The sequence below is a fragment of the Lactuca sativa genome, chromosome 3 (assembly GCF_002870075.4).
Source record: "Lactuca sativa cultivar Salinas chromosome 3, Lsat_Salinas_v11, whole genome shotgun sequence".
Taxonomy (NCBI): Eukaryota; Viridiplantae; Streptophyta; class Magnoliopsida; order Asterales; family Asteraceae; genus Lactuca; species Lactuca sativa.
Genome location: NC_056625.2, coordinates 24,390,623 through 24,462,711, shown reverse-complemented (window position 1 = coordinate 24,462,711; position 72,089 = coordinate 24,390,623). Strand labels below are relative to the sequence as shown.

Genomic DNA, 72,089 nt, shown 5'->3' with positions numbered 1-72,089 from the left:
CTAAGTGCAAGCGATACAAATGATTGGGTAGCCCCCAAATCGAACAATACCATAGCAGAAATGCCATTCACAGAGAACGACCCTAAATAAAACATACAATCATAAGCAATATTCAAACGATAATAATAATAAAGAGATGAAGGGAAGATACATACCCGTCACCACATCAGGAGTCGCTCGCGCCTCCTCTGCTGTCATCTGAAACGCCCTGCTCTTCGCCACTGGCGTCTCGGCTCGGCCCTGCCGGCCATCTGTAATCCTCAAGGTAGCAGGGGCAGGTGCAGCCACCTTCCCTGCTGCGGCTAAGCTCGGACACTGGGACTTTTTATGTCCCCTCTGATTGCACTGAAAGCAAATCAGATCTGATGCTGCAACGGCAGTAGTAGGAGCCGTACAATCCCTACTCAAATGTCCAATCCGGCCGCACTTGTAGCAGCCGGAACTCCCTGCCTTGCACGCCCCCTCGTGCATCCTCCCACACCTACCACATCGACCATGGCTCGGCTGTCCCCTGGACCTGTGATCTGAAACCCTGGGCTTTTTGCCCGAACCGCCTGAACCCGAAACCGCCTCTGGTTTCCTCTTCTTCTCCATCTCGAGATCAATCTCCCTCTCCCGAGCCCTAGCAATCATATCTTCCAGCGTTTTACAGCTGGACCGGCTCACAAACTGGCGGATATCGCTCCGCAACATCTCATGATAACGGGCCTTCTTCATTTCCTCATCAGCCACGTACTGAGGAACGAGAAGAGCCCTCTCCCTGAACTTGGCGGTGATCTCCGCCACTGTCTCTGTAGTCTGGGTGAGGTCCTGAAACTCCCTAGCCAACTGTTGTACCTCAATGACCGGTGCAAACTCCGCCCTAAACCTGGTAGAGAAATCAGCCCAGGTCATGGCGTCAAGTGCTGCATCATCCCCAATGGCATGTCCGACCTCTTCCCACCAATCCCGTGCCCTGTCCTTCAGAAGACAGGACGCCAATCTGAGCTTGTCCCCGTCGGGACACCTGCTAGAGCGGAAAGCGTTGGCCACATCCACCAACCATCTGGTACTTGCTATGGGGTCCCGTGCCCCATGATAGTCTGGAGCTCCACATGCCCTGAACTCCCTGAAGGTAAGGGTGCGCGACCCCATCATTGCCGCCACCTCGGCACGGAAGGTGCCCAATCTCTCATCCATCAGCTCCAGTATCCCCTCCTTGATCGAACCGAAGATCACAGGAGTCTGCTCTAAAATGATGCGCGTAATCTCCGAAGAAAGAAACTCTCGAGTCTGCTCATCCATGCGCTCGTCCCCCGAGCCTGAACCTGATCCCTCTCCGGTACCTCCGCTGCCGGCTGTTGGTCTGGAACGCAAAACCACCATTCTGAAACACATCACAACTACATCAGAAACTGAAATATCTCAAGGGATCATTGATACTATAACTAGCTCCCTGGTCTTGTCTCGGCCTTTCTTGATTCGAGTACGGATCCTCTGCTTTCAGTAGTACGGGCCCATACTACCTTCCACATCTATCCGTACTTTCTTCCAGAACTGCCTTGACTCCACCAAGTCACTTCTACTACTACTGATCTCTGCTACCCTCATCCTAGGCTTGCCCTAGGGAAACCTCAGACCCAACTCAACTAGTCCTCAGCTGCTGAAGGTCTCCTTATAATGCTAATTAGCCACCACCTGAACACCATCACATGTGACGTGGATCAGATAATCCTTCAAGTAAAAGACCCGTCCCTATAACGGTTGGACTCAAACAAGAGCTGCGCAATAGGGCCAGTTCCAGCACTCTGGGATTATCCAACCCTGATCACATGTGGTGTGACGTGTTCACCTAATGGCTAACTCCCATCACTCAGAACCCTACAAAGCACGAAGCAAGCAGCATTCGGATAAAGGAAACATACTCAGGCAAAACTTATTCTCATAACGAGAAACTGTACTAGCATATGATGCTAAGCTCATACTATCAGGCATAACCTAAACAGGCTATCTACTGCTGTCTACTCAATACTAGCATGCAATACTCATAAAGCTGTAACACATAAAGCAGGCACATAAGGCATCCTCCTCGATCCTTAGTCATATACTAGCATGCTGTTCTACTGAAACTGAAACTGAACAAATAACTTGTATGGGTAATTTGGGAGTACTTACTTGAGCTCGTCTGATCGCATGCACCACACCCTTATCTCGTTTTAAAAATTTTCTTTCTTTCTAAGTGCTTTCAAAATTCTTTTAGAAAACATTTTCCTTTTAAAAATCTTTTTATTTCCCCTTAGTTTGAGTTCAGATACACCCGGAAGTGTATCCGAATCCCTCAAACCAGGGCTCTGATACCAACTTGAAACGACCCAAAAATACGACCCAAAAATTTCATTTTTCAATATAATCGAAAACCATAATCTGAGTGTCATATCATAAAACCATACGTGATGTATCCCAACATAATAAAAACACTGTGCGGAAAAACTGTATCATATCTATGTCATATCAAAATCAAAAACTAATCAACTCCCAAGATAAAAACTGAAGCTGTGGTGTGTCCAATTCCATCATCCCGAGCTCTTCCCTCTGCTTGCGGAAGTACCTGAAACCAAAACTGAAACTGTAAGCACGAAGCTTAGTGAGCTCCCCCAAACTACACATACCATACAATAACATATCAAGCACATACTGGGGTCATGCCCCCTCCATCGAACCGAAGTCCGAAGCTAACTGGCTGGGACCTTGTCCCCTACATCGGACCAAAATCCGAAGCTAACTGACTGGGGCCTTGCCCCCTCCATCGGACTGAAGTCCGAAGCTGACTGGGACCTTATCCCCCTACATCGAACCGAAGTCCGAAGCTGACATCAGACCGAGATCCGAAGCTGACTGGGACCTTGTCCCCTACATCGAACCGAAGTCCGAAGCTGACATCGGACCGAAGTCCGAAGCTGACTGAACATAGCATAAACATATCACTAGCATGAACACACATAAATCCTGTCTGAGCCACGAAGGCATCAAACATGCTAACTGCTGCATCGGATCAAAATCCAGATATTACTACTAGCTACACGGGCCGGCATTGTGGCCTTAGACCCATTCCTACTGAAAGGAAACTCACCTCGTGAACTGGCTGCTGAGTGTATGGCTCTGGAAGCTAACTGCTGCTGTTCCGGTATCTCCCCGGCTACAATCCATAAACACACTCAATCAAATACTAAACACTGCACTGGGTAAAATGACTCTTTTACCCTTGGCCAAAGTCAACTCTCGATCAAAGTCAACTCTCGGGGATTTAGGGTTTCTCCCAAACGGACAGACTCGCCGAGTCCAGAATATGGACTCACCGAGTCGCCAGCTAACACGTGCTCGAAATCCCGACCCTACTCGGCGAGTCAGGCCATGAACTCGCCGAGTCCTTCTTGCAAAACTTCAAAATAAATACCAAGGAATTATCATACCAGAGACGGGTCATTACATGATCCTTTGAGATTGATTTATTCCGCGACTTTATCTTGTACTAACGTTTGTTCAAGTGTTTTCCAAAGTTCTTCTCTCAACACATTGATATGTGTTTAGAATGTTATGCCTGCTTCGACTTGCCGTTGGGCTGTAGCTAGCAACCACAAGTGGGAGTGTCAATCCCATATAGATCTATACATATCTCTCCCACTCACTTAACATTTAACGATTATAGGTTAGGAGCTAGTTGAAAATCTATCAGCTTGTTGATGAATCATGTCTCATCTAACTCTTGTTGTGGGGCCTCCCCTGGTCGGTCGTGTTGTTATTCACGTTGTATTTATATGTGTTTACTTATTACATATATATTATTTATCTGATATATATATATATATATATATATATATATATATATATATATATATATATATATATATATATAATTAGTGTGTTTCACATAGCCGAGTATTTGGGCAGACTAACACTAGGTACTAAGCTTATCCAAAGGGTGGCTATAATAATGACTTTCCGAATTTCCTAGCAACTGGCCAACGTGACAACTAGGTATGATCTTATCTATCATTATGATTAAGTATAATAGCTAGGAATAATATTAGCTAAAAATTATTAGTAGAGGAACTTCCAGGCATCATATCATCTTAATATTATGAGCATAATTATCTAACTACAATTAGTAATAACTATGTAAAGTTGCATTTTAAACATGTATTTATCCCCCCCCCCTCAAAAAGATTTGGAAAATTAGGCCATAAATTCACCTGTGAGTTATGAAAACGTTGATGTAGGGTAAAAACCACAAGTTCTCACTTTGAGAGACGCTAGGGGCAGTGGCACACGAAACCAGGTAAAAAGAGAACAGAAGAGAGGGTTTAGGGAAATGAGTTGCCGAAACTTACTATATATAGCAAATTTTAGATTGCACGCCGCTCAAATACGCGTGAGCCATACGATGTTGCCACATGTCATCCAGTTAGCGTGCCACGTCATCCTGTATCTAGACGTATCGACTGTCAGATGCATTCGAGCAATTCCATTCTCAACAGCTCTTATATATGTGTAGGTCTCTTCATTCTCTACAACTTTCCTTTTGGCCGTTTTGTCTAAATTACCATTATGATTTTACAAAAATGATAACTCTCTCATATGACTTACATTTTAGGCATTCATTGCTTCATAATTCCTTCTTTAAGTATTACTACGATTGCCTAGTTGGTGACTTTTTCCAAAAGTCAACCTATCTCCTCGTAGTTTTCGTCGGTCTACGTTTTTAATTACGTTGAATATTCATTTACCATAAATGTCATATCTCACCCATACTGTATTGGATTCTTTCAAAATTTATATTTCTGGAATCACGATGGCTTAAGGAGTCTAAATCTGCTAACCTGCTCTCAATGTGACGCGACTTTTTGTCACTTATTTTTGAGCATAATGGTTGACGTAATTAAGGACGAAAATTTCGAATATGTTAAAATATATTGGGTGGCTACAAGGTTGTCCTTATTACATTTTTATGTCCCATCATCAAATACTATTGGTGGTTGGTGACGTATTATCTGGGTTGTGACATCCTCCCCCTGTTAAAAGAAATGTTTTTTTCCTGAAATTTAGTGTGTAGTTGGGGCATTTTCAAATAAATTGGAATACTTGCTCCTCATTTAATCATCACGTTCCCATGCGTACTCCGGTCCTTGCTTAGAGTTCCATCGTACCTTGACAATGGTGTTGCGGCTTTACTTGAGCCTCTTGACTTTGCGATCTATGATCTTTACTGGTTCCTCGACGAAGTTGAGTTTTGTGTCAATCTGGATTTCGTCGAGAGGTACAAGTAGCGTGTCTTAAGAGAGACATTTCTTAATGTTTGAAACATGGAAGACATTGTGTACACCATTGAGATATTTGGGTAGAGCGAGTCGGTAGGCAACTGGGCCTATTTTGGAAAGGATCTCAAAAGATCCTATGTATCTTGGATTAAGTTTGCCTTTCTTGAAAAAACTTATAACTCCTTTCCAAAGAGGTACTCTTAGCATGATTTTATCCCTAACTTGAAATTCAAATGGGTTTCGTTGAAAGTTAGAGTATTTCTTTTGACGATCACGAGCCATTCTCAACCGTTCCTTAATTTTCAAGATCTTCTCGGTTGTTTCATGAATAATCTCAGGTCCGATTAGCAAAGTGTTCCCAATGTGTTTCTTTTCTAGTTGAGTATCACTGACTTTTGCCCAACACAATGGTGAATGAAACTTTCTACCATATAGTGCTTCAAATGGTGCAACCTTTATACTCGTGTGATAACTATTATTATAGGAAAACTCAACCAACGCTAGGTGAGTATCCCATGCATCTCCAAAGTCAACCACACATGCTCTGAGCATATCTTCCAAGGTTTGTATGGTCCTTTCGCTTTGACCATCCGTCTGCAGATGATAGATGGTACTCATATCGAGTCGGGTTCCTAATACTCGTTCCATTGTCTGCCAAAACCAGGATGTAAATCAGTTGTCTCTGTCCGAGATAATATATATTGATATGACTTGTAGCTGAACTATCTCCTTGACAAAATTCTTGGGGATCTTCTCCATTTTTTCAGTTTCCTTAATAGGTAGGAAATGGGCAGACTTAGTCAGATGATCAATTAATACTTAAATTGTGTTGTAACGTATAGGTGTCTTGGGTAGTTTTGTGATGAAGTCCAAGGAAACTTGCTCCGATTTCCACTTAGGTATTTCTAGTTGTTGCAATAAACTTGATGAATTTTGGTATCATGCCTTGACCTTAGCGTAGGTCAAGCACTTTCTCATGGCAATTTATGCCTTCAAGTTAGGCCACTAATACCTTTTATTTAAGTTAGGATACATCTTCTTACATCCTGGTTGAACCGAGTATCTTGTCTTCTATCTTCCTTGGATTCGTATTTTTTCTCCATGCCTTGTAAGCATTCTTTTGCCTTGTTTCTTCCTTAAGTGGTTCTACTTGAGCTTCTTGAATTTGGCCAGGAAGGTTTGACTGGATTTTTTGAGAGAGTTTCACTGTGCGAGGTTAGACTCATTTCTTTATATTTGGGCATCGACTACGACTACTACGTTAGATTTTCCCGGGTGATATCGAATCTCACACTCATAGGCATTCAACAGCTCAGGCCATTTTTGTTGTCTCATGTTGAGTTCCTTTTGGTTGAAGATATGTTGATGACATTTGGGGTCCCTGTATATGACACACTTCGTGCCATACAAGTAATGTCACCAGATCTTCAAGGCGAAAATTACAGCTCCAAATTCCAAGTCATGGGTGGTGTAATTATTCTTATGAGTCTTGAGTTAGTGCGAGCCATAAGCGATCACTTTATCTCTTTGCATAAGTACATATCCCTTGCAATGATTTGATGCATCATAATAGACCACAAAGTCATCAGTTCCTTCTTGAAGTGAAATAATTGGCGCACTACACAACATGCGTTTCAACTTCTGAAATGAAGACTCTTGTTGTTCTTTCCATTCGGGCTTTGTATCTTTCTGTGTAAGTGTTGTGAGGGGTTTTGCTATCTTTAAGAAATTTTCTATAAAAATCTTGTAATATCCAAGCAATTCTAGAAGTTGACACACTTACCCAATTCTTTATGGATTTGATCTTAGAAGTTAAGGGTCCAGTTAGTGGTTTGGTCTAGGCTTTCATTGTAATAGTTCTTTTGAGTCTTTATTGTGGTTTGATAGGTTGTTAGTGAGTTTACAGCCTTGTAGTGAGTTTACGGCCGTAGAACCAGTTTCCGGCCCAAGTAAACTATAAATAGAGGTTGTTTAGGTCATTACTGGTTGTTGATGCCACAGGGTTCACGGCCTCATATATCGAGTTGTACCAGACGTTTTTCAGTAATAAACGTGTGCAAGCTTGATTTCTTTTCATCTTATCACATTCTAGTTTCTTTTGATTGTTTGATCATTGGTAAAGATCCGTTTTAGGACCTTACAATTGGTATCAAAGCGAGACCGGTGTCAAAGCATCATTCAATCGAGTTTTCGGCCATTTAAACTCATATTCTACACTGTTTGTGATTGGGTTTGGTGTTTTCGTTGCTAAAGGGATCAAATCTGCTTTAAATTTGCGTTTACTGAAATTCTATGGGAGTTTACTGCCAAGAGATTATGACCGTAAACCCTGTTTATGGCCGTAAATTCAAGAACATTGAAGAACCGTAAACTATGTTCTTGGACCGTAATCAGATCATATTCATAAAACCATAATCAGTGGTTCTTCATAAACACCCTGACCGTAAACACCCAAACGTAAACACACGAAACTAAACTCAGTTTACGACCGTAAACAGCCTAACCGTAAACTCAATTTTGACATTTTTTGTGATTTTAACTTTAAGCTTTAAAATAATAATGAATGGATTCTCAAAGTCAAACACATCATCATGAATCGGATTCTGTCATGGGAACAACTACACGCATTCCGAGACTGTTGTCTACAGATGGTTTTCCTGAAAGGAAATACCGAATTGAAAAGTACATTAAAATGAAAGGCTTCTAAGTTTGGGGAAGCATCATCAAGGGTCCTGTCCGAATTACCACCACTGTTGCAGGACAAATAACTAACAAAGCAGTTGAGAACTATACAGATGAAGACTTTGAGAAAGTTGAGGAATAGGAAAGGTCATTGGCCACTCTGACCATGTCTCTATCTCCTGATATAGCTCTAGGTTTCAGAGAATATACTTCAGCTAAGGCTTTGTGGGAAGCCTTGATTGAGGTACATGAAGGTAATGAAAACCTAAAGGAAATCCGCCAGGATATGCTGCATCAAAAGTTTAACATGTTCAACTACATTCCTCGAGAAACCTTGGAGGTACAGATGTAGCGATTCACCACTCTCACTACTGAGATGAACATTTCTGAGATCTTCTTGACCAAGTCAGAGATCAAAAAAAAAGCTACTAAATGCTCTTCCAAAGTCATGGGACATGAATGTAACTGTTATTAAGAAGTCCAAGGATCTAAATCGTCTCACTCTCGCTGAAACAATGGCAATCATCAAAGCTTATGATATTGATGATAAGCAGCGAGTGATTAACCATGTGAATTTGTATTCGACTGCAAACCTCGGGATTTCCTTTAACAATGCTCCTTCATCAATCATTCCTTCCTCAGGTCAAGCATTTTCTATTCAACAACCTCAGATCCAAACCATTACTGTTGTGTCATCCATGCTTCACTCACAAAGCCAACTGTCTATCGCTCCTCAAGCTACTCCCTCCTCCAATGTACCCGTTGTGGCCTCTTCCTCAAACACAAAGGAATGTGATGAAAATCTTGCTTTTGCCACAGGACTTGTGAACTGCTATAATGCTCTTGTTGCTGGAGAGCTTCCACCTCATTTGTCATTTGCTGATCTGGATCAGATTCATCTAGAATGTGTGGAAGAGATGGACATCACATGGCATATAGCTATGGAAGTATTCAGGGCTAAGCAATTTACCAAGAAGACTCGGAAGAACAACTGGGGTATGAATGCTGATAAAAAGGTGGGGTTCAACAAGGGGAAGTTGCACTGTTTCAACTGTCACGAGCCGGGTCATTTTGCTCGTGAGTGCCCGATGTCGGATAGAAGATTGAACAATGACAGGACAATGGCTTGTGACAACCCAAGTTTGTTCCGTTATATTTCCCCGTTACCGTTAACGGAATATCCCCTTTTGTAAAAAGTTCCGTTAATTAGAGGCCGCCAATTAAATAAATATTTCATTATTTATATCTTTATGTCGTTAAGTCGTGATAAGAGAAATAAAAACTCGTAATACACATTTCCATTTAATTGGAAAAAGTTAGTTCTTATTTTCACGACCACTAAATCGGGTTCGACCAAAAGCCCCGTTTAACGACAGTATCGGGTAGAATATCACTGAGCTCCAACTTCCACCCATATATAAGGGGGAGTATACCCCATTTGAGCCTTTTCCACCCTCTCTGTCTCTATACTCTCTCTCTATACTCGTTTTCGACCCGAATCCGCAACCAAACGCTTCCAAATCGTAAGTCCACTTATCCTAACTTGTTCTAAACATTATGATTCGTGTTTATAGCTTAAAATTCGACCATTTAAGCTGTTGAAAAGGAGTTCACGGCCTAAGATCCTCCTTAGGCCGTAAACACCTTAAATATGGCCAAAAAGACCCAAACTTGTCCCTAAAAGCTTGGAAATAAATTGAGGATTTAGCCTAGGAGTGTTTGCTCATTTAAAACAATCAATTTAGGGCATAAAAGAGATTTTACGGCCCAAGCACATGCTTAGGCCGTAAACACCTCTAAACCTTGTCAAAATGCCCCAAACACACTCCCAAAACACCCATAGGCTTAATACATAATTTAGGGACTTGATATTTCGGGTTTAGATCATTCAAACACAAAGATTTAAGGGGATAAAAGGAGTTTACGGCCCAGACATATGTCAATGGCGTAAACACCCTCAATGTTGCCAAAATGTTGGTTTTTGTTCCCCAAATGGCCTTAGACTATTACTATAAAATGCAAGGAGTGATTTAAGGGCTTAAAACTTCACTTAACTCATGGCATAGGAGTTCACGGCCATGAACTCCCTTAGGGATGGTTCATGGGCTGTAAACTCCATAATGGTGCCCTTAAAGACCCTAAACTCATTCATACCATTTAGATTTGGACCTAGAAAAATCCCACGAACAAGATTGAACCCTTAAAACACACTAGAACCCCTCACCATGAGTTTACGGCCGTAAACTCATGGGGAGTTGTCCCTGGGCCGTAAACTAAGTGTAGAGAGTTTACTCTCGGAGAGTAAACTCCATTCCTAAGCCATACACACCCTTAGATGTTACCAGGGACACCCCAAACGCTTAACCAAAGTGTTTTCTACTCCTTAGAGAGCATATACTTGTTTAATTAGTATTAAATATACTAATTGTATGTGAACATATGTTATCATATGTTAAATAGGTCATTGAGTGTGTTCGAGTCTTTACTTGACAACCGAACACCCAACCGACACCTTCGTCGGATCTACTTACGCCAGGTGAGTTCATACCCCTGAATGAACCTTTTATATGTTTTTACATGTTTTATAGGGGGAATACAAGTTAAACAAGCCAGTTATCATATCAATCACATGTGATTGATAACCCGCATGCATAAGGTTTTACCACACTGTACACTGTTTTACCAAGTAGGATACTATAAAGGGGTTTTCAAAAAGGTTTTCACTTATTCAATACTCTTACTTATACTGTTTTATCTAAAAACATTTTAAACTGGTTTATAAATGTTCCAAAGATTTTTAAAGGTTTTCAAACTTATCTTACCAAAGGATACCAAAATGTGATTTTCCCTAAGTATAAAGGTTTTTCCAAGGTTTTCATCAAAGTTCCCTTCACGTCTTACACTTTTACTTGTTAGTTACCACTGCTTCGCTTTCACTTATTTTAAACTCCTACTTGATAACACTTTCACTTCATGATACGCTTATACCTGTTATCGCCTCTATTTCGCTTATACTTGTAGTCGCTTATACCTATTGTTGTCTCTATTTCGCTTGTACTGGTAGTGACTTATACCTGATAGACGCTTTCACTTCACCAGTTGTCGCTTCCACTTCGTGATACACTTATACTTGGTACACTTATACTTCACGATTCGGTTATTCCACACTGTACGATTACACACCACGATGATACGTTTCCACTTGTTACACACTCAGTCGTAGTTAGATGTATGTCTGTGCTTGTATGGATATATATAAATAATGATTGAAGGACTTAGGAAGGTTCGTCCACCCTATTTCCTTTTCTTCGTTGAGATGTGGTCTGGTGGGATTGGATGGCCGTCCAAAGGTCGTTTGGTTCATTAGTTATATATTATGTATACGAGTATAGATGTATAGGTATGCTCAAGTCAGTTCAGTCATGAGCCTCTACCTCTAGTTCAGCACTTACAATAGAAACCGACTACCCACTACCCACTATTTGGAAGTCATTACCCACTATTTGGGATGCATCTTCGGGACACAGCCTTCTCCGTCGTTTAGTTGGTAACTAGAGTCTCCTGTAGGGAGAGCGGACATTGTGTGTATACATCTATACGGGATTGACACCCCCGCACCCTCACTGCTAGCTATAGTCCACGGCCCACCAAGCCAAGGGGTGACAAATGTCATATTTTATAGACGCTTGTAGGGCGTCTGGTACTCTAGTGTCGGTTAGTATGGTTACGAGTATCCCGGGTTACCTTATAATTCATGGCCTTAAGGTAACGGTATTTCACCAGCAATTTACACTTTATGCTGGTAACTCATTCTCAGAGTCACACTGTTTTTGACCATGCAAGTTGTATCTTTCATTTGATACTGTCTGCAGTCTATATTCTCTGTTTTTGACATTGCAAGATGTATCTTTCATTTGATACTATTTGTGGTCTGTATTGACTGTTTTAGACCTTACCAGCTATACCTTTCATTTGGTACCTTCTGGGTTCTGTGTCTCCTTTTGGTAGACTGAGCCAGGCGTGTCGTTCATTCGATACTCTCCTGGAGTCTAGGATTCCTTTGCCTTAGTTAGCAGTCCTCACTGCTGAGGCATATGTTATTTCCCTGATTCTTCTAGCTTTCTTTAATAATCAAATTCAGTATTTTGATAATGATAGTGATCAAGGGAAAACTACTTTGACCACACTAACTCCGTCCAGTCTTGGTAGAAGACTGCTTTTATTAAAGAAAATATAGGATTTTCTGGAAAGAACTCTAATACACTGTAAATTCTTAAACTACTACATTATAAAGTTATTCGAAGAAAATGTCACTAAATACTTATGAACTCACCAGCATTTGTAAATATGCTGATACTCGCTTTTCAAATAACTTGTATTCTCAGGTCATCTTTAGACAGGTACATTCCCGGAGCTGTTGTTGAAGATAACTTAGTACCAACTGTACTTATATTATTACCTGTATTACTTTGTTGTACTGTTATGTAAACTATGTAAAACTATTACTATTAATGCAATGTTTTGTTGTACTTTGATTACTATAATGCATGTGTTGTGATACTTGACATGACGTCATCCACCCCAGAATGTTTCCGCCGTTCCGGTTTTGGGGTGTGACATGGCTGCAGTGGGAAACAATCGGGGAGGTGCTCAGGTCAATGGTGACAATGCTATGGTTGCTCAGTCATTTGACTGGGAGGACCAGATTCAGGCAATGAACATTTCAAGACCTGAGAATGCTCACCTGGCCTAAGTCAATGATGAACCTCCCATGAAGAATGTTGCAGCTGATCCAGAAGAAATGATGATGGAGCTGCAGTTTGCGCTGGTGGTATCTTCTACTTCTGAACCAAAGAAAAATGAGGTAAGTTTACCTTCTTGTTCTCAAGCATGTATTGACTATGTTAAACTTCTTCGTGACGAAATAGAATCTTTACGTAGAGAAGTGGAGGACATTAGATATGAGGGCTACCAACTTAGAAAAGGACAAAAACCCCTAAAGTCCTAGTTAGAGACAAAGATAAAGGACTTTAGGAGACTTCAGGAAGACTACAGTAACATATGTGAAAACTATGATTATATCAACAGACAGAATGTTGAGTTAATTACTGAGCTTGATACATTAAAAAACAAATTTGACACTGCAAATTTTGATTTTGAAAAATATGATGTATCGAGTGAGGTAGTTGCCAACATGATTGACCATTGCCTGCAGTTCAAACAAAACCAGAAAAAGGATTTAGGATATGATAAAGTGCCACCTCCTTTCAATCATAATTATCAGTATCACCTTGTCACTGATGAGGAGATTGCTAACGAATCTTTCATGGTTTATGGCAAGCCAACTGGTTTTGCTTCAGGAGGAATTATTAATGTTGAAAGTTCTAACGTTTCTACTTCCCCTGCAGATCAATCCTTAGATCAGTCAAAGCACGAAGTTAAAGGATCTGTTTCTGATAACAAAACTGAGTCTGAACCTGATGTTTTTGTTTGAAATAAAGATTTTATTATTTCTGACGTTCAAAATGGCAATGTTTTTTGTGATACTTCTGCACCTGATGATACTGAATTAAGTTTTTTCTGAAGTGTTTGATGAGCTATTTGATAATCCTGATGTTTGTAATGATCCTAATGAAAACACACCACTTCCACAAGTCACACCATCTGATACACCCTCACTTATCTCACAATCTGCTTCATGTTCATGTTCATGTTCTTATGGGAAAAGTAAGGGTGTCAGTATAGAAAATAAATATGTGAAAGGCCGTATAAGTTTTAATAATAACAAACATATTTGTTTTAATTGTGGCATTGGTGGTCATATAGCTAGTAATTGTCAGAATAGAATTTTTGTACATTATATGTCACCAAGAGGAGAGAACGAATCTAGAGGAAGGTCTTTAACTAGAAAGTCCTCAAGAACTCGTTCTCGGGATGATGCTTGGAAGGATGATCGAAGTAGAAAAAGGGCAGTTTTTCTAAAGAATAAAAAAGGTTTTTCATAACAAATTCCCAAACAGTTTGCAAAAATCGAACACGGTTTCCCCAATATCGGTTTCGTCAAATAGCAATTCTGGATTTTCAACCAATTCTGGTAGAAACTCCAGATGCTCCATGCAAACTGATAAGAAACATATTTCAAAACCACTCGTGACTGTTAGGAAAGCTAAATATCATTGGATGCCCAAATTAACCTCAATCAATCATCATCATCCTCTGAAAAGATCAAAAATGATGACTCAAACTTGAAGATATTGAAAAATAAATCAGAGAAAGAGAAGGGCTAACCCAGGACAGTGATGACATGGGTTCCCAAATCTAAATGATCCTCCTTATCTTGCAGGGACAGTTGCGGAGGAATGTCGTCAGACCTTGGTACGTCAACAGCGGCTGCTCCCGACATATGACAGGAGACATCTGCCAACTGAGCAACATTCAATCCTTTAATGGGGGATATGTTTCCTTTGCGGGCGGAGAAGGTGGCAAGATCATTCAGAGAGGAACCGCTACAAATGGAGTGCTAAGCTTTGAGAATGTCAACTTTTCTCCCAAGTTAAAACACAGCTTGTTGAGTGTTACCCAAATTTGTGACAAAGGATATTCTACACATTTCACCGACAAGGAGTGCATGATTCTCAAGCCAGGCATTGTCATCCCAGAAGAGTGGATTCTGGTCAAATCAAAGCGGGATGGAAATGCATATATTATTGATATGAACAACAATATTCCTGAACAAGTCACTTGCCTCTTTTCGAAGGTCTCAGAACAGAACGCAATGTTGTTCCACCGAAGACTCGGTCATGCTAACGCTAAGAACCTAAATCGTCTTGCAAAAAATGAGATGGTCGTAGGCTTACCTGTCAGAGACTTTATAATTTTTGAGAAGTGTGTGTCATGTGCCCAGGGAAAACATCATAGACAACCACATCTGCCAAAACAGGTTAACTCACTCAGTCAAATTATCTAGTTATTGCATATGGACTTATTTGGTTCGGTCAATGTCCTAAGCATCAATAGAAGTTCATAATGTCTGGTTGTGATCGATGATTTCTCCTGTTTTACATGGGTCTTCTTCGTATCCGCTGATCTGATAAAGAAGTTCATCATGATGATTGAAAACCAAACCAACAATCGGGTGAAGGCACTTCGTACTGATGATGGAAGAGAATTCAAGAATGTCGTTCTTGATCATTTTTGCGCAGAAAAGGGAATTGTGTGTCAATACAGCTCTGCTCATACGCCTCAACAAAATGGTGTTGCTAAGAGGAGAAATAGAACATTAAAAGACGCTACAAGGACGATGCTATGTGACTCCAAGTTACCTGTTTTCTTTTGAACTGAGGCAATTAATACCGCTTGCTACGTTTAGAATCACGTGTTAATCATCAAAGCTCAGATGAAGACACCGTACGAGATTTTGTATAGTCATAAGTCCTCAGTCAGTCATTTCCGTGTATTTGGCTGTCCTTACACCCTTCTTCACCTGGAGTCTAATCTGAAGTTCATAGCCAAAGCCGATGACTGTTATTTCGTACGATATGCTGCACGCACCGTGTATAGGGTTTACAATAAGAAAACGAAGCAGATTGTAGAATCCTTTGACTTGCGTTGGTTGGAGGAGAATGAAATAGATGCTCGAGTGGGCCTTGATTGGTTATTTGATTACACATCGCTCTTCAAGTCCATTAATGTGTCTTCAGATGCTTCATCTGGGTCTTCCTCTGGTTTGAAGGTTGTTTCTCAAGACGACGATGAAGAAGTTGTTTACAGACCTCCAACGGTATCCTCATCACCACCTGAGGGGGAGTCATCTGTTTCACTTAGTAGTCTAGAGTCTCCAATTCAAAATGATACTCCAAATGCTGATGCTACATATCTTACCCCCGTTGAAAGAGAGTTCATTTCTAGAGATGTTTCCGCTGTCACTCCAACCTTTATGGAACTACTCTTTCCTAAAAAGATTGCTAATGAGTTTGTAGCAATTTCGTCTAATGTGGAACATTCAACAAATGATGGAGGTTTCAATATTTATAGTCTTCCCGTTTCACTCAATGATATCAGCCAAGAGATACCTTCAAGAATTCAACGCGATCATCCGATCGAGAACATCATTGGTCAACTGGGTGATGGAGTTACAACCAGAAGTCAGAGTGGAGATGTCAATACATGTCTCTATTCTTGATTTATCTCTCAAATAGAGCCCAAGAATGTTGAAATGGCTCTAAATGAGCCTAGTTGGGTAGATGCTATGCATGAAGAGCGAAATAAATTCAAAAAGCTTGGGGTTTGGAAATTGGTTGAGTTACCAAAGGGTAAAAAGTCTCTTCACACATGTTGGGTCTATCAAAACAAGCAGGATGATTCTGGTGTCATAATGCGCAATAAAGCAAGATTGGTGGTCCGTGGGTTTCGACAAGTCAAGGGTCTTCATTATACTGAAGTTTATGCTCCAGTGGCTCGCTTGGAGGCTATTCATATCATCATTGCATATGCTTCCTACATGAACTTCACGATTTACCAAATGGATGTCAAGACAGCCTTCTTGTATGGCAAGGTGAAGGAACAAATCTAAGTTGATCAGCCCCCATGGGTTCGTTAACTCGACGTTTCCTAATCATATCTACAAGTTGGACAAGGCGTCTAATGGGTTACATCAAGCTCCTCGAGCGTGGTATGCGACTCTTACAAAGCACTTGCTCGAGCATGGATACTCTCGTGGCACTATCGATCAAACTTTATTCATCAAGTATGTTGGTAATGATTAGATTCTAGTCCAGATATACGTTGACGACATTATCTTTGGGTCTACTAGTACACAGCTATGTAAAGATTTTGTAGGAGTTATGAAAAAGAGGTTTGAGATGAGTTCATTGGGTGAAATGACCATGTTTCTGGGGCTTCAGGTCAAACAAAATTCAACCGGAATTCTGCTCCATCAATCTAAGTATGTGGAGGATATTCTTGAGAAGTTCAGGTTTCAAGACGCAAAACCTGCACCGACGCCGATGGCCGAAAGACCCCTGCAGACTCCAGATACTGTTGGCGAATCCGTAGATCAGACACACTACAGGTCGATGATCGGATCGTTGATGTATCTTACTACAAGACGTGCAGACATCATGTTTGCAGCTTGTCAATGCGCACGTTATCAGGCTAATCCTAAATTTTCACATGTTATTGGTGTCAAAAGAATTTTTTGGTATATCAAAGGCAGCCCAAAATTGGGTCTTTGGTATCCGAAAAATTTTGAATTTGATTTATATGCTATTGCTTACAGTAATTATGGAGGCCGTGAGCTTGACATGAAATCTACATCAGGAGGGTGTCAATTCCTTGGAGATAGGCTGGTCTCAACCTCGATAGCAGAAGCGAAATATGTTTTTGCATCTGCGTGTTGCTCTCAAGTTATCTGGATCCAATATCAGCCGTTGCATTACGGTTTGAATTATCTAGAAACCCCTATTTCCTGTGATAATGTGGCCGCGATTCAAATTGCTAAAAATCTGTTCCAACAATCCAAAACCAAGCACATTGATATCAAAATTTATTTAATCGGAGATTGTTATGAACATTCACTCATCCAGCTGGAACAGGTTCCCACTACTAATAATGTGGCGGATCTGTTCACCAAACCTTTTAACAAAGCTCGATTCGATGTGCTTGTGGGATTTTTGAAAATGATTCGTTTTGAGGATTAATTTTTTACTTTTTAATTTTTGATTTTTTTATTTTTTATATTTTATTTTATTTTCGGTTAGATTAGTTTAAATTTGCGCATTTTAGTGATTTCATTCTTACCCATGCACCAATTTAGGGGAAGAAATAAACAAAAACCAAACAAAACAAAAAAATTGAAAATTTTCAAAAATCCAAAAACATTAAAAATCAGAAAATCAAAAATATGTTTCTAATAGGTTTGCTTGTAGGTGATGTGTTGGGAAGTGATATTATCAAGTGATAACAGGCAATCTGAATCTGCATAACATACGAAAATTAAATTGTCTACGCTCTATGTTCGATGCGCTGGTAGGCACGAAAGATTCTAAATGGACTTAACTAGGAAGATTTATACTTAAGTAATTCAAGGACGTGACAAATCTTGAACTAGTTAGATACATTTAGCCTGACAATACGATGCTTGGATAGGTTGAGCAGGGAGATATACATGGGAATCTATTGGTCACATTAAAAGAACCCGTATCTAGAACTGTGGATTAACTTTCCTCGATGTGTGGATTCTATCCTTAATTTTGGTATTGATGGGTTGACTGGGAATTCCGATAAATTAGGTATGTAGAAGGTTATTTTCATTCTTTCTGTCTGTTAGTCATATGTTGCCTCCTCTGCGTGATCGAGAGATCTGACCTGGACTGTCACATATGCAACTCTATCTCTCTGCATCTTCTCTCTATGCAATTCTTTCTATTTGTTAGCCATATACTGTCTCCTTTGCGTGACTTATAATCCGACATGGTACATAGTATATGCATCATTCTTTTTCTCAATCCCTCTAAAACTTCAGTTAGTCATATGTTTCACCCTCTGCGTGATTGGAAGAGATCCGACCTGGGTGTATAGCATATGCATTCTAAATCTATCTTCTCCCTTAATAATTGTCTGCTCACCCGATGTAAGGAGTATTCTGGAAGTCCTTGATTACTGGAGCATATCAGGAAGCAAGAAACATGTTCTAGTACAATTAAAATTGAACACTTCCAGATTGTCTGTGGATCTCGCTGCTCAATTTAGATGGACAACAATATTCCTGGTCGTCGTCAGTTAAATGGTCCCTAGAAAATTTATCTAAGAATATAGGATAAAAAATGTCTTGTCCTTCTTAGCTTGTGCAAATTTATCAAAAAAATTTCGTGTTTAAGTGGATCACAATACCGGCGATCGACCAGACATAGACATGAAGGTAAAAGGTACCGACAAGTGGACTAAGACTGTGTAACAACTTTGATCCCTATGTCACAAAATTATATTCAGTGTTTGTTGAGATAAGTTTACTCTTCTTGTATTTTAATTTTAATTTTATTTTATTTTATAATAATAGTCAAAATTTAGTTTTTTTAAATTTTAGAAATTATTTTTATTTTATTATTTTTATTTTATTTTTAGTTTATGTTATTTTTAATTTTAGTTTTTAAATCCTCAAAAGGTTTTATTTTTAAAATATTTGGGATTTGGATTATGCTCTATACTGTGTGGAAGACACGTAAAATCGCACAGGGTATAAAAGGTGGGTTTACAACCGGAAACCCCTCCACTCCTCATTTTTTTTCTTCTTTCCGGCCGCAAACCATCTCCCACTCTCTCTCATCTCGAAATTTTTTTGTCTTTTTCTGTGAAATTGCTCGGTTCATCTCGAAGGTATGTCCAAACCGACCATGAATATGTGATTATCTCATCAAATCGATGGTTTTTCGGGCTAAAATCAATCAAAAATGAACTGTCGGCATTTACAGCTGAAGCTTACGGACAAGGAGTTTAAGGCCGTAAACTCCATTTCCGGCCGTAAACCCAAAATTTACCGTAAACTCCATTTTGGTCAAAACTATTTTTTGGGCCAAATTAAATCGATTAAACAATAAAACCATAAAACATTAATTGCTCTGATATATTTGTTTTCTTACTTGGCTCATTTTATTGCAGATCAAATGGCTAACTTAAAATTCGCGGACATGCACAATTTGGCTATCGTACTAGCAGACTCTCATGTTGCACATGGAGAATTCAGGTCGATGATCCACGGACTGAGAGAATGCTGCTTAGCTTCTGCTATCACTGTGAATCCCGTGGTTTATCATAACATTATCAGGGAATTCTGGCAGACCGCCAAGATGAAAAGAGACAACGATGGCGCAATTACTATTGATGGAGTTGTCAAAAGGATGCAAGATTGTAATTACTGAGCAATTCATCAGAGAAGTGTTGCTAATTGATGATCAACCTGGTTTTCCTACTGAGATCGGTATTGAAGATGCCCAGAAGGTTCTCAAGAAGATGGGTTACGAAGGCAACTTTCCTCCCACTGTGAAGAAGCTTCTGCCAACGTATTGGAGATTCTTAGCTCATGTATTTGTGAGCTGCATTTCTGGTAGAAGGTCTGGTGTTGATGAGATCTCGCTGAGGAACACTGGAGCCATCGTTTCACTTGTTGCAGGGATAGACTTCAACTTCTCAAGGTTTATCTTGGATGAGTTTGTGGTGAACATCAAAGCAATAACCCGAGATACTTTCTTGATTTATCCCAGGTTCATTCAATTGTTCATTGACATTCAATTTCCCGAGATGGTCAAGGAGTGAGAAACCCTAGACATGAAGTCTCTAGGTTCTCACACTGTTGGGCTTATCAAGAAGAATCGCAAGGGAAAGGTCGTTTTCCAAGGATTGTATCCTCTATGAAGTTTGGAAGATTTGCTGAGCAAAATGAAGCATCCGAGTCTCATGGATCCTCTGATAAAGTATCCACTGAGCCTACTTCTTTAGAAAGAGTGATTTCAGAAGAGGATGTTATCACTGTGTTAGACCAAGAAGAAAGAGAACAGACAGTAGCTCCAAATGTTTTTGTGGCAGAGGAACATGATCTGACATCAGTACAAGTTCAAAGTGATTATAATGAAGGGTCTTCAAATAGTAGGACTGAGACTGATTTATATGAAGACCTTGATCTTTCTGGCTTCGATAAAGATGAAATTTCGTTGAATTTTGGAAATAATGAAGATTTCATGTCAAATGAAAATCTCAACTCACTACTTGACAATATCAATGATGTTGCTCAGCCAGCAACGGAGATACGGGACTCCGATGGTATTCTCGAGTGAATGCCTCTTACTACCGAACAGGTGGTTGAAACGACAACTCCTATGGTGATGGTGTCAGGGATTCCTCCCCTTGATATTGTTTAACCTACCACAGAACCACTTAAGAGTGATAATACAACAACTCAGGTCTCTCAACCTCCTCCAAAAAGAAGAAGATGTGATCCTAGACAAGGATTTCTGGATTCTGATAGATTTCAAGGCCTCCCAATTCCACCAACAACCACTCCTGCCATTGTCTCATTAGAACCTTTCAGTGAAGGTCCTAGCACCACATTTGAAGCTGGTGGATTTTCTGCTGAAGCAGGATTTTCTCCTCCCAGGCTAGATCATGATGTTGCCTCTATAAGGCTCGCCGTGCATTTAGCTCGGGAACAAAGCTCAATGCCTTCTCCTAGAGCTAAAGGAATTTCTTTTAGAGAAGGTCATTCAGGAGAAGATAATCGAACTATTGATGAGCTTTAGAAGAAAATGAATCTGCTTGATCAAAAGAACATTGAGCTCAATATTCAAGTTACTGATATTTTGAGCGAAAATGCCAAGCTAAAGATTCAAGTTTCTGATCTTGAAAAGGACAAGACTTTGAAGACTAAGCAGATTTCTGATCTCCAATATCACTTTAATCTCCTCACTTCAAGCTACTTTGATTTGTAGAAAAAGCTAGAAGAGGAACTCGCTGACAAGTTCAAGACATCTGCTGATGAGTCAAGGATCAATTTGCATATTCAAGCTCACTGCATTGTGTCATTTGTTAAATCATCTCGTGTTGTAGATCGATTTGAGGAGGAGCCAGTTCAAGCTCTGAGAGTTGTGGCCTTAAAACGTGCCAAACTAGCAGAATCTGTTGAGAAAGGTCAATTCTTACTTAAAAGGAGCTCTGATCAAAATGCTCATGGGGATCAGCCCAACATCACTTTTACAGATCTTGGAGAGAATCACTTTAGGAATGTATATGGTGATAGGTCAGGGATCATCTCATGGGGATTTCATGATACTTTAAATATGTGGATCATGAGATGAAAGAGTGACAACACTGAATTGTATAAAGATGCTCACGACTTCAACTCCTGGACCATGGTTGATCTTTCAGAGTTATCAAAGGCTCCTTTTGCAAATCCCTCTCAAAATCCCAAGGCTACACATTTCAAACATTTATTGGAAGATCAACTGCTTAAGAATTTTCCTTCAATGAAGACTGCAAAGTCGATTATTAAAGTATACCCAAGTGTGATTGATCCCAAAACCAATCAACCTCTTCGATCTGTGATGTGGCCTGCTACCAATCAAGTAAAGTAGATTCCTATAATTCCAAATCATCCAGATGGATCTTTACGGTCCATGTTGTACTGGGTGTTTGATGAAACTGCAGCCTCTGCTGTCATAAGGCTTGAAAAAGGATGCATTCGCTTATATGACAAAAGAGACTTGCTTCTGTTTGGGAAATGGGATATACATCAGCTAAACCATCATCAGATTAAAGTTGCAGAAGACATCTTTGAGCCAGCTGCCAAAGAATATATGGCTATGGTTGCCAATATCATTAGCAAACGGATGTGGAACAGGGCAATGGGGAAGTTATATGTGATGGTGGTCGACAAAGACTGAGTTCAAGCTAGCACCAAACCAAGGTGGAGATTAAAGGGTCTAGTTAGAGGTTTGGTCTAGGCTTTCATTATAATAGTTCTTTTGAGTCTTTATTGTGGTTTGATAGGTTTTTAGTGAGTTTACGACCTTGTAGTGAGTTTACGACCTTTATTGTTGTTTGATAGGTTGTTAGTGAGTTTACGGCCTTGTAGTGAGTTTACGACCGTAAACCCAGTTTCCGGCCCAAGTCCACTATAAATAGAGGTTGTTTAGGTCATTATTGGTTGTTGATTCCACATAGTACACGGCCGAATATATCGAGTTGTACCAGGCGTTTTTCAATAATAAACATGTGCAAGCTTGATTTCTTTTATTGTTCTCATATTCTAGTTTCTTTTAATTGTTTGATTGTTTGATCAATGGTAAAGATCCGTTTTAGGACCTTACAAGAAGGATCTATGTGAATACATTTTTCGCTAACCACGTGTGCTAGAAAGTGTACTTCCCTGATCTAAAATTCACACTTCGAGAACTTTGTGTACAATTTGTTATTCCCTAACAACTCCAAAATGAAGCGGAGGTGTTGACCGTGTTCTTTCTCTGTTCCTGAGTATATCAGTATATCGTCGATGAATGCGATCACAAATTTGTCTAGGTAGGGTTTACAGACACGGTTCATTAGATCCATGAAGACAGTCGGGGAATTAGTTAGGAAAAAAGGCATAACCAGGAATTTGTGGTAGCCATATCATGTTTAAAATGCCATCTTCGAGATATCCTCATCTTCACTCGAAGTTGATGGTACCCTGACCTTAAATCAATCTTTGAGTAGAAGTTGGATCTATGTGGTTGATCGAATAGATCGTTAATCATTGGGAGTGGATATCTATTCTTGATTGTTAACTTTTCAATTCTCTACAGTTAATGCACATTTTGAAGGTTCCGTCCTTCTTCTTGAAAAATAGCATTGCGGCTTCCCATGGTGAGAAACTTGGTCTTATTAAGTCTATATCCAAAAGCTCATGAAGTTGACTAGAAAGTTCTTGCATTTACGAAGGGGCTAATCAGTAAGGTGATCTTGCCCCTGGACCTTCCCATGGGACTAGGTCAATTCAAACTTAGACTTCACGTATAGGCGGAAGGTCGGGCAAGTCCTCCAGAAACGCATCAGGAAAATCACATATATAGGGTATGTCCTTGATTTACTTCTTCTTTCCTTCTTGTCTACGATGTGGGCCAAGAAAGCGTGATATTTCTTATGAAGGTACTTATGCACCTTCATGCAAGAGATGATTCTATGGCCTTTTTGGTCTTATCTCCATAGATTACTAAGGATTCCCCATTGGGTCAAGGTAGTTGTATTGCCTTTTAGTAGCATAAGATCTCAACTTGATGTTGCGATAACCAATCCATGCTATTGGTGACATCGAAGCTACATATGGTCATGGGCATCAGGTTGACGTTAAAAGTGTGGTGATTGAGAGTTAGAAGGTACTTTTCTATTATTTCTAGAGTACTAGCGGATTCTCCATTGCCCATTTCTACTATATAAGGCTCATCTAAGTTCCTACACTTATGGATTAAAGGTTTTCTAAACTTAGGTGTAAAAAAACTTCATTCAGCACCATAATCAAAGAGTATAGATTTATTATAAACCGTTAATACGAAATGTAACTGTTACAACGGTGGAGTCCTGAATGGCATCCATCCTGCCAATCACAATTGCTCTTCCTGGGAGTTTTCTCCCTCGCTCCTCAGTTTTGGGCAGTTCCTTTTGATATGCCTTGTAATCCCACACTCAAAACAGGCTTGAGTATCTGGCCAGGCAGCCACGCATGGGTTAGTTTTTGTAGTAGGAGCACTCGCGGATTTTTGCTTTTTTTCCTGTGTACTGTTCTTGAGATGCAAGGATTGCAACTGTTGTCAAGGTCGGATTGGTGGCATAGACTATCACACCCCAAAACTAGAACGGCAGAAACGTTCTAGGGTGGAGGATGTCATGTACAGTATCACAATAATGCATAACAATAAACATGCAACAACATCATCCATTGCATTAATAATATAATTTAATACAAGTGTGTACTGTGTATAGTTTATAAGACACCAAAAATGAAGAATAAAAATAAAGACGAGTCTTGAAAGCTCCGTCTTCTCAAAACCTGGTCATCGCTACCTGTCTACTGGTGACCTGAGAATACAAGTTATTTTGAAAGAGTAGATCAGCATTAAAGCTGGTGAGTTCATAAGTATTTTAGTGTCATTGTTTGTATGAAAGTGTTTGTAAATGTTTGATGCAAATGTTTGTAAGTGTTTGCATTAAATGTTTGTATCTCTTATAAAATCCTATATTTTCTCCTAAAAAATAGCCTCCTACCAAGGCCGGAATGTTCTATATGTTGTTTGTTTGTAAAAGTGTGTATCTTTCCCAAGTATGACCACCATTACCAAAATACGGTTTACATTACCGTTTATGTGAGAAGATCACACTGTGAATGCAATGGGAAAATAATGGTGTACTGTAGCATTGTATATGAGTACTACCAATGTACTAGCTACCTTAAACCAGTTTATTGAATAAGGTATAATGTGATGAGGTTGTAACCATACTTGATTGACTAGTAAAACACGACGATCAAAGACATCGAAATGGTATAACATTCGTCACCCGTAGACCTGCAGGTCCCACTGAAGCTAGCAGCAAGGTGTAGGACGGTCAGTCCTGTATAGGTCTATACACAAATTCACACTCTCCCTCTAGGAGACTTTGGATACAAAATGTGACACAGCAGTAGATTGCCATCCCATGAAGTAGTGGCTCACATTAATGTTATAGTATTCTAGTGTTTGTATAGTATGCTCTAGTGTATTGTATGTTCTCTTTGTTCTAGTGTATAATATGTTTTCTTAGTTTCTCATCATAGTATTTTCTTTTTGTTTCTCATAATAGTAAGTTTGAATTGACTAATGAATGAACCGACTCTTGTATGTTTCATTGTACTACAAGAAGTTAGTAGTAAACCACTAAACTATACATATTATATTTGACTAGTAATGTTGTTTGAATGACTGAGTATGTTTGTACACATTTGCTACCCAAAGGTGCTGAAATGATCTAAGAACTTTTATATCTCTACATATATGTACATGATATATAACTAAGATTCAACGACACTCAGAAAAACAACCGGATACAGTAAGTCCACAACCAAACAAGGAATAAGAAACAAAGTGAATTATCAGTCCTAAGCCCTTTCAATCTTACTTATATAACTATATCTATATAGACATGATTTTGATAATATAGATAAGTTTAAAAGAATTTAATAAAGAGTTTAACATATAAAATGTTTTAACCATTTGAATGGTAATAGATGACTTGGTGTCAGTTTATAAAACGTTTTGAAGAGTTTGTTTGATAAAACAGTTTGAGTATAAGAAAATCCATTTGTGTGATAGTTATTAATCACATGTGATTGATATAACAACTATTATGTTATCAACTTGTATCCCCCCATAAAAGCATTTAAAATCATTTAAAAGATAGATGAAGGGGTATGAACACACCTACAGTGAGTGATACGAATGTAAGATCGATTGTAGGATGCTAAGTGTCAAGTGAAGTCTCAAACACAAACGGATCCTGTTAAGCACATAATGGCACATATATGTATATAATTAGTGTTTAAGAAACTAATCATGATAGAGAACCACATTAGGGACTAGGAAACACTTATACTAAAGTGTTACAATCTCATAGAATTGCATCTAAGGGGTTTACAGCTACACACTAGAGTTTACAGCCATTGTGTATACGACCTAAGGGAGTTTTCGGCCAAATAGTGCATGCTCATGGAGTTTATGGCCATACACTCATTGAAGAGCTTGAAAACAAGGTGATTTATGGCTCTAACAAGCATTCCCTAAGTGTTCTTGGTCCTAGGTTTGGTCTTGAAGGAGTTTGAAGCCAAAACATACACCAACACAAGAGTTTACAGCCATACAAGGGTATAATGCCTTAAGCTCTTAATGATCATGTATTTTGTGATGATTCAAGACTAGAAATCAAGAGTTTAACAAGTCTAACTAGGAGATAGAAGAGATACTCACATTTTTTAAGCCTAGGAGGGGTTCACGGTCCACGAACTAGTGAGTGTTCTTGGTGTTCTTGGTGAGAATGTTGAATACTTGAAGATCTACCCAAAAAAGATGATTTTCATGGATGAAATCAAAGGGTGATACAAGATCAAGAAGGATAATCACTAATAAAATGGAAAGATTGCTTACATTTTGGAAGATAAAGGTGAAAACTTGATGATAGTTGAGAGCAAATTCGAGTTCTTGAGTTAGAGGTGGAAAAAGTGGTGAAGGAAGAAGGAATATCGTATATAAAGGGGTGAGTTCACGGCCAAGGAGGTTTATGGCCGTAAACTGTAGTTTACTGCCGTAAACTCCTTATGGAGTTTTCCGGCTTGTAAGCTGCTCACTGAAGTCAATACGATACTTCCTAACACTTTATCCTTTAGGGTAATATGCTTAAAACACCCAAACAGACCTTTAACATGTTTAAAAGATAGCCAAAAACAAGTCTGAATTTGATTGAATCGAATGGATGTACAAGATAGAAATTTTGTGTTTTCACATCATCCCCTCGTTAGAGGGAATTTTGTCCCGAAATTAGAAGTAATTACAAATAACTAAGTAAAAAGATGAGGATGCTTTAATTTCATTTGATCCTCACGCTCCCAAGTGAATTCTAGTCCTCGCTTAGCATTCCAGCGAACCTTCACTATTGGGATATGGCTTTTCTTCTTTTGTTTAACCTCTCGGTCCATGATCTCTACTAGTTCTTCCACAAAGTTGAGGCTCTCGGTGATCTCGATCTCGTTGAGTGGGATTACAAGAGTCTCGTCGGACAGTAACTTTTTCAAGTTTAAGACATGGAAAGTAGAATGTATGTTACTAAGTTCGTGAGGTAGTTTGAGTTTATAAGCTACAGGGCCGATTCTAACGATAATCTCGAAAGGCCCTACGTATCTTGGATTTAGGTTTCCACGCTTTCCGAAGCGTCTCAAGCCCTTCCAGGGTGAGACCTTCAATAGAACACGGTCACCAACCTGAAATTCCAATGGTTTCCTTCTCTTGTCTGCGTAGCTTTTCTGTCGGTCTCTAGAGGCTTTCAATTGTTCACGAATTTGAACGATCTTCTCTGTCATTTCCCGAATGATTTCCAGACCGGTGAGAGTGCTGTCAGGAATGCATCCTTTAGCTAACTGTGTGTCACCCACCTCAGCCCAACATAGAAGGGATCTGTACTTTCAGCCATAGAGGGCTTGAAATGGAGCAGTCTTTATGTGCGTGTGGTAACTATTATTGTAGGAGAACTCGAAAGGGGTAGATGAATATCCCATGCCTTCCCAAAGTCAATCACATAGGCTCGCAACATATCTTCCAAAGTTTTAAAAGTCCTCTCACTTTGTCCATCGATTTGTGGATGGTAGGCTGTACTCATGTCCAGCCTAGTTCCTAGGGAACTTTGTAGTGACTACCAGAACCTTGAAGTAAATCTACTATCTCTATAAGAGATAATGGATATGGGAAGACCATGCAGTCGTACGATCTCCCTAATGTAGGTTCTAGTTAGTTTCTCCATCTTGTCAGACTCTTTGATGGGCAGGAAGTGTGCGGAATTGGTTAACCTATCTACGATCACCCAAGTGGTATCGAGACCACCCGTAGTCATCGGAAACTTGGTTATGAAGTCCATCGTGATCCGCTCTCACTTCCATTCCGGTATCTCCAGTTGCTATAGTAAACCTGATGGTTTTTGGTATTCGACCTTAACCTTGGTGCAAGTAAGGCACTTCTTCACGGAGGTAGCAATCTCTGTGTTCGTGTTAGGCCACCAATATAGATTTTTAAGATCCAGATACATCTTATCCAAACCTGGTTGGACGGAATATCGAGTGTTGTGCGCTTCTGTCATGACCAAGTCTCTAAAACCACCGTGATTCGGTGTCCATATCCGATCCATGAGATATAAGGATCCGCCACCTTTGACTTCCAAGCTCTTATCCATCCCTCTCAGGGATTCACTTGCCATATTTTCAGGTTTTAAGGCTTCGAGTTGAGCCTCATTAATTTGTGCGGACAGATGAAAATGGATAGTCATAGTTAATGATTTGACTTTCCGACTTTGGGCGTCAGCTACTACATTGGCTTTACCAGGATGATAAAAAATTTTGTATTCGTATTCATTGAGTTGCTCGACCCACTATCGTTGTCTCATATTGAGCTTCTTCTGGTCGAATATGTGTTGAAGGCTTTTGTGGTGTGTAAAGATAGTGCTTTTGTACCATACAAGTAGTGTCTCCAAATTTTCAGAGCAAACACAACCGCTCCTAACTCGAGATCATGTGTGGTGTAGTTGACTTCGTGTGTATTTAGCTATCTTGAGGGATAGGCGATGACCTTACCTCACTACATAAGAACACAACCGAGTCCTTGGTTTGATGCATCGCAATAAACTACGAAGTCTTCTATTCCATCTGGAAGGGATAGTATCGGTGCACTGCACAAGGCTCATTTCAGCGTTTGGAAAGCCTTCTCTTGTTTCTCTTCCTATCAAAGGTCACGCCTTTTTGTGTCACTATAGTAAGCAGTTTCGCGATCCTATAGAGGTTCTGAATAAACCTACGATAGTAGCCAGCGAGGCCTCGAAATTGGCGAGTTTCTGTAAGCGTCTTCGGTGCTGCCCAGTTCTCAATGGCCTTTATTTTGGAAGGTTCCACATGAATTCCCTCTTCACTAACAATGTTACCCAAGAATTCGACTCTTCGAATCCAAAACTCACACTTTGAGAGCTTCGCGTAGAGCTTCTCTGATCCTATTGTTTCCAAGATCTAACGTAGATGCTTGTTATGCTCTTCCTTAGTACGAGAGTAGATAAGTATGTCATCAATGAACACAATGACGAACTGATCCAATTAAGGACGACATACCCTATTCATTAAGTCCAAGAATACTGCGGGCGCATTAGTCAATCCAAATGGCATCACTACAAACTCGTAGTGTCCATAATGAGTTCAGAAGGCTGTGTTGGGAACATCCTCCTGTAATACTCATAACTAGTGATACCCAGATCTTAGATCTATCTTTGAAAAGTAATTTGCCCCTTGCAGTTGGTCGAACAACTCATCTATGCGAGTTAGAGGGTAACGATTCTTGACGGTAAGCTTGTTTAGTTCTCTGTAGTCAATGCACATACAGAACGATCCGTCTTTCTTCTTCACGAACAAGACCGGTGCTCCCCAGGGTGAGAAGCTTGGTCTAATAAAGCCCTTGCTGAGCAGCTCATTAAGTTGATCAGATAGTTCTTGTATCTCAGCTAGTGCTAAACGATAGGGCGATTTGGCTACTGGGGTAGCCCCTGGAACTAATTCGATTCTGAACTCAACTTGACGCTGTGGAGGTAATCCTGGTAGTTCTTCTGGAAAGATGTCGGGAAAATCGCGTACTACTGGGATGTTCTTTATGTCCTTCGTCTCTTGGCTCACATCGACAACATGAACAAGGAATGCGCAACATTACTTTTGCAAGTACTTATAGCCTTGAATACTCGAGATGATACGAAGGTTCGTGTCGGGTTTGTTGCCATAGATAACTAAAGTTTCACTAGACGGCAGATTAAGGGGAACGACCTTTTCATAACACATAATTTCGGCACGATGAAGACTTACCAAATCCATGCCGATAATGATTTCGAAACTTAAAATTGAGACCGGCATGAGGTCGATTAAAAATAAATGGCTATCTAGAGTTAGAGTACATCCTATGTATATACTGCTAGTGCTCTCAGTCATTCCATTATACACTTTTACAGTGAACGGTTCTTTAAGTGCACGTGATTGTTGCTTAAGTAAGTGAGCAAATTTTTAGTTCACGAAACTCCTTTCCGCTCCACTATCAAACAGTATGCATGCATATGAGTTATCGAGTAGAAATGTACCAGTGACCACTATGGGGTCCACAACCGCTTCCTTGTGGCCTATAGCCAAAACTCTTCCCACTCCGCCAGCATTCCCTGCCTTCGGGCAGTTCCTCTTGTAATGACCCACCTCGCCACATCCGTAGCAAGCCTAACCCACACCAACGTCGGGGACTTGGGTGATTGGCCTTGTCGGGGCCTTGTAGAAACGGGCGGTGTGCCCTTTCCTGTTGTAGTTAGCGCACTACATTTCCCGGCAGGGTGCGTTGTGATGGAAGTTGCACTTGTTGCACTTGGGAAACCTTCCAACATACTGCTTCATCGACGCAGTAGCAGTAGGGGTTATCACAACATGAATGGCCACGATCTGCTGCTTTTTGGTAGAGTTCTGCGCTGCGTTCTTCTTCTTATTATCCCAGAACTTCCGCTTGTTGTCAGCGGCTATGGAGGGTTCTTCGATAGCCAAGGTTGTAGTTGTTGACGGGGTGCGGACTCCATGGTCAATGAGTCGCTGCGGCAATCGCTTGGCACTATCGAAGGTAGTGGAGTTTGAAGCTAAGACATTCCCGTGAAATCGAGGCACCAGCCCCCAGATGTACCTCTCTATTTTCTTTCCCTCCGTAGGGACCATTCCCGGACATAGTGCCACTAAATCGCTGAATTTGGCAGTATAAGCCACTATGTCGGAGCCTTTCATGGTCAGGCTCCGAAGTTCGTGTTCAAGTTTCTGAACTTCACCCCTTGGGCAGTATTCCTCGATCATGAGCTCCTTAAGAGCTTCCCAGCCCATGGCATTTGCCAGTATTAGAGTTAGTGACTGGACATGGCTATTCCACCATGTCAGGGCTCGGTCCGCGAAGGTGCAGGCAACAAATTTAACTTTGCTCCCTTCCGGACAGGAACAGATCTCAAAGATCGATTATGTTTTCTCGAACCATTGCAAGAGGGCAATGATTCCGCCAGTCCCATTGAAGGACCTAGGCTTGCAGTTGGTGAAGTCCTTATACGAGCACTCCCTAGAGCGCATTGGAGCATCACCTTGAGTGGAATGCACCGTCGTGCCACTAGCACTGAACTGAGTTAGGGCTGTCGTAACAGCTGCATTCACCGCAGCTTGGACTGATGTCGGGTTGTATTGTGGAGGAGGCGTAGGTTGTGTAGGAGTTATCGGAGGATTAAGCCTTGTCACTCTCCGTGGAGGCATCGTTCAACTAAAAGTTTACAAAGATGAAGATGATAGTAAGAATCAATTGTAAGTATAATAAGAGTGGTTCATGGACTAACTCTCCATACTCCAACAAAAAAAATAAGAGTATAATTGATATAGAGATCTAGCAGTCGAAGTTTGAAAACACTTGGATATTGATTTACCAAAAGATTAGATAAGTGTCAATAATATTGGTATTAATGATGTAACAAGTTTGGGAAAAATGACCTAGAAGTAGTTCTTACATTAAACCAAAATGAGAAAATTTTGACAGTATTAAGACTTGAAGACACTAACAAGTTCAAAGTCTTATCATAGACAGGAAACTAAAACTAGAGCTTTTACATAGACCTAAGTTATATCCAAAAGAGAAAGTAGAGTAGGCTCTATCAGCGACGAGAAACACTAGAATGAGTTCTTGATTCTGCCAGACGGCGCTCCATGTCTCTCATGCGCCTTTCAAATGTTGCTTGACGAGCTTGAAGTTCCCTGACTTCGGCTTGGGTTGCAATAAGATCTCTCTACAGGGCCACATTCTGGTTCTGAGTTCTTTCATGATCAAATTCCATATGGAGAATGCGAACAGTATTAACTCCCGCATCGGCATCAACTTCCATGTTTCGGTTGATGGCCGCCCTACCTAGCTCATCATTACGAGCAACCTTGCGGACCAGAATAGGAAGGAATCTGTCTGCTGAGCCTCCCTCACTCAGGTTGTAAAACTTATGTCTCCGTTGTAGGGTAAGGGTTGACCCTGTTCATGACTCCATCTGTTAAAGTTTGTTGCCCATAGAGGTCTGGGTCCTTGAAATGTCGGACGAGGGTTAGGATTTGGGATTTGAGCCACCAGGGATAGATTATTGACCTCTGGCTCGGAGTCAGAATCCTCCAGAAAGTTCTCTACGAAGTCATCATCCAAAGGGATTGGATGATTTTCTTCTGGCTCTGCATCGAGCAAATCACCATTGCCTTGGTTTGGGAAGTACGGGTCGTTGTGGGGATGGAATCCAACCATGTTATCTACAAGAGAATAGGGGTAAAAGAAATAGTTAATAGACGCACTAATTAAGATAATTATAAGATGATTGTTATCAGTTGCTCCAATACTTGCGTAGTGCAGACCAGTTACATGTAATCAAAACAGGATAGACCTTCGAATAAGTGACCCTAACTCCAAATCCACAACCAAACAAGGAACATGAAATAAAGCAAAGATCACAAATTCTAAGTCTATTAAACCTTAGTTACATATAACCTTAGCGTATCCACCTAGCAACTATTGACCAACTAATAAAGTCCTTTAGTTCTCAAATAAGTAATTATAGTAATACACAATACTCCTATAGTGTTTTAAGTTTATGTTCTGTTCTAATGTTTTCATTGTACTAGTGTTGGTACGTTCTTAGACTTGTTGCAACACCACAACCATTCCTAGGCACATGCTAATCACTTCTCGGAAAGATATAGTTGATCAGGCTATATCTCTCCCAGATCTGATTATATGTACCCAAGCCTACTTGTGTTGTCCAACAACCGCAATACTTTTGTTCTGTCCTAATGACACTGATCTAAGTATGAATGCAGGTATGTATACTTTGGTTAAATATTTTATTATTTAAAAGTATAAACTCTTGGTCAGAGTATTTTAATCCCGATGTGTTTCTAGTTTGTATATCTTTTATGGGTTGATATACTCAATTCACTATAAACAAAACTCTGATACCAATCTGTCACACCCAAAAGCCAGAATGGCGGAAACGTTCTGAGGCGGAGGACGTCATGTACAGTATCACAACAATGCATAATAGTAAACAAGCAACAACATCATCCATTGCATTAATAATCTAATTTAACACAAGTGTGGTCTGTGTATCGTTTATAAGACACCAAAAATTAATAATCAAAATAATGACGAGTCTTGAAAGCTCCGTCTTCTCAAAACTTGGTCATCGGTACCTGTCTACTAGTGACCTGAGAATAAAAGTTATTTTGAAAGAGTAGATCAGCATTAAAGCTAGTGAGTTCATAAGTATTTTAGTGTCATTGTTTGTATGAAAGTGTATGTAAATGTTTGTAAGTGTTTGTAGAAAATGTTTGTATCTCCTAGAAAATCCTATATTTTCTACTAAAAAGTAGACTCCTACCAAGGCCCAAATGTTATGTATGTTCTTTGTTTGTAAAAGTGTGTATCTTTCCCAAGTATTACCATCATTACCAAAATATAGTTTACATTACCGTTTATGTTAGAAGATCACACTTTGAACGCAATGGGAAAATAACAGTGTACTGTAGTATTATATATGAGTAACTACCAATGTACTAACTACCTTAAACCAGTTTGTTAATTAAGGTAAAATGTGATGAGGTTGTAACCATACTTGATGGACTTGTAAAACACGACGATCAAACACATCGAAATGGTATGACATTCGTCACACGTAGACCTTAAGGTCCCACTGTAGCTAGCAGCAAGGTGTAGGACGGTCAGTCCTGTATAGGTCTATACACAAATTCACACTCTCCCTCTAGGAGACTCTGGATACAAAATGTGACACAGCAGTAGATTGCCATGCCATGAAGTAGTGGCTCACATTAATGTTATAGTATTCTAGTGTTTGTATAGTATGCTCTAGTGTTCTCTCTGTTCTAGTGTATAGTATATTTTCTTAGTTTGTCTTCATAGTATGTTATTTCTGTTTCTCATAATAGTAAGTTTATATTGACTCATGTATGAACTGACTCTTGTGTATTTCATTGTACTAGAAGTAGTGAGTTGTAAACCTCTAAACTATACCTATTATAGTTTACTAGTAATGTTGTTTGCATGACTGAGTATGTTTGTACACCTTTGCTACCTAAAGGTGCTGAACTGTTGTAGGAACTTTTATATCTCTAAGTATATATACATAATATATAACAAAGATTCAAACGAAACGCGGACAAACAACTAGATACTGTAAGTCCACAACCAAACAAGGAATAGTAAATAAAGTGAGTTATCAGTCCTAAGTCCTTTGGATCTTACTTATATAACTATATCTATATAGACATGATTTTGACAATATACATAAGTTTAAAAGATTTTAATAAAGAGTTTAACATATAAAAGTGTTTTAACCATTTGAATGGTAACAGATGACTTGATGTCAGTTTATAAAATGTTTTGAAGAGTTTGTTTGATAAAATAATTTGAGTATAAAAAAATCCATTTGTGTGATAGTTATTAATCACATGTGATTGATATAACAACTATTATGTTATCAACTTGTATCCCCCCATAAAAGCATTTAAAATCATTTAAAAGATAGATTAAGGGGTATGAAATCACCTGTAGTGAGTGATACAAATGTAAGATTAATTGTAGGATGCTAAGTGTCAAGTGAAGTCTCAAACACAAACGGGTCCTATTAAGCACAAAATGGCACATATATGTATATAATTACTATTTAGGCAACTAATCATGATAGAGAACCACCTTAGGAACTAGGAAACAGTTATATTAAAGTGTTACAATCTCAAAGAATTGCATCTAAGGGGTTTACGGCCACACACTAGAGTTTAAAGTTGTTGTGTTTACGGCCTAAGGGAGTTTTCGGCCAATGAGTGCACGCTCATGGAGTTTACGGCCATACACTCATTGAAGAGCTTGCAAACAAGGTGATTTATGGCACTAACAAGCTTTCCCCAAGTGTTCTTGGTCCTAGGTTTGGTCTTGAAGGAGTTTGAAGCCAAAACATGCACCAACACAAGAGTTTACGTCCATGCAAGGCTTTGCGGCCGTAACCTCTTGATGATCATGTATTTTGTGATGATTCAAGACTAGAAATCAAGAGTTTAACAAGTCTAACCAGGAGATAGAAGAGATACTCAAATTTTTAAAGCTTGGGAGGGGTTCATGGTCCAAGAACTAGTGAGTGTTCTTGGTGTTCTTGGTGAGAATGTTGAATACTTGAAGATGTACCCAAAAAGATGATTTTCATGGATGAAATCAACGGGTGATACAAGATCAAGAAGGATAATCACTAATAAAATGGAAAGACTGCTTACATTTTGGAAGATCAAGGTGAAAACTTGATGATAGTTGAGAGAAAATCCTAGTTCTTGAGTTAGAGGTGGAAAAATGGTGAAGGAAGAAGGAATATCATATATAAAGGGGTGAGTTCACGGCCAAGGAGGTGTTTACGGCCGTAAACTCGTTATGATGGAGTTTTTTGGCTTGTAAGCTGCTCACTGAACTCAATACGATTCCTAACACTTTATCCTTGAAGGTACTAGGCTTAAACACCCAAATAGACATTTAACAAGGCTAAAAGATAGCCAAAAACAAGTCTGACTTTGATTGAATCGAATGGATGTACAATATAGAAATTTCGGGTTGTCACATTGAACTTGAAATTTTTCATCTCTGGTTGGGAGCTATCTTGGAGGTACTCTTTAATACTCTTCCAAATTCTTTCTTGTTTCCCCTTGACCTCAGGATGTCGTTCTTCTGGATCAATGTGCCACGTCATATTTCTTTGGTTAGGCCGTAATCCAACCTTTTGGTACTGTCGTATGTCGATGGTCGAGAGACTGTAACCAACCCTTGAACGGGTTGAACCAATACCCATATGTACCTTTCCACTTTCTTGTACTTAGGGTTCTCAAGGTTTGGTAAAATGGTAGTGTGGTCGTTAAACTTGTTGGTGTAGGTCAAGATGCGGTGACGCTCATGGTCAAGTTCCACAACTCTTGCTTCAGTTGTTGCATCTCCTCTTGAGTATAGTACTTGTTGATACGCATCTATTTCAGTTCATCCTAAGTTAAGGCATTAGTACATGTAAGATCCATGGCAACAACCATGGCAAGGCCTCAATTAAGGCATTAGTACATACACAACCCATTGCAAGCGACAAACTTAACCTTGCTTCCGTCAATGCAAGAGCTGGTCTCGAAGAGAAACTCCGTCATCTCGATCCATCTAGTAATGCCTACAACTCCTTCATTCCCATAGAACGTTCTAGGTTTATAGTTTATAAAGTCTTTGTAGATGCATGCTCTTTTTGCACCTTTCACGTTTACTTGGGAGCCTTCACCTCCCATTCCCGAGTTTGTGTGATAATCATTCCTAAGTTTTGATAGTGCCTTGATTATTCTTTTCCTGAACACTGCCTCAATAGATGTGTGGTCTAGAGGTGGGTTACTTTGTGTCGACTGAGCATCCTGCTCAGCTTGAAGACCTTGGCTAGATCTGGTAGTTCTCGGGGGTGCAATTTCTAAATTTCTATAGTTAGCATCGAGACGTGAGTAAATTTGTTGGTGTTGAGTTCTGAATGTTGCGTCTTGGGCTCGGTTTGGTTAGCCCAGTTTTGCAACCGGTTTGGGCATGTCCAACCGTATTTTGTTTTATTCTAGGGTTTTAGTATTTAAGGTGCATGCATGCATCATTGTAGGTATTGATTGAAAAATTATCTTTATTGTATTGTAGACCCTAGCTCGCCTCTACAGTGGAAGTTCTTGATCGATCTCTGCTCAGGCGTGACTACATTTGAATCATTCAGGATTATATTGATTCCATCTTGTGTTCATTGTTTCGTTTAATATCATTGTTTGTTCATTTTCGATTAACATGTAAAAGATCTAAACGATCTTAGAGATTTTATCTCATCAATTGGTATCAGAGCAGGAGGCTGTGTAATTCATACACATATCTTCTGTTGAAAAAGTTATTAGGGTTTTCCAAATTGATTGATATTAATTGAGTCGTCATTCCACATTGGCGTATCTCATTAATTATCGATCTTGCCCTAATGGTATATTACAAGTCAGATCTTAAGCAGGTTATCGATCAAACATTAATGTCTATGGAAGATTCACAATCAAATCCGATCAATATCTCCAATAGTATTGGATTGACAACAAGGATTTCTAATCTTGTATACTCAGTATTATGAAGTCTGGACGCACCACTTCAAGGATTACGTAATCGGTTATGAAGATAATGGGTATTTGATTTGGCATGCAATCTCAGTTGGTCCGTTTGCTCACTCAAGCACTTCAAAGATAATCAAAACGCAAAAGGAGTATAACGCACTACTCGTCGATGTAAAGGAAGTTGCTCAAGACGAAAAAAAAATTCAATGCAACATCAAAGCATTAAGGATAATTCGGTTTGCTTTGTAATCGGATACTTTTCGGTTAGTAAGCTCTTGCACTACAATGAAGGAGATATGGGATAGGCTGAAGGAATTATATTCTACTGATGAAGATCTGGAGCACTCGATTCAAAATCTATTACTTTCTGAATTTGGTGACTTCAAGCAGAAGCCCGAAGAGAAACTTATTCAGGCTTTTGATCGATTTAATCATCTTCTTAGTAAGATGATAAAGCATGGGATCGAAAGAAAGGTTATTGAGCAGAAGGTTACCTTCATGAATGGTCTTAGACTCGAATGAATGGCAGTTGTGTGTACTGTGAAGGCACACAAACAATTCAAATCGTATTCTCTGGCGAAGCTGGTGGGAATTCTGAAGTCTCATGAGAGTGCCGTGTCATAGGAAACGAATGTGGTTTCCAGCTTCGGTTCGTAGGCTCTAATCTCCAAAGGAAAAAGTGCAGTTGAAGAAGAATAAGAGTTAGATCTTGCTTACTATGATATAACCGATGAAGAATGCGTTTTGATGGTGTCCAATCCGAAAAGTTAATCAAAAGAAAGTTCCCCGCGAATACGAACCGAAACTGGCAGGGAAGTTACAGTTCCGAAAAAGTGAAAGAGGAACCGAAGACGGTTTCTAAGACTAAAGAATTGAAAAAGGAAACAAAGATTGGAGGGGACTCAGGTTTTGATTGGCATTATTGTAGAGGCAAGAATCATTTTTCCAAAGATTGCACGTTGAGGAAGACATCCGAAAGGGTTGACGAAGTCGATGAAGAAGCGAACCTCCTAAGACGATTGGAGGAGATCAAGAAAAAGAAATCAGCAACTAACAATAATACCATGAATGCTTTAATTGTGCAGGGTACTGGTGATAATGATGAGTTTGGTGGAGTTCAGGTGTGGTCCACAGATTCAGAGGACGAAGAAGTAAGAAATCCCACTCATGGCAGGGCTCTGCTGGTGAAAGAAGAAAAGGTTGAGGGAAGATGTTTGATGGTGACAGATGGTGTGTCACAGATGTGAGGATACACAACCGATGGTGGACTAGATGACTAGAAGGAGCGAGAGGACAAATGTTTCGCTGCGAAACCTGTTAGTGTGTAGATCAACGAATGTGATGAGTTGATCAAGAAGGTACAAACTATTCTTATTTCTCTGAAAATATCCATCACAAATTATGAAAAGGAACTAAATGGATTAAAATCTAAATTTTCTAGTTCAAGTGGTAGTCTTACCCAAACTCGTGTCACAAACTCTAACCCGACTGATCAAATTAGCATGGTATCTTCGAAGAGTGAGGAGAGGCGAATCGGGATTGAGCAAAAGGAGAAGGAATTAATTAGGTATAGGGATGAAACAATCTATTTGCAACGAGACAATCTTAAGCTTTTAAAACAACAAAATGTTTTTTGTTTAATTGCTAAAAGATTATATTTTAATATTACTCAGCTACATCTTAATTGTGATATTGGAAAGAAATTACATCGTATGATTTTGCCTTTCCTTGAGTTCAAGAAGGATGAAATCGATGTCGATGCATTCAAATGTGAAAATGTTGTTTCCTCTGATGATATCTCTCCCTTTTACAAAATTGGTCTTGACAAAATAGAGTCCTTCGTAAAGTCAAAAGACAATAAGGACATGCTTAAAATTTTGTTGGATGAAAATGACAAACTAAAGATCAAAACCGAAACAGTACAGAAATTTGACTCTATGAATGCCAAATTGAGTTCAGAAAATAAAATTGATTTTGAAAAAACTTCTGAGTTCAATGAGGATGATGATATGAGTGAAATATTTGTAGAAGATGAGGTGGACTGTTCTGAATTTGTCAAGAGCGAACTCAAAACCAATAAAAATCTTATTTCCGAAAAACTCTGTTGAGTTCGATCGCTCATCAAAAGACAAGACTAATGTCCTGAAAGCAAAAGCTGGTGTATATCAAAAAGTTCAAACACCTCCAAATCAAGTATACACAGTTCAAGGAGTCACCCAGCAACAGACAGTCGAACTAACGACATTAGTAGAAGAAGATAATGCTGATGGATATAATGAGTTTTTCTGGTCAGCACCAATTGATAATGCCAATGAAACGGAAGGTCTACCTCAGAAAACATCATGGAGAGTGAAAGGTAGGTATGTGGATGAACCACTTAAAGAACCTACACATATTGATATGCCAAGCTCAACTGGTGTCAAAACATCATCAGGCGAACCGGTCATGACATCAAGTGAGACATGTTCACTAAAGAGCGAAAGTCATGCTCAAGTACCGAAGAAAAAGGCCAAAATTCACAAAAATCCGAAACAAGTGGCAGAGAAAAAGCATCAACGGAATTTGAGATACAAGAAAAATCTAACTGAAAGGAAACAATTTTGGCGATCCCAGAATCCTCATTACGTTAGGTATGAAAAGACAAACAAGTCGCAAGGAGACAGAAGAGCCAATTCCACTTCACGAAAGCAGAGTCCCTCACATGGCGATAACAACCAAAACAAGGATTTCGGCTACTACCATGAAAACAACCAAAGGTATAGGTTCGGTCCACAGAGTCACAACAACCGAAAGGAAAGTTTAGGGCATCAGGTGATAAACAACCGAAAGGGTACTTTCGGTCCCCAAAATAAAAAAGATCGAAAGGGTAATTTTTGTCCCTAGGGTAATGACAACCGGATAGAAGCTTTCGGTCCTCAACATGTAAGCAACCGAACGGATGGGTTCGGTCCCAATTCTACCTGTGAGAAGAACCGAAGGGAAAGTAGTTTCTGTTCTCAACCAAGGAAGAGAAATAACCAGTCTCCTTCTTCTTATTCTGGTTCTCACTCCACAAAAGATTTAAAAAGGAAAGGAAAGCTCTTTCCAGAAGACGAAAGACGCCCGAAAGAGACCCGAAAACATGCAGACGTCAAAACCACAAATCCTACGTCTAAATCAAATGATTCCAAGTCGAATAAAATCAAAGTTTTTACCATAAAAAGATAAGATGAAACAGCATTAATAAAAAGAACCTTTATGGTCGATGTTTCTCTTACTATTCCCTGTTATCTCAAAGGCTCACAAGGACCCAAGAAACTTTGGGTTCCTAAATCTGCTTAATTTTTGCAGGTTATGCGTGATGAGCAGTTTGATGATGAATGGTATATTGACAGTGGCTGCTCGCGTCACATGATAGGAAGAAGGGAAGAACTAAGGGTCTTTCGGTCCCTTAAAGATGGTGGAATGGTGAAATATGGCAACAATTCGTTTGGAACAATCAAAGGCTATGGTATGATTACAAATGGTGACTTATCGATAAGAAAGGTAGCATATGTTGAAGGATTGCAACACAACCTCATCAGTGTCTCACAACTGGTGGTTGGTACCGGTTTAGAGGTTTCTTTTGATGACGAAGGCTCATAAATTGTTGAAAAGAAGTCCAATGATATTCTGCTGAAATCGAAGCGAAAGGGACCCTCAAAATCTCAATCCAATTCGAGGGAAACCAGTTGTTTGACTGCTAACGAAGGCACCCTCAGACGAAAGCTGGTTATGGCATCGAAGTCTCTCATTGTAGCACCTGGTTCCTGGTACGTATCCTCTTGTTGTATACCCTTGCATTTTGGTCTTGGACTCGGCGATTTGAAGGTCCAACTCGCCGAGTAGAAGCGAGGAGAGACACGGGACTTAAACGGTGAACTCGGCGAGTCGGGTCCCGGACTCGGCGAGTAGACCCTATTTGGGCAAAAACCCTAATTCGAGGGTTTGCATCCTATTTAAATACTCTAACTCGTCCTCCCTTGTCCCTAACACTCCCAGAGAGCTGTAGAGCGAAACCCTAGCCCCCATATTGTTCTTGTGTGTGATTTTTCGCTTTGTGAAGGATGTTTGGAGCTTAGAAGAAGAAGGAGGAGGTTGAGGAGTGCAAGGAGGGGAAGTAGATCCGAAATCTACACTGTGAGAGGCTTCCATTCAGGTAGAAAAGTTCCTACCTTGATCACTAGTTCATTAGATCCCCTTTTGTCCCTAATTGGTGGTTTTCAAGCCCTAAAACCTCAAACTCCATGTGTTTATGCTCTTTGTTCTGAAAGGACCTCAGATCCGGACCTTATGGACATCTTAAAAGTGTAAAGTCTCTGTGGTTGAAGTGATTGAGGTCCCTAATGAGTGTATGACCTCATAAAGAGCTTGGAATTGCCTTTTGGAGCTCATAGGGCCATGCAGGCATGTAAAGTTTGCAAATTTACGTGATAAGCATGCCCTAGGAGCTAAGATCTATGGTTTGGAAACGTTGCATGTCTCAGATTTGGTCTGTATGGGAGGAGAGTTGAAGGAACTCGGCGAGTTCCAAAGTGGACTCGGCAAGTACTATGAAGATGGTCTTAGACTCGACGAGTTGGATGAACGACTCGGCGAGGCCTATGAGGATTGTCTGAAACTCGACGAGTTGTTCTTCAAACTCGGCGAGTCATATTAATTGTTACTGAGTTAAGAAGGGTTTAAGGGTAGAACGTCGAACCCTTCGTAGTTGCATGCGGAGTTAGCAATTTAACGTGAAGCAATAGTCTCAGAAACCCAAATCCTCCAGATGGATGCTCTGGTGACGATTTGGAAGCGAGTAGGAGATCTGCTCGTGGGACTCGGCGAGTTGTTCTCGGACTCAGCGATTCGGATCACAAGTCAGTCTAATCGTCCCAAGAAGTGAGTTAAGGGTGACAGAGAGTGGGAAGAGGGACTTGATGAGTTAGTACTGGGATAGTAGGAGAGGGACTCGACGAGTCTGTTCCATGACTCGGCGAGTCCAGTCAACTGGAAGTTGACTTTGACCAAGGAGTTGACCTTGGACCAGGGGTAGGTCAGTCATTTGACCTAAGAGTATTTATGAGTGACTAATCTATGTTTATGAATTTATAGCCAGAGGATTACCGGTGCAGCAGTCAGACATCTAGCAAGCAGACTTTCAGCAGCTACCTTTCGAGGTGAGTTGCCTTCCAGTAGCGGTGGGTCTACGGCCACAATGCCGGCCCACCAGTAGGAGTTGTATGTTAGTGATGGGTTTTAGCCATAAGAACTTTCCTATGTGCGCATGCAAAGCCCTAATGCTTGGATCTAGGCTTTCTAATTAAACATGCTTTGAATCCAAGACTTCTAATGACTATTTAGGAATAAGAATAATGTTAAAACATATCTAGAATCATACCTTTGAATTCCTTGTTGATCTTATTGTCTTGGAGCTTCTAGAGTCACAATTGTCACTCCTCTAATGGCTTACAAACACCAAATAGCAAGGAGGATGATTTGGGAGAGAGGAGAGGGGAGGAAATCGGCCAGGGTTCTCTTACTTTAGATAAAGTATCGATTTCCTTATGCCATAGGATCTATTTATACTTGTAGACTCCTTAAGGGTTACAATATAAACCCTAATTGGATAATCATCTCTTAAGGCTATCCAAATCCATTCCTTAGATAACCCCTTGGACGATTTGAAGCAATCCTTAGCTTCTAGAATCCGTCCAATGCATATCTATATGGATTTACATCTAAAGTTTAACTATCAAACAATTGACAGTTTATACCCTCTTATTTAATTAATCTCTTTAAGTCACCAAATTAATTCCAATTAATTCTATGACTTATATTAATCAAATAACAATATATTATTCTTTATATTATTCTCATAATATACTAATAATATTTACTCTCTCTTAATAAATCATCCTATCAAGTTGCTATGGTGAAGGCAACCCAAAAGGACCATGCACAACCGGGTCAAATACTTGCCTAATATAGTTGCAGCCTTAGACACTATTCCAACAGTTAGATGATTGTCTTTGTGATATTCATCTAGGTTTGTTACTACTTGATATGTTTATGTGCTAGTATGTCATGATGTTATGTGATAGTGGTAGTAGGGGGTGAAATAGTCCCCGGTTACCGGTTGAAAGGACCGAAGGGGAGGCCAGCACCCAGATATGCTAGGCAGTAGCCGGTCGAAAGGACCGAAAAGGAGGCCAGCACCCAGATATGCTAGGCAGTAGCCGGTCGAAAGGACCGAAGGGGAGGCCAGCACCCAGATAAGCTAGGCAGTATCCGGTCGAAAGGACCGAAGGGGTAGGTCAGGCACCCAGATATGCCTGACAGTATTCGTATGTTATATGATTGTATGGTATGTGGTACGATGGGGGAACTCACTAAGCTTCGTGCTTACAGTTTACCGTTTTGTTTTCAGGTACCTCTTCTTCGAAGGGGAAGGAGCTGGCATGGTAGCGGCACATCATACACGCACATTATTTTCCGCACCATGAGTTATTCTGGGATTTCGTACTCTGACATTACGGTTGTTTTTATGTTTTGGTTTTCAGACACGAAATATGATTATGAAATGATAGGATCAAATGATGTTTATTCACAAATGTTTTCCAAAGTATTGATTTAAAAATGAAATTTTTGGACATGAAAATTAGGTCGTTACACTCACATATCAATTTCAAAGACATCAACAAGCTGGTGCTTGGAGATCACGTTCAAGGTCTTCATGTTCTAAAATTTGACAAAGAACATTTTTGTGCAGCTTGTGAAATGGGAAAGCAAAGTCGACAAAGTCATCCTATTATAATAAACACAAAAGTGATAGAACCATTAGAGCTACTACACATCGATATGTGTGGTCCTTCTTCAATCGAAAGCATTGGTGGAAACAAGTATATACTTGTTGTTGTAGACGATTTCTCTCGCTTCACTTGGGTATTTTTCTTGAAGAAAAAATCAGAGGCCACTCCCAAGCTCAAACTCTTTATAAACCAAGTAGAGGTTCAACTACAAAAAGTAGTTTGTAACGTTAGAAGCGACAATGGCTTGGAATTCAAGAACAAGGATTTTGAAGACTTTCTAGAAGAGAAGGGAACGACCCACAACTTTTCTGCTCCATATACTCCACAACAGAATGGAATCTTTGAAAAGCGAAATCGTTCTTTGTGTGAAGCAGCCCGAACCATGCTGAACTTTGCTTCCTTACCTTTGTATTTATGGGCTGATGCTATTGCTGCTGCTTGCTACACGCAGAACAGATCATATCTGAACAAGCACTTCTCAATCACTGCTTATGAGGTCTTGAACAACCGAAATCAAAATGTGAAGTTCTTTCATGTGTTCGGTTCAAGATGCTTTATCTTCAACTCAAAGGAGAACCGAAACAAGTTTGATGCAAAGGCCGATGAAGGGATCTTTTTGTGCTACTCCTTGAACTTAAAAGCATATAGGGTTCTGAATAAACGTTCAAAGAAAATTGAAGAAACCTACTATGTCACTTTCGACGATAACTATGTCTAGAAGTTGAAGGCAATTGAAGGTGCTGTGCAAGAAATCTTTCCACAGTCTGGTCAAGTAACGATGCCGATTTCAAATCTTTTCGAGCAATATGTGCTGCTTTTCGATGAACCAGAGAGAGATATTAATTCTGAATCCAAGGCTAATGATAACCAGGTCGACAATCTGAATAAAATCATTGACGATGTTGCAAAGAAGATGGCAGAAGAACAACCAAAAGCAACTTAAATTCCCATGACAAGTGAACCTCCAAAAGATAATTCTCATATTCAGGGGGAGAGTTTGTCTTCATCAGATAATTCTAAGTCACCAGTCCAGGGGGAGAATCAATCCTTATGAAGTCCAACCTAAAGTCCAATCGAAGGGGAGTGTTCTAAACCAGACATCAAACTCATATCATCATTCGAGGGGGAGAATGCAAATGCGAATGATGATGATACTCAATCGAAACTCAAAGAAGAAATAAACGCAGAACTGGATCCCTTTTATGATCCAAATTACCCTCCTCTCAACAAATGGACCAAAGATCATCCTCAAAGTCAAATTATTGGAGAATCATCCGAAAAGGTCTTAACTCGATCATAGCTGAAAGCAAAACAGACTGCATTATTCTCTCAAGTAGAATTTTGTATGTTCAACTCATTCGTCTCCAAAGTCGAACCAAAGACGGTAAATACAGCTCTTGATCATTCCTATTGGGTTCAATCCATGCAAGATGAGCTGAACAAGTTTGAACGAAACAAAGTATGGTGACTAATTCCAACTCCAAAGGATGCTTCGGTTGTAGGACTAAAGTGGTTTTTCAAGAATAAGATGGACAAGGAAGGAAATGTAATTCGCAACAAAGATCGGTTGGTTGTGAAAGGCAATTGTCAAGAAGAAGGTATAGATTATGAAGAGACTTTCGCTCCAGTTGTAAGATTAGAATTGGTTCAAATCTTTCTTGCTTATGCTGCACACAAAAATTTCAAAGTCCATCAAATGGATGTGAAGTGTGCCTTTCTCAATGGAGAACTTGAAGAAACGGTGTATGTATAGCAACCGCCAGGCTTCGTGAATGAGAAGTATCCAGATTACAGCTACATTCTGGACAAGGCAGTATATGGCCTGAAGCAGGCTCCCAGAGCATGGTATGAAACCCTTACTCGATTCTTGAAAATATCTAAATTTAAACAAGGTTTGGTTGACCCAACCTTCTTTTGTAAGAAAGAGGGTAACCACCTGATGCTAGTCCAAAATTATGTTGATGATATCATCTTCGGCTCCACGAATCCTAGCCACACAGCAGAATTCAGGAAGTTGATGGAAACTAAATTTGAGATGAGCTCTATGGGTCCGATTAACTTTTTCCTTGGCTTGAATATTAGACAAGGACCCGAAGACATTTTTATCAATCAGGAGGCGTATACAAAGACATTACTTTTAGTGTTTGGGATGTTGGGCGACTCAAAGGTGAAGGTTCATATGGTGTTTGGAGTCCAAGGGTAAACTCCCTTGGATTTTACATATATTATGTTCTCAATCTGCTATTGTGCCCTATTCCAAGCTAACCCATGCAAACCTCACATGCTGGTAGTGAAGAATATTTTTCGCTATCTAAAGCAAACCACCTCTCTCGGTCGACGGTATCTAGCCAACTTAGGATTCTTTGTCCAAGCATTCTCAGATGCTGACCTAGGGGGATGTGGATTGGATCGTAAAAGCACTACTGGAGGATGCCAATTTTTTGATGGAAAATTAGTAAGCTGGCAATAAAAGAAGCAAACCTGTGTTTCTCTCTCCACAGCCGAAACTGAATACATAGTCGCAGCATCATGTACATCTCAAGTCGTTTGGATACAAAGTCAACTTAGAGACTATGACCTGAACATGAAGAAAATTCCACTGTATTGCGACTTAGAAAGTGCAATTCAAATTTGTCATAGCCCAGTGCAACACTTAAAGACAAAGCACATAGAACTGCGGTATCACTTTATCAAAGATCATGTGGAAGATTGTAACGTAGAGATTCATTTCGTTAGAACCACTGATCAATTAGCAGATATCTTTACTAAGGCCTTACCTGAAGCAAGTTTCAATAAGATCCTACAAAGTCTGGGAATGATGGAAGTTGAATCTGTACCGAAATCGGCTTCGCTTCATTAAGGGTTGGAAGCGAAATAGAGCGGTCTATTTCGGGTTCAGTTAACCTAGGAACCGAAATGAACCAAACGCTCGGTCTATTTCGGGTTCGGTCCTACTGAACTCGGTTCGCTTTATTTTTTTAGGAAGGAATTTTGCTTGTATACTTTTGTACACTTATTTTTATGTTTTTTTTTACATAAAATCCAAAAATAATTTTCTTTCTGTTTTTATTTCTTTTCTTTAGAAAATTTTCTTTAGAAAATTTTCACAAAAATACAAAAATTTTCTTTCATTTTATTTTATCTTTCTCATGGTTTCATGTATAAAATTTATTCTCGATGATGGAGATGGAGCAGGTATAAATTCTTATCTATGTATTAGTTAAGTGTCCCTAGAAGTATGCTGCTGCATGTTGAACGAAGCCTCTAAAGATTTTGAGTGAAGCCTTAATGACTTGATATATACAAATCATGTCCTCCCAATTAGGCTGTTAAACTCACTCTAATCATGAGCTACCTTACTCTTCTCATATTGAACTTAGAGTTTTCTGCTTGGTCCTACTTTTATAGCAGAGGTACATTAGGTTCCTTAACCACCAACAAAAATTTTCTCCATCACATTTCATATCATAAACGTACCCCTTGAGACTCTCAGCAATTTCCACTGAGTTTTATGGTTACACAACATCTGTGTTTATGATCTTAGTTTCGTGTTACTACGTCCTAAGTGAAACCCGAAATTCAATACCCATAATGAATTGACGGTGAACAATTAATATGTTCTAGTTTTCACCAATGAATTAACGAAGCCACTCTATGTGGAGGTACCATGAAATCTCTTTTCATTTTTGTGAGATCCTTTTGAAATTGTCTTTCACCAAGTCTTTTCTTCCCTGAGGATCCAACTTTATTTATTTTTTACGAGATTTCTTATTGAATTTTCAAAAAGTCACTGAATATGTTTCTAACCTACTTGTTCAACAGGCCACATCGGTCTCCCAGGTACTTCGCTCTCTTTCGGTCTTATGTCAAGAACCGAAACTTGAATTGAAGCGAAAGCCACCCTTACAAGACCTATATATAAAAGATGCTTTTCATTGCTTCTTAATAAGTACTTGATCGTATATCAACGGGAAACCACACAGACACTTTGAAGTCTCTCTTGACTTTGAAGGAAGAGATTTGTGTGACAACCCAAAATTTCCATTCGGTCAAACCCTAAAAGTCAACCACTTCGTATCATAAGTGAATGTAATTATTTCTTATTTTTAAGTAATATAAAGTTTGTTTGATTATTTTAATATTATTTTTAAACAAACGGGTGAAAGAAAGTGGCGTCTCTTGTTTTAAATTTCAAAAACTGCAAACACCTCGCGTATTAGAAATTCCCGACCAAACTTTTATGTTTGGGTTGAAAATTCACCCAAAAACCGTAAACTCATACCTATGTATGAATTTACTCCCCAAAAGTTAGTTATTTGTGTTTACTCCCCAAGTTCACAAAAGAGTAAACTCCAAGAACTCTTTCAAGTATCATCCTAGTTTTGGTTCCAAACTTTCAATCTTGTAAGTGTTCTAACCTTTTTAAGTTAGTAAAACACTTAATATAGTGTTTATACATCTAATCATCCACTCATATGTGTATTTTGACTAGATTTCCAAAACACCAAGAACACACACTAAGTGTTCTTGGCCTTTTAGCTCAAATCAAGCCTTCTAATAGTAAGTGCTTCCATCCTTGAGTGATTTCAAGATAGTATTACATTTGAACATCAAGAAATTATGTCTAGAACACAAGGCTAGAGGTGTTCACGGTCCAAGGAGATGCTTGGACCGTAAACACCATAAATGGCACCAAAGTGTGCCTAAGCCTCTAATCTAAGTCCTAGTTGATGTGTAAACTATCCTTGACATGTTTAAACCTTCCTTATTGTGTTTAAGCCTTTAAAAACATCAAAGACCATCAAATATAGGTGTTTAAGCTTTGGGGATCTCCCAAAACCATAAACACCCTAAAGTGGGTTTAAGTTGGTCATTTTCCTTCCTTAGGCTTAGAAACTAGCTTATACACTTACCAAATTGTGTTAAGGACTTGAAAACATATCAACACCCTTCTCCATGAGGGTTTACGGTAGTAAACCCAAAGGAAAAAGTCAAAGAGACCATAAACTCCTCCAAGGAGTGTTTTTGAGGTCCTAGTCCCTTCCAAAGGCCAAACCACTTAGTAGAAATGCTTCAATAGGTTTGCTAAACCACAAAACAACACTTGGTCATTAGGACTAGAGTTTACGACCTTAAACTCTAGATTTTACTGCCATAAACTCCCTAGGTCTTGACCATCAAAACCGTAAACTCCAAGGGAGTTTACCCTTGGACTCCAAACACACTAGTTTTGCCCTACCAACACTCGGATGCAATCCTTGTGATCTTTAACACTTGAAACAAAGTGTTTTCATGTTCTATGGTGCCCCAACTTAATTTATTAGTTATAAATTGGCTAATTAGTTATATATATGTTCATTATATGATAACTAGGCTCGTGCGTGTGTATAAGTCTTCATTTGTCACCTAGCACCGTACCCGACACCTCAATCCCATCCACTCACCACAAGTGAGATCATACCCCTTTAACTAACCTTTGAATTACTTTTAAATGTTTTAAATGCTTTAATAGGGGGAATACAAGCTGAATAATTATGGTTATTACATCAATCATATGTGATTAATAACTACAAAACCAATGATTTTATTACCATTCAAACTGTTTATCAAACCGTTTTACTTCAAACTGCTTTACAAACTCTTTTACTTATCCAATGCTTTTACTTAACCTTTGTTATACTTATTATAAATTGCATGTCTGTATATGTATAGTTATATAAGTAATGTTTAAAAGGCTTAGGAAGGCCACGCGCCCTATTTCCTTTTCCTCGATTTGGATGTGGTCTGGTGGGGTATCGGGTAGCCGTCCGAAAGTCATTTCAATATTAATTACGTATCATGTGTACATATATAGTCATAAAAGTTCTTCCATATTCATGTGTACTAGTTACATCATTAGTAAGTTACCATCGGGGTAACACAGGATCATACTTATACTATTGCTAGATCAATGAGTCAGTTCATTCATGAGTCAGTACTTATTACTATGTCAACATATACAACTATACTAGAAAGAGAACATATACAACTATACTAGAAAGAGAACATATACAACTATACTAGAAGGAGAACATATACAACTATACTAGAAGGAGAACATATATAACTATACTAGAAAGATAACATATACAACAAACTAGAACGAGTAACATTACATTACATATACATGAATATGTTAACAATTGTGATCCACTGTATCGGAGCATGAATTCAATTTCATGGCCCGAATTGTAGCCATAGTCTCTTGAAGGGAGAGCGTGATTTTGCGTATAGATCTATATTGGATTGACTATCCTACACCTTGCTGCTAGCTACAGCCGGACCTGCAGGTCTGTGGGTGCCAAACGTCATTTCTTTTTACGACCTACATTAGTCGTTGTTTACCCAGCCGATAGTATGGTACAATTAATCACATGATACCTTAATAAAAATCCGGTTTAAGGTAGTTAGTACAACAGTAGTTCCTATAATACAACACTACAGTACTACAATAATTTACCCTTTACATATATTTAGTGATTATTTCACTTAAACATTAATGTACAAACTATATTTTGTTAATGATAGTTACACTTGGTAAATTACACACTTTTACAACAAATGAGCATACGAAACAGTTACGCCTTGGTAGAAGGCTACTTTAATAGAAAATATAGGTTTTTCTGAGAGATTCAAACTTTTACAAACACTTACAAACATTTACATACCTTTTACAAAATCATACTTAAAACCATGTTCAAACGTTTTGATAACAAACACCGACACTAAAATACTTATGAACTCACCAGCTTAATGCTGAAAAACTCTTTCAAAATAACTTGTATTCTCAGTTCGACAGTAGACAGGTACCGAGGCCAGCCTTTGAGAAGATGGAGCGCATCCAAGACTCATCTAATTATTTTGATTTAATTTTTGGTGTCTATAACTGTACAGAACACACTTGTATTAAAATTATATATTTAATGCAATGGATGATGTTGTTTGCTTATTTACTGTTATATTGTGTTGTGATACTTTACATGACGTCCTCCGCCCCAGAACGTTTCCGCTGTTCTTGGTTTTGGGGTGTGACAATTTGTGCCCGGAATCCACTGCTTTATGTCTTAATCGACATCACACTATCCTACAAAAAGTTTGATTTATTTCTTTATCTTTGACACTTCTATGCACGAAAATCTTTGATTTTCCAAAAATCCGATTCTGGTTTGTATAAGCTATTTTTCATTATATAGCTTTGTTTCTAAAAGTGACATGGTTATCCTCAAATAAAATGATCAAGTTGACACCGACTAATGTCATTTATGTTGGTGACATTTCAATTATAGCAAAAGGGGTGAGTCAGCAATTACCCAAATGTTTGGCGATTTGAAAGAGGCGATTTGTATGGAAAGGGCTTCGATGTCCAAGAATCGTTTATGTTGATTGCTAGGTCTTTCTTATGACAATTCCATGGTGAACCCTGATTCCATCCCCACCAGTCAGCTTTTCTCTATGTTCTACAACATGGGATATATTGAAATCCCAACCACTGTCACCAGCTTCAAGAAATCATGTCTCCTTCCTCAATGGAATGATCTTTTCACCCTTCTCTTCGAGGGGCTTTCTGAACGAAGTGTTGGATCTGATGGTGCTAGCAAGTCCTTCATGACTTTTCTCTACGGTTTATACACTAGCATTAACCTGGATTATGGAATGGTTCTATGGAATCAACTTATCCAGAGTTTGATATCTACTTCTTGCCACACTGAAGTTTCTTGTGCCCGATTTTGGACGATTATCACTCAATGGGTTATGGAGCGATTCCATGTTCCTATCATGGTGGATTCTCTTCTCTCTTCAATTGCTACATTTCATACCATAAATATCATTGTCACACATCCGTCAAAGTTTCATTTCGTTGGCTCCATTACTGAGGCCATATACGCTTATGTTTCTCCTACAAGCAAAATTATCCAAGAATATAAAAAGTTCCCTTCTTCTGGTCCAAGGTAATTTTCTCCTTAAATGCTTAAGTCTATTGAGGAAGCAGTCAAACCTGCTAAGCGTGGAAAGAAGCAAGACGCGAAAACGGGCGAAAAAGGGGGTCTCGTTTCAGAAGTTCAAACTTCAAGGAAGCGAAAGTCTGAGAAGGCAGCACCTTCCCAGCCCAAGCAAATGAAGACCAAGAAGCCTGCTCGGAAGCTTATCCTTCAGCCATCAAGCGACTCCGACTCAAAGTATTTCCCTACTGGACATAAACAACCCACTCCTAGCGCATCTGAGAGCGAAATCTCTAATGATGAGGTTTGGGTTCATGGTGATACCCCACCTCGATCGCCTACACCAGAGGTACCAGTTCGCTCCAAAGCACATTCTCCTCCACCTGTTTCCATTCCTATTTCCATACCTCCCAGTTTCCCTGTTATCACATCACAACCTTCTTCTACCATTCCCATTCCTACACCCATTTTTAATGACACTACCACAATAACCACAACTAAAGTTCAGACCAATGTATCTGATACGGGGGTTTAGTCTTCAGTCCCAGAAACATCCAAACCTCTATCTCCTACCCGTTCAACTGAAACCAACACTGTTCTTGGAGGTGAGGACTTGGAGTTCGATTCCACTTACTTCATTCCTTATCGTGTCCAAAGTGATGATGATGAAGATGCTCCTCTCACAAAGCAACATCTCAAGGCTGTGACTGATAAACTTGATCAGTTACTTTCTTCATCCTCTGTTGGTCCTTACTCAGAAGTTGCTCTCAAAGCTCTGTTCTCTTCTGCATTCAAAGAGCATGATACATTCATCTCCAATGCAGCAAAGGCTATTGAAGCCTCTACCTCTCAATGCCAAAAGGATTCGCCTGCTGTGGAAGCCTCTACAAAAGACTGCAAGGAAGCGACTGAAAAAGTCGATAAACTAGTTCACAACGCTAATATTTTTCTTGAGTCTTTACAAGGAGAAGTTGAGTTAAACGCTTCTAAAGTGAACAGCACCATTGCAAAACTTGAAGAATCCTTTACTGTTGAGAAGCAACACTTTGCCTCCCTTCGCCAGAGCGTTCAAAAGGATAACGCTGCATCAGTCCTCTCTCAATGAACATCTCATAAAGCTCCAAGCTGATCTGGCCATGGATAACTCGCTCATGGATGATATCGCTCTCAAGACTACTCAGCTAAAAACCAAAAATATCCACCTTTCTCAGGCAAACAAGGAGGTTGCTCACCTTCTCTCTGAAAGGGTTGTCATCAAGAGCTGTGTCTCAGATATACACTCCATTCTATCGAATGTTTTGGAGGCTTACGACCCTATCTTTACCCTATCAGTTAGACGACATCTTGCTGAAAAACTCCGTCATGTACTTGCGATGTTGAGTAGCATCAAAGGTGTTTCGGAGACTGTGGTACCTCCAAAGAAAGGGGGAGAAGGACCAACAACTTCGTCTTAACCTCCTCCTACTACCCAGCCGAAACAACCGAAGAGTAAGCATGCTTCAGGTTCGGGCTTTAAGGGTAAAGGCAAGGGTATTGTGGATGATAGTGATGTCGAAGAGGAAACAATAGTTGATGCTCTGAAGCGAAAGGAAAGGGATAGGGAACTCGATCTCAATGCCAAGGTTGCAAGGGAAGCTGAAGAGAATGAAAGGAGATTAAATGAAGCTCATGACCTCCTAGAGATTCAAACTTTTACAAACATTTACATACCTTTTACAAACTCATACTTAAAACCATGTTCAAACGTTTTGATAACAAACACCGACACTAAAATACTTATGAACTCACCAGCTTAATGCTGAAAAACTCTTTCAAAATAACTTGTATTCTCAGTTCGACAGTAGACAGGTACCGAGGCCAGCCTTTGAGAAGATGGAGCGCATCCAAGACTCATCTTATTATTTTGATTTAATTTCTGGTGTCTATAACTGTACAGAACACACTTGTTCTTCACTGATATGATAAGATGGTATATCGACTTTTGCCAAGTCCTTCTTGCTGTAATTCCAAACTTGTTCATGGTGGTGCAGCGAGTAGCTGGTAATCAACCTAAGTAAAGGCCTCGCCCCAATTGACGCAAAGGGGAGATTGTTGAGTTTTGAATGTTGCGTCTTGGGCTCGGTTTGGTTAGCCCAGTTTTGTAATCGGTTTGGGCCTGTCCAACCATGTTTTGTTTTATTCTAGGTTTTTAGTATTTAAGGTGCATCCATGCATCATTGTAGGTATTGATTGAAAATTTCTCTTTATTGTATTGTAAACCCTAGCTCGCCTCTACAGTGGAAGTTCTTGATCGAGCTCTGCTGAGGCGTGACTACATTTGAATCAAACAGGATTATATTGATTCCATCTTGTGTTCATTCTTTCGTTTAATATCATTGTTTGTTCATCTTTGATTAACCTGTAAAAGATCTAAATGATCTTAGAGATTTTATCTCATCAGTTGGAAGTTGTAAGTTCATTCCTTCATGGTTAGGTCATGGTGTGTTTAATGTTAATGGAAACAATAATACCACAACAACACTTATTTCATGCAATCAGGTAAGTATCATATGTTTCATATAACATGTCAAAGTCACCAAAAAAGGTGGTGGTTAGAATAGGAAAAGGTCTGGGGTTACAACACATGCGTGTATAAGCTTTTCCCCATACCCTAACCCAAAAAAAAGTATTAGTATTTCTCCTAGACATGATGCTAGGTCAAAAAAAAGTAGAATCCACAATACATTATAAAGATAGCCATTAACTAAACTAAGTGTCTGATGTGCACAAAAGTACTCACTAATTTTAATATTTATAACCTAACAAACTTAACTAACTATGCACTTATAGGAAGTGTACCTAGTCAGATTACAGTATAGCTTGGGTAAGTCGGGTGTCGATCACAGGGAACGGTGTTCTAATTAATTTACTTACTATTAAATTAACCTAATTTATTAACAAGTTTAAAAGGGGTTTTATCTGATTTTACAAGATCAGATGAACTTAAATCAAATTCAATAAATGAAAACACACTCTTGTTTAGTTTGAATCCACTTCTCCCTTATGGCTAGCTAATGATTACGGATTATTAAGATGGTTTTTAGTTGTATTAGTAATTTAGTTCTATCTTACCAATAATTAACTAATTCATGTCAAACCATGTATGTTCACACATAATTAAACACATAACTAATTATGAATGTAAATATGCTATGTAAGATTTGTTGTATAAACGCAATTATGGTCACAATACACGTTCTCTAGCATAGCTAGGCTTTATTTATTCTAATTACTAACTAAGATTGGTCAATCCCAACTCTAACAATTCAATGTTCACTAAATCATTAGGTAAACAGGTTCATGCAGTTTAATGGTCACTAAGCTATACAGAGCATGCAATCAAGCAATTAGATAAACAAATAATAGCATGCTAGGTTATACAAATCAAACACAAGCAATTTTTACCAACTAAACTTAATCCATAAGCATATAACTATTCATAAGTTCAAAGCTTCATCTACCTAAACAAGAGTAGCTAGATTCAGCTGCTCATCATAGCAACTAAACCAAAACAGCTAAAACTAATGAAAGACATGTTCTTATTTAACTAAAATATAAACCTTTACTTCTTTTGGTGTTAAAAACCCTCTTCCAGAACCTTTCTTTCGTTCCAAATCGTCTTCTGGAATTCCTTTCTTCTGCCAAAAGCTTCTCCCTTTTCTTAATAATCAGGAGGACTTATATAATCCTCAAAAACCCGCGCCATGTCATGGGCTTCAAGCAATCCGTATCCTTCAAGGAAATCCTCCGCGTCGCGATGTTTATCTTCTGGAACACCCGTGCCACGTCGTGGATTGAGTGTCTATCATGAATTTATTATTTTCTTGTCGTTCAAGCCTCCCATGTTCCACATTTTGGCATTTTTGGTCCCTCTCTTCGAAAATCCTTTGTATTGACTGAAGATAACAATTTAAAGTCATAAGTATCATTATTCTAAACATATTACCACTTTATTAATAAAAATGTACTTAAATATTGCCTAAAAATAAGTATAAATATGGCAATATCAAAATACCCCACACTTAGGCTTTGTTTGCCCTCAAGCAAATTTAAACTTAATTCTTAATTACTAACACCACATAGAACAATCCGACTCTAGTTCAGCCATTATGCCAAGACCTCAACGCATGCTTTTGTGTCTAAAATATTCCTAAAGTACCCCCCCCCATACTTTAAATACTCACAATCTTCATAAACACTCGCCCACTGTTTCCGAACAATGCTCATTTTATACAACCCTCCGAATCCATCCTCAGAAAACTTCCTTATCCTCAAGGTATTTTTAGTTGAGCAACCTAAGCATACATAATCTAGAATTACAATTTTTCGATACCGTTATGGAGCTCTTTTGGAATTCTTCACTTCCTTGATAATTTGATCTTTGATTTCTTTTGAATTCACCACCTTATTTGATTTGATTTCTTGGTATCTTCAGCCTTTTGAATTTCTTGGAATTTTGATCTTTTGATCTTCACTTTATTTCAAACTTTTCTTGTAATTCTCTTCTTGTTTTTTTCTTTTTTTTCTTTTTTTTTACATGTACCTCACTCTTTTTTTTTCTTTTCACTCAAAACCTACATGCTTAAGCAGAGGCGATCAACCTCAACCTTTATCGGTTAATGATAATAATTTTCCTGGATACATTTCAGGTTTAGGCTGCTAAACATATTGCATCCCTCAAACCAAGTGGGGTTATGTTTTTGTTCCATGATTTCACTAAAATAAGGGAGGCCACAAATGCACTATAACGTATATTGGCTCAACTAAACATTTGAACTTTCATCGGATCATCCTACATAATACTAGCAATTATAGCTGAACTTATTATTACTAGATTCAATTATTTAAAATTTTCAATTTTTACTATCAAATTCTATGATTTTCTAGCAACTTACTTTATCTATCCCTACCCCACACTTATTTCATACAATGTCCCATTGTATTCATAAAAATAAATCAAAATTAAAGAAAAGGGAGAAAAAGGAACAGACTCCCCTGGGATAGTGGCATGAGCATCTCCAAAAGTGTGGAAAACGTGCAATTGGACTTCAAAAAATAGAAACTTGGTGTAGAACTGGTTGAATACGTAAATAAACCACGAACATGACTCGAAACTTCAATTCTTCAAAGTGGGTATTTGTAAAAAAAATATGGCTAATGATAAACTGGGTCACGTCGTGGCAGGTGACTGGCCACGTCGTGATATGGGTTGAAACCGCAAACACCAAAATGCTGAATTTCTTTAACTGCAATAACGCCACGACGTGGCATTAAGGATTCCACGTCGTGGAAACTGGGCATCAGCAGAAAATGGCTTATTTGTTTTATTTACTCTAGCTACTTTGACCAATGGCTAACTGGTTTCAGACGCTTCTATGCAAATATATTTCCCAACTATAACCTCTATCCTAATATACCCCACACTTATCTTGAATTGTGGTTTCCGACTCACAACTCTAAGCTCCTTTGACAAACATGACTCGAAAGTTAACCTTTTATGCTCCTTAGAATTCCAATGCTAATCTGAAAATGGATCAACCCAAAAGAAAAAAAAGTAACATCATAGTTTAAGAATGTTTTACATCACACACCAAATTCAACATAAAAAAACTACTCAAAAACAAAAGAGAAAATAAAACCAATCATCGTCTTGATCTTGTGCTCCACTTGGCCCTGCCCTGTCATTCTGCGGACGCCATAGCTCCTCCCATGTCGGAAAATAGGGATATTGTGGTGGCATAGAAGGTGGTCGGGTTACACCCAAATGCGAATAAATACCCTCAGTAAGCTGGGTATGGTAAATAGCATGCCCCAGTAGATTATCCAAATACGTTCCCACCCGACTCTAAAAAGGGTCGGTGGGCACTCCCTGCACATACTGCGAAGCAGCACGTTCTCTCTCGACTTCACCTCTAGCCCACACATTTCGACGCCGCAGTCTGGCTGGTGGTTGTTGTACTGGCTGCACCTCCTCCTGCTCGTCATCTATCGGCGGTATAACAAAACGACCCCCGATATTCACCACCGCTCGCATAACACCCAAGACTTGAAAGGTCAAGTCTGTGTCCGGGAATCGAGTAAGATTCCTCACAAAGTCATGGGTCAAAATATGATATGACCTAGCCAGGCGAGTAACCAAATGCCCCCCAGTAATCGAGCTCCCAGGCCTAGAATTGGCCGCTTTCTTCCCCATGAACCTCGCCAACATATAAGGTAAATCACAACAAACTCCCGGGGTAATAAGAGTCCATAAGTAAAATAGATTCTGAATAGGGACTTTATCACCATGATGCTTGTGATTTATTGAAAAAGTGATAATGCGGTGCAAAAATCGGAAAACAGGATTCCGAATTTGTGACTCACTCGAGTCACAAGTGTTGTGCTCATGGTTAGAAATGCCCCACCAGAACTGCACGTCCAAAGTACCGGGAGCAAAATCTCAAACACATCCAAGCAAGAACGGAATGAAAAACGGAGATTGTGTCTCCACTTTTGTATAGAACCCCATAAGCCAAGCAAATTCCTGAAGACTACACTCTTGATATACACCACCCAAACAAAACACGAGTGCCCAGTTGTAGGTGAAATCAAGGGTGCGTTCCTCGAAGTATACCATAGAGAAAAACTCCACCGATAATTCCCGATACACGGGTTCTTGAATGGCAAATAAATTCCTCCATCCGTGACAAGTGAACGAAAATTGATCTCCAACATAAGTCTTCGACCAATAACGTGCCAAATCAGCTACCATTCCCACTCCACCAAGCCATCCCCAATCGATAATTGGGGCTATTGCAAACTCCCTATTATACAGCCATCCAAGCCGATTCTCGTACGTAGTTAGCAACGGTCGGGGAATGTTTTGAGGAAACTGGTATAAGGGATGTACGCTTGCTACATCTATCGGGTTTTCCTCATGTGGAACAGCTCGTCGTGGTCCCATTTCTGCATACAAAAGCAAACCAAAACAACAAACATCCAAAGCATTAAAACATATTAAATGGGTCTGCCAGAAGTCACGACGTGGCCAGGCTATGCCACGTCGTGGGCCGCATCGCAAACAGCTTCTGGATCGGTCATTTTATAAGCGATTTCTACCAAAATTAGTGCTTGGGGTTTGTTCCTATGGACATCTAAATGACATGCAATCTAAGATGAACCACTAGATTCAACCAATTTCGTGAATCATACAAACCCTAACCATGAAAACTTGAAATTGAACTAACTACAAAATAATGAGTAAAACACATACCAAGTGGATTAATTGGCAAGATCTTGCAACGAAATTGGAAGTAGATTAAGAAATTGGCTGTGGGGTTTTGTTGTTCCCGTTCTTGCGGCAGCTTCCAATATGATTGGGAATTATCGGTCAAAGGGTTTTAAAGAAATGGTCCCCCTGATTTTTTAAAGGCCACGACGTGGCTGGCTATGCCCACGTCGTGGAACTTAAATCTGTTTTATAGTCCCGTATTTCCATTTCGACCCACGACGTGGCTGGCTATGCCCACGTCATGGAACTGCCAAATGCAAAATTTTAGTAAACTCTAACATATTAACTAATTACTTTGCATATCATTCATTGTTTAAAGTTCCCCACAGCTAATTCTTTACCAATTATCAGTTTTTAGATGACGAATTGATGTCTTTCCTAATTAAAAGCTAAAAAAAATTAAAAGAAAAGAAAATGCAAACCAAGCTCGGGTTGCCTCCCGAGAAGCGCTTCTTTTTCTTGGAGTCATGAGCTGGACTCTGTGCCTTCTACGTTGAATCTTTGGAAGAGTCTACCACTAGGATCTTTTGTTCCTTGAATCGCCGTTTGTAAGCTTGAACTCTCCTTTTATACGCCTTCTTTGAATTTTCCTTTTTAGCTTTTCCATCTTCTTCAAGCTTGCGTTTTGTGCCCTTCGTTTGTTCCTTCCATTCCATAGCATTCTCCTCCTCTTTTACCACTGGCTTTATTACTCTTGAAGTGACCTCCTCTTCATCACTTGTCATTTCCTCGTCCCCTTCGCTTACCCAAGAAGGCGGGCTCTTGTAAGCTATGACTTCAATCAAATACGGGACAGATGCCCTCGATTTTGTCCTCTTGACTTGATGAACTGGCTTTATCTCTTCTTCCATAAGTTTTTCCAGTTCTTCTAGTTCATTCTCTTCATTAATTGTGAACACCTCTTCTTTATCTTCTTGAAAGTCATCTTTTATCCCAAAGACTTCTTGTTCATCTCCAACCCTCAAAGTGAGCTTAGACTCGCGGATATCAACAAGGGCTCCAGCGGTGTTAAGCAATGGCCGGCCAAGGATTATTGGAACATCCGGATCTTCTTTCATGTCTAAGACTACAAAGTCTATTGGAAAAACAAATTTTCCAATTTTTACCAAAATATCCTCCACGATGCCGCGGGGTTGTGTCACCGAACGATTCGCCATGTGAATCTTCATTTTTGTAGCCTTCATCTTCTTAATCTCTAATTTTTGATAAAATGAAAAAGGCATTAGATTAATGCTAGCCCTAGAATCGGCTAAAGCATTGACCTTCATTTTATTCCCAAACTCACATGGAAGAGTGAGGCGTCCAGGATCCCCCATCTTTTCTGGTGTTTCTCCCAACACAACTTTTGAAGTTTGTTCACTTAGAATCACTGTAGACTGCTTCTTTAATTGCCTTCGAGTATCTATCAAGTCTTGCAGTAATTTCTAGTTCTCGGGAGCTTTGGATAAGGACTCGACAAAGGGGGTATTAATTGGGATCCCCTTCACATGCTTTACATACTCTAAATGCTCCTTCTCCAGTAGACTAAATGCAGCTCGGGTGGGAAATGGCAAAGGTGGATGATAAGCTGGAACGGGCTCAAAAGGTTTTTGATCAGACATGCGCCACGTCGTGGCTAGAGGAGTGCCACGTCGTGGCGAGCCTGGTTCAGGACTTTCTCCATTTTCGATCCTTGATTTCTTGGGATGCTGCGGTTCTTCTTCCAATGCCTCTGGGAACTCAGATATTGCATCTTCTTCAGTATCGATGGCCATTACGTGAGATTGGGTCTTTACTTCGGGATTCTTTGGGGACAATTTTTCATGAACTAGAGTGGCTAGTTGACCAATTTGTACTTCAAGGTTATGGATGGAGGCTTGCTGGTTCTTTATCAAAGTTTGTTGTTCCATGATGGCGGAATCAGTGGCATCGTGTCTCTTTTCCGAAGCCTCCATAAATTTCATTAAAATGGTCTCTAGGTCGGGTTTCTTCTCGGCTGGTGGCTGCTCCTTTTGATAAAGGCCTCGACCTGTCTGCCTATATTTCTCTTCTTTTTGCTTCTTATACTCTTCATATGGCAGCCACTCCTTCTGCGGTTTCCTCCAGTCCTCATCAAACTTATCCCCACTAGAGTAGCACACTTGAGCTCTTCTGTTCCCAAACTCATCTATATTCCAGTCCTTGGTCAAGTGTGGACCACTGCATCTCTCGCACCCCATTCTTATGGCATGTATCAACTAGTCCATTTGTGTTCTCCTACGATCCATGTTATTCAGCATGGCCATGACAGCTGCAATTTCTTCAGTTTGGGCCCCTCCACCGCCTTTGATTCCATCTTGCCTTGGGTTGTGGTATTCGCGAGAGTGTTTCTTGAATTCTTCAATTAGCTCCTTGACCTCCCTTGGATTTTTCTTTGTCAACGGTCCTTGAGAATCAAGGAGTTGTCTTGTCATCACATTGACCCCATCTTAAAAGATTGACATCTCTTGCTTCACATTTAGGTCATGTTGAGGGCAATTTCTGAGCAAGCCCTTGTACTGCTCCCATGCTTCGTATAGTGATTCCCCTGGCTGTTGCTCAAAGTTGGCTATTTCCTTCTTGAGTTTGGCTATCTTGGATGGCGGGCAAAACTGGTCCAGGAATTGCTCACACATTTGAGCCCAAGTGGTGATTGTACCCGGTGGGAGTGCTTTCAACCACTCCTTAGCAGCTCCTTTGAAAGTGATGGGAAGCATCCTAAGCAAGACTGTGTTTCTGTTGACATTTGGGACATTGAATTAATCCGCAATGTCGTTGACTTCATCTAGATGCTTAAAAGCATCCTCATGATCTTTCCCGAAAAATGGGATGTCCTTAAGTGTGGTCAATATGTGTCCCTTCAACTCGAATGTGGCAGTGGTAGGTATTGCGGGTTGGACTAAACCGGGACCCACATCTTCTCGGATTCGCTTCTTGTAAGCTCCCATGGACATTTCTTCAATCGCTGCCATCTCGTTCCTTGGCTCGTTCTCGGGTTCGCTTGTGTGTTCTTCAAATTCTGGCTCGGTATCGCTTTCGGACTCGGTCTGGACGGGTGTATGATCCAAATGCTCAAGATTGCTCTTGTGCTTCGCTAATGAACTTGACTCTCCTGTCTTCTTTCCCGACTTCCTAGAAAAAGCTGACTTCAGTTCTTGCAAGGGCGTCTTTTTCTTGTGAAGTGCAGACTCGAGGTCTTCAAGTGGTGGCACCAAGTGTGTGTTTGAGCTTCTGGTCATGAACTCCTGCAATTTGCTAAACTAAAAACGTAAAATTGAACTAAAATAAGAAAAACTAATCTTCAAACAAAAAAAATCTAGTTTTTTACTGTCCACGTTGTGGCCAGACTAGTGCCACGTCGTGGATTTTGCGAATAACAGAAAAAAATATTTTGCTGAAAAATTAACTTTTTGTGGGTTTTTACTCCACAAGAAGGATCGATCAATTTAATGCATATAAATAAGCTAAAAACTAAGCCGTTCCCCGGCAACGGCGCCAAAAACTTGATGTGCACAAAAGTGCTCATTAATTTTAATATTTATAATCTAACAAACTTAACTATGTATGCACTTATAGGCAGTGTACCTAGTCAGATTACAGTATAGCTTGGGTAAGTCGGGTGTCGATCACAAGGAACGGTGTTCTAATTAATTTACTTACTATTAAATTAACCTAATTTATTAACAACTTTAAAAGGGGTTTTATCTGATTTTACAAGATCAGATGAACTTAAATCAAATTCAATAAATAAAAACACACTCTTGTTTAGTTTGAATCCACTTCTCCCTTATGGCTAGCTAATGATTACGGATTATTAAGTTGGTTTTTAGTTGTATTAGTAATTTAGTTCTATCTTACCAATAATTAACTAATTCATGTCAAACCATGTATGTTCACACATAATTAAACATAGAACTAATTATGAATGTAAATATGCTATGTAAGATTTGTTGTATAAACGCAATTATGGTCACAATACACGTTCTCTAGCACAGCTAGGCTTTATTTATTCTAATTACTAACTAAGATTGGTCAATCCCAGCTCTAACAATTCAATGTTCACTAAATCATTAGGTAAACAGGTTCATGCAGTTTAATGGTCACTAAGCTACACAGAGCATGCAATCAAGCAATTAGATAAACAAATAATAGCATGCTAGGTTATACAAATCAAACACAAGCTATTTTTACCAACTAAACTTAATCCATAAGCATATAACTATTCATAAGTTCAAAGCTTCATCAAGCTAAACAAGAGTAGCTAGATTCAGCTGCTCATCATAGCAACTAAACCAAAACAGCTAAAATTAATGAAAGACATTTTCTTAATTAACTAAAATATAAACCTTTACTTCTTTTGGTGTTGAAAACCCTCTTCCAGAACCTTTCTTTCGTTCCAAATCGTCTTCTGGAATTCCTTTCTTCTGCCAAAAGCTTCTCCCTTTTCGTAATAATCAGGAGGACTTATATAATCCTCAAAAACCCACGCCACGTCGTGGCCAGATGTGCCACGTCGTGGCCTTCAAGCAATCCGTATCCTTCAAGGAAATCCTCCGCGTCGCGATGTTTATCATCTGGAACACCCGTGCCACATCGTGGTCTTCATCGCCACGTCGTGGATTGAGTGTCTATCATGAATTTATTATTTTCTTGTCTTTCAAGCCTCCCATGTTCCACATTTTGGCATTTTTAGTCCCTCTCTTCGAAAATCCTTTATATTGACTGAAAATAACAATTTAAAGTCATAAGTATTATTATTCTAAACATATTACCACTTTATTAATAAAAATGTACTTAAATATTGCCTAAAAATAAGTATAAATATGGCAATATCAGTGTCTATACACAAACTCTAACCATGCTTCAAAAAGAGAAACTCGTGACTCGATCCTCGCCACCTGGAGCTCCAATCGGTCCGTGTGGTTGATTACCTCCTCCAGCACCTGATGATGGAACTAGGCCTCGTCCCTCGCCTCTTGCGGCTGGTCGTGGACAACTAAGGTCCGCATTTCTATTATGTCCTTCTCCTCCTCCAAGTATTGCACCCTCTCTGTGAGCTGCATCAGGGTTATCCAAAATAAGAAGTGCACAGACTCCATCGCTCCAAGGCGACATGAATGTCGGGCGGTATGTGGTACTAGAAGATAGATAGCCTACTCAACATGAGTAATCGAGGCATACGGAGATGCAGTAGATGTCTCCCCTACCTCGAATCGTTAGCCAATATCCTCTTCCTGTCTCCAGGCTCAAATCTGAGGCATCCACGTGGAGTCTCTACAAGGTTTCTTTGTTGGCGGTGGTGATGTTTGTGGGGATGCCGCTCTCTTCCTAGAGGGAGCGTATGTTGTCTTCTGTAATTCCCCAATCTGCTTGAGTATCAATTAGATCCGTTTGATGGTGCAGAATCCCAATCAAACGGATGATGTCATATCAAATGAAGATGAAGGAGAAGAAGAATATGATAAATCTTGTATGAAGTGATATGAATTAAGATCCAGATACAAGATTCACACACACTAACACACACTAAGCTCCTTTCTTCTCTCACTTTCTCTCTCTAGAACACCTTGGCTTTCACACACTTAATCTCTCATCTACTTTACAATTATGCACTCCTCACCCTATATAAAGTATACATGGGTCGTGAATGGGTTTACGGCCGTAAACCTGTTCACGACCGTAAAGACAACCGTAAACATGTATATGGCCGTAAACACCAAGCTGTTTACGGTCCAAGACACAAAAATACATTTTCCTAGAAAAGTAAAGTATAAACCATATTTTTGACCCAACAATCTCCCCCTTGGTTTATAACTTTCTTTTCTAAATGACCCAACAAGCTCCCCTTAAAAAGTAGCTGGCTTTTCTTGTTAATCTTCAATGGGAGCTTTGGCTTCAGCTTTAATCTGTGATTTCTTCACAGATTCAAGATGAACATATGAATCTTTAATAAATGACTTCATCCTGAGCGGTTGGGCATTTCTTCAATATTTGACTCTAAACGCACATTGGGTGAGGAAGCTTGATGTACTGATTCTTGAAAGATAGCGCTTTCAGCTTGAGAATCTTCAGAAAGAACAACGAAGAGAAATATTCTTCTGGATCACTTCAGCAGGTTTAAGAAAGCAGCAGACTAATTGAGGAGGCTTCAATGCAATCCATCACATAATCTTCAAGTGCAGCTTCACCTTGATTCTGGGGTAGAAGGATTGAATGTTGAAAGAATAATCTTCATTTCTTGATCCTTCGAATGAAAATTCTTCGATGCTCACAGATGAAGCTTCAGCTCAAAAATCTCGATACAGACTCCATGAGTCTCATCTACATCTGAATTCATTTTTCAAGACAAAACAAAACTAAAAGAAAACTTTAGCACACAATATTTTTGGGTTTTTCATATTTTCCAAAAAAAATAAAACAGAAATAATAATATTTTTGGATTTTAGATTTTTCTGAACAAGAAATAACACTATTTTTTTTCTGATTTTTGTTTGATTTTTGAATTTTTCTGATTTTTGTTTGATTTTTGATTTTTTTTCTTTTAATATACTTTTTTGATAATAATTTTTTTTAATTCTCCCCCTAAATTTGTGCATAGAGGAAAACTATGAACAAATTTAACAAAAACAAAAAATTTGGGATCAAGGTTGTGAGACAGTCTTAACTTTGTTTATCAGTACCTTCACCTTCATGAATAGATCTGGTCAATTGCTGGTATTGTGGTCCACTTAAACACGAAGAATATTGACAAGCTTTCTAAATAAACCATTTAGCTGACGACGACCACGGGTATTGTTGTCCACTTAAATTAAGCAGTGAGATCTACAGGCAACCTCTTAAATGGTTCAATTTTAGTTGCACTAGGACGTGTTCCCCACTTCCTGATATACCCTGGTTATCAAGAACTTCCTAAGGTCTCCTTACTTTAGGTGAGTAAACAATTATTAAGGAGGAAGTCAGATTTAGAGATAGATGCATATGTTGTGTCCCAGGTCAGATATATTTCAATCACGCAGAGGGGACAACATATGGTTAACTAGGATAGAGGATTGAGAGGTAGAATGTTGCATATGTTGTGTCCCAGGTCGGATCTTCTGATCACACAGAGGGGACAACATATGGCTAACCGATAGAAATAGTTTTATGGATAAGAAGGTGCATAGAATTAGATTTGCATATGTTGGAATCCAGGTCGGATCTCTTCCAATCAAGCAGAGAAAGCAACATATGACCGACAGATAGAAAGCAACAAAATAATTTCCTACAGACCTACTTCATCAGAACCCCCTAGTCGCCCTATCAGAACCAAAATTAAGGACATAAGTCCGTACATCAAGGAAAATTCGAACCACTGTTCTAGATGCGTATTAATTTAGTGTATCCTGTAGGTTCCCGTGTTTATCTCACTGATCAATCTACTCGGGCATCGTATGGTCAGTCCAAACAATCCTATCTAAATTCACACTTTCAAATCCTTCGTGCCTACCAGCACATTGAACACAGAGTCTAGACAATTCAGATTTAGTCCCTTACACTGGTTTAGACTGTCCGTTATCACTTTATCTTAATATCACTTCCCAAACAATACTAACAAAAAAATATAAGAAAATAAAAAATTATCTTCAAAGTGAATCAGATTAAGATAAACTCAGGAGTATAGAGAAGAAAACTCAAACCGCAAGTCACCGATTGAATTTGCATCCAGAAGGTCTGAGAACTGCACGCATAATCTCAGAACAGATCCGAAATTCTTCATGTCATTAAGCACTAACCCCATTTTTGATCTCTTCCTTTCCTCCTTTCCCGCAAAAGGACACATACTCTCAAACAAAGGTATGAATGTTGTACAGTTGAGAGATGTCCCCTATCATGTGCCTGAAACATCCACTACCAACAAACCGAAGTCTGATGATATGCCTCCATGGCTGCTCCGACACAGAGCGGGACCAGTTGGTCTTTAGAACCCAGTCCATTTTGAAACTGGGCCGACCTTTTTCATCAACACACGATACTTTCTCCTATGACATGACATGTTTATCACAAACAGAAGATGTAGAAATATTAGAATCATTAGGAGATTTAGGAGATTAAGCCTTTGGTACCCATTGGTATTTGGGTTTAACCCATTTCTTTTTCGATCTGATGGGTGCCTAGGCACTTGATTTTAAACTCGAAGTCGACTTCCGAGTTGATTTTGACCTAACCGGTCTTGGTTTTGCTGGAGTATCTCTTGGATTGGACTTCTTAGCGGGCATTCCCTTCTTGTTCTTGGGAGTTGGATGCTTGGCCTTGGGAGTTGAATTTTTGGCCTTCATGGCATTCCAGTCGCCATTGTACAAACGTGACCTTGAGGGGTTTCTTTTGAGAAATCTCCCTCTTGGAGCATTCTGCCAGCCTTTTTCATAGTAGGGAACGTATGCGCGATTTGGACAGTTTCGGGTAATGTGACCCGGTGTTCCACAGTGAAAGCATATCTTTTTCTTCACTATGAAGTTGTTTCTTCCTGCCCCTGGTGGCGTAACCATGCCTTGTCTCTTATTTTTCCCACAAGCACAATTACAACAGACACTCTGTTGCACTAGAATTGGTGGCCTGTATTTCTCAACAACAGGTTGATCAAAAACAATTGAGTTCGAAGCAACAGATTCAGAGCTCAAGGAGATGTTGGTTTGTTCAATGGTTTTCTCCTTGTTCTCATCTTCTGCTACTTTACCTGCACATAAAGTAGAAACATTAGAATCTTCAACCTGAATACCTCTTCACACAAATCCAGATGGTTTGCCATAATGAAGATGTGCCTCCTTGTCAATTTCTTCATGTGTCATAGGGATGGATGTGTAGTTATGATTGAAAGGTGGAGGAACACTATCATACCCTAGACCTTTTTGTTGGTTATTTTTAAATTGCATACAATGATCTATCATATTCGCAACTACTTCTCTTGACACATCAAATTTTCTAAAATCAAAATCTACAGTTTCAAATTTGCCTTTTAATGTGTCAAGCTCAGCAGTTAATTCAACAAGTTGTTTCTTAACATAGTCATAATTTTCACATTTGTTGTTATAATCTTCTTGAAGCTTCCTAAAGTCTTTGGTTTTTGCTTCTAATTCAGCCTTTAGGGGTTTATGTCCTTTCCTAAGTTGATATCCTTCGTATCTTAGGTCCTTAACTTCTCTTTTTAATAAATCAATTTGTTCGCGAAGAAGTTCTATCGTAGCTTCACATGATTGAGAGCATGAAACTTCATTGACTGGGATCTTTGCAGAACTAATTGCTTTTCCACACTTCAAAGTGTCAAGTTCTTTAATTACAACGGCAAGAGTAAGATGATTGAGATCTTTTGTCTTCTTGATGACAGCCACGTTCATATCCCACGATTTCGGAAGTGAATTCAGTAGCTTTTTCTTTATCTCCGACTTGGTCAAGAAGAACCCAGATATATTCATCTCAGTAGTGAGAGTGGTGAATCGTTGCAGCTGAGCGTCCAGGGTCTCTCCGGGAATGTAGTTGGACATGTTGAAATTTTGTCTTAACATATCCTGACGATTCTCTTTCATGTCTTCATTTCCCTTGTTGACCTCAAAAGCCATTAAAAGCACAACTAGAACCCAAAATCAAACTTAAATTTAAAAATGCCCTTTGACTATAAACCTCAAAAGTCAACCTTAAAAGTCAAATTTAAAAAGTAAAACTCAAAAGTCAAACTTGAGAAGTCAAACTTAAAAGTCAAACCAAAAAGCTAAATTTGAAAATTTAAAAGTTAAACGACAAAGTCAAAGTTTAAAGTCAAAGGTCAAACTTGAAAGTCAAAGTTAAAATTTTAAATAAAAAGTCAAAAATAAAAGTCATAATTTGAAAACTAAAATTTTGGGTTGAAAATGATTTTTGAAATTAAAAGAAACTGATTTTTGGGCTAAATGTGTCAAATTTGCGAAACTTGGAACGACAGGAAGTGGTTATGAAAAAAAATCGGAAGGATTAAACCAACAGGTAGCTTGGTTGAGTTGGTTAAGGCATTAGGCTGATGAATCAAGGCACCCGAGTTCGAACCCCGGCACCCCTAACTCCGTGTCCAATTTTTTTAAGTGTGCGACGCGAGGATGCTGGGATGCAAGGACGAAGCTTCTGCTTGCGAGGACGAGGCGCGAGACTGAGGCTGCTGAATGAGGCGAGGTGCAAACCGATGCGAGGTGCGAAGACCGGCCGCAAACTCAGACCGTAAAACGAAGGGCCGTAATCTCGGACCGCAAACTATGGGGCCGTAAAATCGGTCTGTAAACTCCGAAAACCCTAGCTGCTGGCAGTAAACGCCGCCAGCCCTCGTTGGTTACGACCAAAAACAACGATTTTTGCCCCTTTTTGCTCCAAAACTCGATCAAAAACCCGGTTTTATGAAAAACGCGAAGAACAAACCCCCCCTAATTTTCAGAGATCTATCCAAAAATGCAAAAGCCTTTCGAAAATAAGATCAAATAAGCTCCAGATCTGACAAAATTGACTGATACAATCCAAGCTCTGATACCAATTGTAAGTCCCCAATCTGCTTGAGTATCAAATAGATTCGTTTGATGGTGCGGAATCCCAATCAAGCGGATGATGTCAGATCAAATGAAGAAGAAGGAGAAGAAGAATATGATGAATCTTGTATGAATTGATATGAATTAAGATCCAGATACAAAATTCACACACACTAACACACACTAAAGCTCCTTTCTTCTCTCTCACTTTCTCTCTCTAGAACACCTTGGGTTTCACACACTTAATCTCTCATCTAATTTACAATTATGCACTCATCACCCTATATATAGTAGACATGGGCTGTGCATGGTTTTACGGGCGTAAACCTGTTCACGGCCGTAAACACAACTGTAAACATGTATACGACCGTAAACACCAAGCTGTTTACGGTCCAAGACACAAAAAAAACATTTTCCTAGAAAAGTAAAGTATAAACCATATTTTTGATCCAACATCTTTGAAGTTTAGGTGTGAGAGCCTTCGGTGCCACAGCCAATTATCACCTGAAGATGCTTTCGTAAATAGGCATATGGCCAGCTTTCCTTTAATAAGATTCAGATTCAACGGATATATATATATATATATATATATATATATATATATATATATATATATATATATATATATATATATATATATATATCGCCTTTTCTCTTGGACTTTAGAAGCATTGTATTGGTCTTCTTTTCTATGATCTCAGATCCTTCATCATCAAATGACACTTTTAATCCAGTACCTACACCAAATTCAGATACACTAATTAGGTTGTGTTGCAAGCCCTCAACATAGGCTACCTTTCGAATGGAAAATTCCCCATTTGTAATCATATCGTACCCCTTAATTTCTCCGAGTGAGTTATTTCCAAACTTGAATCGTCCTCCATCCTTCAGCGATCTAAATTCCCTTAAATCTTCTTTTTGTCCTATCATGCGACGTGAGCAGCCACTATCAATGTACCATTCGGAGTCAAACTGCTTACCACGAATCACCTACAAAATTCAAAGAGATTTAGGAAGCCAAAATTGTTTGGGTCCATGTGAGGCTTTTAGCAGAAACATGAAAAGCTATTGCTTCATCAACCAAGTTAGATCGTTTTACCAAAGCGGAATTATCTCTTTTTGTGATTTTGAAAACGACAATCCTATTATCTTTAGGATTCTTTTCTTGGAAAAAGGAATTTCTTTATTTAGATGCAATTTGTTGTTTGGCAATCTTTTTCTCAAACTTCTTTTCCTTCCCTTTTAAGTGTATCTCGAATTTATTGATGGGAGTTTTAGGTTCCGAAACAACCTTTTCTGTGCCCTTAACATCTTTCGATGTGTTGGCAGATTTTGAAACATTAGGATTTTGAGAAAAATTAGGTTTGTCCTTTTCAAAAGATTTCATTGGTTTTGAAAGTGATGGTTTTTCAAAATTTTCATGTTTTGATGTTTGTGAAGAAGGTGACTGGGGTTTTGAAAATCTTTTAAGATTCACATTTGATGAGACATTAGCATTCGGAATTTCATATATTTCTTGATTAACAAAATTGGAATTTTTGGATCTCCAGAAATGCTTTCTTTCTTTTAGATTTTTCTGATATCTAGCATTTCGTTGATGTTTTTGAGCAACAAATTTCTCAGCAAACTTATGAATACTAGCCCTAGGTTTCACGTTTCTAACAGGGGTTTCAGTCTGTTTAGATGACATATCTGTTGGAACATATTTGGTTCCACTTGGACTTCCTTTCTCATAACTTGAGTTAACCCTGTTCAGTGGTTCTACCACATATCTTCCTTTTGTTATCCAACAGGTCATCTCCGAAAGACCTTTGGTTTCACCAGCATTATCAATGTGAACATACCAAAAGAATTCTTTGCATGCATCTACATTGTCTTCTTGTACAAGGGACGATAATTCCAAAGTCTGATTTTTGTATAGTCTAGAAGTTGCGAAAACTTGATTTGAAACAATTTGAGCCTTTGGAAAAATTGTTTCTTT

General features: G+C 39.3%; 1 non-coding gene across 1 annotated transcript; it reads left to right on the top strand.

The window, feature by feature from the left end:
- The first annotated feature begins 62,069 nt into the window (after positions 1 to 62,069).
- LOC111907400 (small nucleolar RNA R71) lies at positions 62,070 to 62,176 on the top strand. Its single transcript, XR_002855559.1, has one exon. It is a non-coding gene; the product is annotated as a small nucleolar RNA R71 (small nucleolar RNA).
- Positions 62,177 to 72,089: the final 9,913 nt, after the last annotated feature.